The sequence below is a fragment of the Cyprinus carpio genome, chromosome B3 (genome assembly GCF_018340385.1).
Source record: "Cyprinus carpio isolate SPL01 chromosome B3, ASM1834038v1, whole genome shotgun sequence".
In the NCBI taxonomy this organism is placed as follows: Eukaryota; Metazoa; Chordata; class Actinopteri; order Cypriniformes; family Cyprinidae; genus Cyprinus; species Cyprinus carpio.
Genome location: NC_056599.1, coordinates 34,014,007 through 34,086,095, shown reverse-complemented (window position 1 = coordinate 34,086,095; position 72,089 = coordinate 34,014,007). Strand labels below are relative to the sequence as shown.

The window sequence follows — 72,089 nt, the reverse complement described above, 5'->3', positions numbered from 1 at the left end:
TGAGAGAGAGAGAGAGTCTGTGTGTTTAATGTGACACAGAGACACTGAAGAGATTGTATAAAGGTAAAATCCAGCGTGTCACTGCTGTGTGCGGTTTTTTTGAGTGAAATGTGTGTAAATTGTGTCGCTGAGTGTGTCTGTGTGAGTGCAGCAACAGAGAGAGAGAGAGAGGTGTGTGTGTGGAATTGTGTGAGAGATAGGAGAGAGTGTGTGTGTGGGTGAGAGAGATAGAGAGAGTGTGCTGTGGGCATGTGGTGTGTCAGCGTGTGTGTGTTTTAATGTCACACAGTATTTATCAGTGTGTTTGTGTGTGTCTCTCTCTCTCTTCTGTGGTGCTGTGGTTTGTGGTGTTTTTGTGTTTTTAATGTTTAATGTGACACAGAGACACTGAAGATGTTATGGATAAAGTCTAAATCCAGCGTGTAGCGGTGTGATTGAATTGTGTGTGTGTGAATGTGTGTAAGTGTGTGAGTGTGTGTGTGTGTCAGAGTACGCTGTAGAGACGGACAGAGAGCCCGAAGGACCAGTCGATCTCGTCCAGAAACACTCCTACTCTCTTACAGGAGCCTGGAGCAGCAGAGATCTCAGTGGAGTTATGTGACGAGCAAAAACATGAAGGAGTTTAATTTATTTTCATGAAATAGCTCATAAGTTGTATAATAATTTCATACTATAGTAAAATCTCAAAATTAAAAAAAAAAAAAACTATATATATATATTTATTTATTATTATTGAACAAAAATATATTACATTTATTTTGCTTAAATTTCAAGCATCAAGTGTGACCCAAAAACAAACATAAAGAGCGACAAAAAAATCAAAAAAATCTGATCTTTAAATCACATCAAATAAACACACTTAATCCACAAGCAGCACTAAAACAAACTACACAATATCAATACTTTGAATGTTGGTTTCAAACACATAATAATTATAATTATAATAATAATTATATTAATAATAATAATGATGATGATGATGAAGTAACTTTATTACACTAAAATGACATGAACTCCTGAAAATACAGCCTGAGAAATATTAAACAGCAGTGTAAATATGAGATTATTTCACACAAACACTCGTATATTTGTCTGTGTGTTGATGTTGTGTGTGTGTGTGTGTGTGGAAACTGATATTAAACTTACATAAAACTACCTGAAGCTGAGATTCTCTGGATTCAGATTAAAACACACACACACACTTTCACATCTTTACACACTCAACCTATGTGTACTGATGTGTGTGTGTGTGTGTGTTGATGTGGTGCCATAGTGTGTGTCTTTTGTGTCTGTGTGAGTGATGAGAGAGAGTCAGAGAGTGTGGCTGTGTGTGTGTGGTCAGCTTGGTGTGTGTTTAAGTGTCACACATATTTATCGAGTAGTGTGTTTGTGCGCTTAGTTTGTTGTGTGTGTGTGTGTGTGTAGTGTTTAGTGTGTTGTGTTTTTGTTTTTTTGTTATTTGAATGTGACACAGAGACACTGAAGAGTTTGAAATAAAGGTAAAAATCCAGCGTGTAAGCGGCCGTCGAGTCTAACCGTGTGTGTGAGAATGTGTGTAAGTGTCAGTGAGTGTGTGTGTGTCAGAGACGCTGTAGAAGCGACAGAGAGCCGCTCGACTCGTCCAGAAACACTGCCTACTCTCTCTACAGCAGAGCCCTGGAGCTCAGCAAAAGTCAGAGATCTCAGTGGAGTTATTATATGTGGACGAGCATGTCGATCTGTGACCAGAGCAGATCAGACTCCAGGAGTTCACATTACCTCCAAACCAACAGTCAGCACTCCCTCCTTTCCTCTTGATTTCTTTATAAGACACTGATATTACAGCTTCTCCACTCCATTCAGTCTGCCAGTAACCAGCGTCCAGTCAGACTCTCTGAACACAGAACCTGAGGCTCATCATCAAATCTGTCCGGATGCTCAGATCATGACTGTCGCTCAGAGACATGCGTCACCCTTTCTGTTCTCCTCAGACAGAACGAGTCGAGTGTGTGCTGTCGTTTTGGATCCAGTTTTTTTTTTTTTTTTTTTTTTTTTTTGAGATCACAGGCGAGCTGAACACAACACACCACATTACAACACACCACATTTACAACTAAACTACAAAACAAACAGAAAACTGTGTGTCTGTGTGTGAACTTACATTTGTGGAGCCCTGATGTGATCCTGAACCTCTCCTCCATGATCCACACTAGAAACACACACACACACACACACACACAAACACACACACAAACACAAAAACACACACACACACACACACACCATCAGAAAAATGGTATCTTCATTTAATAGAGAGAAGAAAACTATGTTTTCACTTTAGGTTATATTTCAGGAAGACGCATCATATTATCAGGATACACTATCTGTTGTCACGGTTACTTCTGAGTCTCTAAACAATATCTGCTTAGTTTCATTTTTTGACACATTTTTGCTAAAGATGACACAATAATATAATATAATTATATATAATAATAATATAATTCATTCAACAAAAAACATGTGGACATCACAACCCTTACAAAGTTTAAGTAATAAATCCATGGTTTATTGTCAGTAAACACTGTTTAATTTTATTTTTGTGTGATTTCTGAAAAGTTTGAGACTAAAATCAGATCAAAGTATTAATAAAATCGATAACCATAAACTGTCTGGAGCTACAGCTGTAATTTGTAAATAATACAATTTAACTACAGTTTTGTTTTATTATTTACTTTTATATTTGATTAAAGCTCTATTTTGACCTCTATAGCAGGGGTTCCCAAACTTTTAAGCCCGCGATCCCCCCCCCCCCCCCCCACATCAATAACCCCTTTTTTTGGAGCCTCCAAACACCTTTAACTTTAGCAAACAGCGGGATATAGATGTGTCACTTTATGGTTTCCATGGGTGACGCGTCATTGCTTTTCACGTGACACACCTCATGCAAAGAACAACCGAGCTGAATGAATGATGATCTGCTTTTATGTCATTTTTTCCTTTTTTATTCAAAATATTCACAAATTTGTTAGATATGGCATGAAAATAGCTGATAATTCCCGATTTTCAAATATCTGCAAGTGGAAGTGTTTTGTTGTTTGGTTAAAACACCTTTATAACGATCGCGTTTAGTTGAGCTTTATGCGCGATGGGCGCCGCCATCTTAGTTTGTGCCGCAGACGCAGTTCAGAGAATCGGATCTGTTGGATTTACAACCTTTTACTGTCTATGTTTACAACACGTGAATTCATCCACTTCTCCCGAAATACATAAAAGTAAGTGGCTGGTGAACTGGAGAGAATAATAGAGTAAACTTTAAAGTTACTTACACACAATGTGTATCTGATATTCAATAAACGTGTCCTAATTATAATGCGAAAGGATTATTATTGCCTCGTCCTTTGACATCAGTGGTGTATTTTACAAACTCTAAATGTATTGTTTTTTTTAAGTACTTATATGTCTGCAAACCTAAAATAAACATTATGTGTTTGAAAACACTGAAAAGTTGTGATGACAGCTCTGACATGAGCGCGCGCCTGTCTCTCTGGGCTCAGCGCCAGCCAACGCGCGAGATGCACATTTGATTTCACGTCATGCACTGACCGGTGTGATCGTACACTCCAGGGACCAGCCTAGACTGATCACACCGGTGTGATCGTACGTGCGAAAGGGTTAAATTAATTACAACGAAGATATATAGGGACTTTTTTTATATAGAAATCATCTCGCGACCCCTGCGCCGGGGAACCACTGCTCTATAGTATGTGTTTGTTTTACTTCATAATATTTGGTGGAGGGGGACACAACAACACACTTCTGCTCTGATTTGACTGCGCTTGTCATATTATCACAACTATGCAGTGTTTTAATCACATAATGCTTATTTTAGGATTCAGACATTTAAATACACATAAATACTAGTAAAACAATACATTTAGAGTTCGTAAAATACACACTGATGTCTACTGAAGCAACAATAACAATCCATTCAAATGTAATTTTCCGGTGTGTTTTATTCTTATCAGATACTACGCAGTGTAAGTAAATATAAAGTTCACTCTATTCCTCTCCCCATTCAGGCGGCCGCTTACTTACATGTGTTTCAGGAGAAACCGAGACATTTAACGATCTGTAAATCTGACTGACAGAACTCTGAGCAAACATGGCGGCGCCCATCTCACGCTACACGATCACGATCAATGATCATTTAGAAAGGCGTTTTAAACGACAAAACACACTCATGTACACACATCTGTGAACCGGAATATCAGATCGTTCATGACATGGTAACAAGTTTGTGAATATTTTGAATAAAGAAGGAAAAACTCATGCTGCGTCCCAATTCTCCTACTTATACTACGCCCTAAAAGTATGTACTCTTTCTGCGAGTTTTTGAGTACTTCTGAGTGTAGAAGAATAGTAGGCTCGACACACTACTTCGTCATAGCTGCTTCATCTTTAAACGGGGTACGCTCTGTTGCTTAGTTCCGTGCATTCTGTCACTGTTTTAAACCGCCGTGTCAATCATCTCGTCACAGGTAACATGATCCACATTTCTTCGTTTAATTTGATTTCCTACCGTATGGGCTAGTTGCCTATCTCCGCCATCTTGGATTTCCGGTCTAGCGCGTGTGTGCTTAGATACTTCCGGTTGTGTTAAACGCCAGCGCAGCCTTACAAAAATGTCCTGTGCTAATCCGGTGTTTTTTTTATTTATTATTATTATGCTTTAAACGACATATACAAAACAATTCAACATACAATATAAAGCCAGGGTAACAAAGGATAAAAATAAATAAATAACAAAGTAATATAAAATAATAATAATAAATAAAAAACAAAAACCCCAATCATAGACAAGCATGACCTTTACAATACTCAAAATACTTTTAAATATAACGAACACAAACGGACTGTTTTACATTGTCTTTCTATTAGTACTATGTTGAAGAGTACACAAGTAATTTTCCAACTCTTTATAAAACATTGTAAAACAGGGTTTTTGTTAGAAAATTTACACTTATGAATGTGAAACTTAACCAACAAAATAAATAGAATAACAAAAACTTCGTTATTTCCATAATTAAAATATCCAAAAACTACATTTTCTAAATGCAAATTAAAATTAAAGAGTACCTTATCTTTGATAAACATAGAGACCCGGGGGGGTACAACCATCATTTTTAACCTGACTACAGTGCCAAAAGGAGTGTGGGGTACAGTTTCCCAAGTGCAAGGAGCAAAAACATCACATATCCTTCCTTAAACTTACTAAGAAACAGGATAGAATTTATGAATTATTTTGAAAACAATTTATTTTCTTTGTTTTTAACAAAAAACTTGTGTGGTAGTAACCAAATACTTTCCCACTTGGATTTCGAACAAATTTAGGTCCAATAAGAAACAGAGCAAGACTTGGTTACAACCCTCCTTTTTAAAAACAGAGACCCGAATAGATTTGTCATTTTTAGTCTGTGAAACCTTATTTTTTTACCACATACTGTAATCATTATAGCTTGACAATGGGCATATCAGCCAATATCACATTTCTAAATAAAGAAACTATAGCAGGATTAATCCGCAGATAAAACGAGAGAGAATTCTGGGGCGAGTCACAGGAAAATTAAAGTGTGCAAGAAACTCTCATGTGTCCTAAGATATCCTTTGAGTGTTTAAACAAATGACACACTCAAGATAATACCCTTATCCAACCAGCTTTTCAAAAAATACTTTTTAATGTTTTAACACAAATCCAACGATTGGTCCAAATAAGACAACGCTGCAGAGTGCCGAAAAAAGCTGTGCTTGTGTTTTCAGTTTCTCCACGGGCCTCTGGACATGGTGGTGGAGTTGCAACAATTTTTAAAAACTGTGTTTTAAAAAGTCTGTGCCTACGGACACCTTTTCCAGTTTTGAAGTACAGTTACTGAAGGTTGATTTAAATGGTCCTATGCTTTGTGCTCTGATTTTCACTAAATGCAATAAGGATTTTATTCAACAATTTCTGATTTCTCTCTGATCTGGGTGACTCGGGCTGTGAAATGACTATTGATTTCTTGGGAGATTTTAACATTCATCTCTGCTGCCCTTCTAGAACGTTGGTCAAAGAATTTGTAAATATTTTAGAGTCTTTGAACTTTGTACAATCTGTATGTGGTCCAACTCACAATTTGGGTCACACACTAGATTTGGTAATGTCTCGTGGGGTTTTTATTTCAAATCTGGAGGTTATTGACGCATGTGTGTCTGACCATTATCTTATTAAGTTTGAATCGGAGTGCTTTCTCCCGTCTTCTATTTGCCCTCAGCCTTCATGTCTCTCTCGAGCTATTCACTCAAATACTGCAAATTTGTTTTCTGAACATTTTTCTTCACATTTTAATAATGATTTTCTGAACGAATCAGATACTGAATGCTTGACTGAGATATTTTATAAAGCATCCTCTTTATCTATGGACACTGTTGCTCCGCTTAAGCGTAAAAAGATGAAGGTTGCTGGCCAGCCATGGTTAAATGATGTCACCCGAGCTTTCAGACAAGAGTGTCGAAAAGCAGAGCGAAAGTGGAAAAAAGATAGGCTACAGGTTTCATTTGACATTTTAAAATCAAGTCTTTTCAACTATCAAAAACCGGCCAGTAAAAAAGGCAAACCAAAATCAACTTCTTTTCTCAATTAATTTCTGACAACGCTAAGCGTCCAAAAGTCCCTGTTTGATACAATTGACTCTCATTCTAATCCGACCACAAATATTTTATCTGAGGCCTTCTATGTGAGCTTTGTGAAGATTTTTTATAAAAACATTTCACTCAAAAAATTTATGATATTAGAAGCTCTATTGTTCCATCGAACATGCCACTTGCAATTTAGCAGTGTCCTATGATTTTGTCTGTCTAATCTGTTTAAACTCATGTCCGCTCCTACTCAGCTAGCTTGATATATTCCCTCACTATGAGTGGTTCTGGTTCTAAGCTAGATATTATCCAACTCGGACTCTTTTTAAGCGATGTTTTTTCTACCATTGACTAGTCATAGTGTAACTGCTATCATAAACAGTTCTTTAGAGCCAAAGGTGTTCTTTCCAGCTACTAGTTGTAAACATGGCAATTATACAACCTATGTTGAAAAAACCTCAACTTGATCCAGAAATGTGCAGTAACTATCGAGGTTGACCGATCCTCTAAACTGCCTTTCATCTCTAAGCTTTGAGAGAGAGTAGTTTTTTTTCACAGCATCCAGTTTTATTTGAGATTCTTTTAATATTTTGGACATGGTTCCAATCTGAGCTTTAGATCATTACATTAGCACGAGTCAGCTCTGTTGAGGCCCGTTACAAATGATATCTGCGGCTCGGCTCTAGATTCACATGGCTCTTGTGTTGTGCTGGTTTTGTTGAACGACCTCTGAGTGTCTGCATTTGATACTAGTGGACCACACACATTCTTCTTGAACGACTAGAATATATGTTAGGTGTCAAGGGCACTGTACTAAAGTGGTTTGCTTCCTACCTATTGAAAGAGGACTTTTATTTACTGTAATTTTTTGGAAATTGTTCCTCGTCATCTTGCGCCTGTTTTGTTTGGTGTGGGCCCCAGCGGATCTATTTTGGGACCTTTATTGTTTTTCCCTTTATATGTAACTGCCCTTGGCCCGCTCATTTTTCAGAAGTACAACATTTCATATCACTGTTATGCAGATGATTCTCAAGCTTTACCTTCCAGTATTTTAGCTTGACACCACTGCGTTCATTGATTTGTTATTGGCAAGGTGTATGATGATATCAAGAGGTGGATGGCGAATAATTTTTTGCAGCTAAATGAGGATAAAACAGAGGTTGTCCGGCAGATTCCTCTCCTGCTCTGAAAGCACAGTTAGGGTCCGTTTACTCCCTCAAAAAATGTATGCAAACAAATTCAAATCCAAACCTTGGAGTGATCTTTGTGCCTCTTCACTATTCTTTGATAAACAAATTAGTGCGCCGTTATTAGAGCGAAGCTTTTTTCCATTTAAGATCTATCGGCAAAGTTGAAGAATATTCTTTCAAGCAAAGACTTAGAAGTTGCAATTTATGCTTTTGTAAGCATCACGATTAGATTATTGCTGCAACTCTCTTTATTGTGGTCTTCCTCAATCTTCACTATCTCGATTACAAATTGTTCAAAATGCAGCTGCAAGACTTTTGACTGGGTCTAGAAAGAGGGATCATATTTCTGTTTTGGCATCCCTTCACTGGCTTCCCATTAAGTTTAGAGTTGATTTTAAGATCCTCATGTTTGTTTATAAGGCGTTGTTCTGCTGTGCACCAAGGTATATTTGCGATCTCTTATTGTGCCCATACTGTCCTGGCTAGGTCACTTAGATCTTCAAATCACTTGCTTTTAAAGGTGTTCACGAAGTCGCTACAAATTAAAGGGTGATCGGGGGCCTTTTCTGTGGCTTGGCCCCAAGCTTTGGAATGCTCTCCCTTATCATGTGAGGTCTGCTCCTTCTTTGGACATTTTTAAATCTACTCTGAAAACCCCTTTTTTTTCTTTAGCTTTAGGAAATTTGTAATTGTATTTTTTTTTTTTTTTTAAATGGTGTAGTCCTGCTATGAACTATGTACAGCACTTTGGATCAATTTTTATTGTGTTAAATGTGCTTTATAAATAAAGGTTGTTGTTGTTGTTGTTGTTGTTGTTGTTATCAGTTTCCAAGCCAGCAAAGCTTGAGCATGAAAGGCTTCACTGGCAATTTCTCAATCTTATAATCACACATTAGTAAAAAAGAAAGACCCCCAGTTGGTCAAAGAAAATTAGGAATAAAATTCCACATTGAAGGCTTATTCAAACAAAATTTTAACCAATTAATTTTGAGAGTGTTAAAGTAAAGAAATCCAGAAAGTCAAGTCCACCGTTTTTAAGGGAATTTATGACAACAGATTTATGGATGTAGTGCACATGGTTCTTCCATAAAAAATTTAATAAAATCTGATCGATAGACTTCACAGTTTTATTGTCTAGATATATGGTTGAAGCAATATAGATTAATCTAGAAATTCCTTCTGCTTTTGACAGAAGAACTCTACCTCTGAGAGACAAATCCCTTAATAACCAAAGATTAAATTTACTTTTAATCTTTTCAAATGCAGGGTAAAAATTCAAGGAAGCTCTATCTAATGACAACGCCTAAGTAATTAAAAGCGCTCTAAACAGAAAAAAATGAAAGGATGCTCAATAGTGTCAAAAGCTTTGAAGAAGTCCAAAAACAAAATTAAACTATCAACCTCAATAAAGTCAGCATAATCAATGAGGTCAAAGACAAGTCTAATATTATTAAAAATATGAATATGACGTTATTCATGAAACCTGACTGATTTTCATCAATAATGGAATTCAAAATCAACTTAAAACGCTTAGAGAAAATAAGGGCAAACAATTTATAATCATTATTAAGAAGGCTGATAGGTCTCCAGTTATCTAAAAGAAGAGGGTGTCCTTTTTAGGTTTAGGTTATTAAACAAATGACACCTTGCTTCATACTAACAGAAAGCTCAGAGCAATTTAAACTCTCTATATACACTTGCAGGAGAAATGGAGATAACAGCTCAGAATATAACCAGGGAGGCGACTTGTTATTTTTTAAATGTAAAATTGCTTCTTTAACCTCATCGATAGTAATTTGTCGAGTCACATAAATCTTTGTCATCACAACTAATAGAATTAACATTACCAAGATGTTTACTGAAAATATCCAGATCAGTTAGATTACATTTAGATTTATACAAATTTGAGTAAAACTTTTAGCAAAATTGGGAAATATCTTTAGAATTTTCTGAGACAACCCCTCCAATATTTAAATGACAAATAGAATTAGCTGCTTAGCCCTCATGATTGTTTCGCAAGCTTAAAAAAAGTAGGACAGACATCTGGGTATCACCATATTCAAGCCACCTTTGTCTTGACCTTATAAAAGCTCTTTCTGCTCTCAATTTATACAAGTCAATCCCAACTTACTTCAAATCAAGCTAAATAAGCTCTCTGACTATCGGACAGATTTTCAGGTAAAAATCTTGGTAATAGACGAGATTTCACTAACAATATTAACTTCTTTAAGACATTTTGTTTTAGCGAAATTAGCACTATATTTTCTGAGGTATTTTCCCAATTTTGCAATATTTTAACAATTCGCAATTTATTTCTGAATGAATTTTCTTGTTTAGCTTTGCTCCCATAAAAAACCAATAAGTCTTTCCAGCTCTGATCTAACCTCATTATGATTTGAGTAAAGAAGCACCCTTGTTAAATCGTCTAGCTTCAGGAGAAAGCATAATTTTAATAGAAAACAACCTTATGATCTGTTAATGGCGTTACAGAAATATCAATAAAGATATTATCTTTATCAAAATTTCTAGAGACTAACCAAAAATCAATTCGCGAAAGCCTAGATGAATTTTTATTGCTCCACGTGTATACTCTATCATTCTTAGTTTTAACCCTCCATATATCTATAAGCTCTAACCTAAGCATAAAAGCTCTCAGAGCTGCGTTTGAGTTTGATGGGCGACCAGGTGGCCACCTATCAAGGGATTCGTTCAGGACTGTATTAAAATCACCACCAATCAATAAATAAGCATTTGGAAATTTTGACTGCCAATAAGTAAGCTTATCCTCCAAAACAAATAATAACTGATCATGTTTCTCAGATCTAGAGTTTTATACCCATAATAATTAACAACAATAAGATTCAGATTATAACATTTCAGAATTAACAAAATAAAGTGCCCATATTCGTCACAGTATGTGTGCAACACATCCCCTGTAAAGTTATTTTTAAAAAAGGAAACCCCTGCAGAGTGCTCCGAACCATGAGAGAACCAAATCTCACTACCCCACTGCTATTTCCAAAAATTTACTTCATTACCTTTAGAATGAGACTCTTGAAACAAATACAAAGTCAAAACCAAACTGTCTAGAAAACAAAACACAAGGCCTTGGCGTTTAACAACATCTTAAACTCCTGCCGTTTAAGGACACAATAGAGAAAGACATTTAAAGAACACACAAACACTGAAACAGCTAACCTGCTTTAAGTTCTATGAACTCAATTATTACTTTTACCTTTTAGAAAGTAGGTCACAAGTCAAAAAAAAGGCTGAAAAATGAAGCACCATATTGAATATCAAAAATTGCAAAATGAACTGTAAGAGAAAAAAAAAATAGAGGCAGTCTGTATATAGTATAAATGTATATAGCAAACCCGTATCAATGTCTGGAAAGTGAACCTGACAGATCAGTCAAAATCAGAACTTGCAACGATAGTTAAGTCTTAACGATATTAAGATGAAAGCACTTTAATTGGGCAGGATTATTTCTCCCTGCCCTTGAATGAAAGCTCTGCCTCCGACCAAGAATGCCGTCTTCCCCTCCGCGTGTGCCTTTTGGACCTCTGGCCACAGCTTCCTTCTCCTCTCACGATCTCCCGCTGAGAAATCTTCCATAAACGGGACAGAGCATTCAGTCTTTCAGATATGAAGAATTCTTCGCGGAACCTTTCCAAACAGCGTCTCTGTAAGAGCGAATGGAGAACTGCATAATGGTCACCCTGGGACGCTTCGTGCCTGGACCACGTCAATAACATCCGAGAGTTTGTCTTTGGCACTAGGAGGAACATTTTGGCAGATTTTGACCACCTCAAGCCGAATATCTTCATGCGCAGATTCAGGAATCCCGGCTATCCTCAAATTACAAACTCCATCCACACAGCCTACAGTTTCAGCTGGTCTGAGCAGCTGTTGATCAGCTGTGTTATGCCAGCTGGACAACCACCTCTATAAATCATAAACATCTTATTAAATAAATAAAATTAAACTCGAGTGGTCGTCCTACTTGCTCTTTTTCCCTTTATCACTGTGATTTACCCCGCGGGTAATAGTCAATGCAGGGAAACGCCCTCTTCAGGCTAAACTGAACATATCTTCCTCAGCTCACAGACATAAACGGTGTAATCATGGCATCCTTTGCTGGCCTGGTGAGTCACAGCGGTTAATACTAACGCTAACCTCTATATCATCAGAAGAACGAGTTGTTGTTAGAATGACACATGTTTACGCCCCCTGTCAACGCAATATAAGGAGGAAATGTTCAGTCAAATACGTTAGCAAAAAAAAAAAAAAAAAAAAAAAACACGAACAGCATACAATTAATAAACAATTATTTTTGCACTGTCTAAACAAAGATGGTGCAGGAGCTCGTAAAACCGTCGGATCAGGTAAGCCATCTTGGACTCCCCCCCCCCCCCCTGTAATCCGGTGGTACTGCAGCAGTACAACATAAATTTACCACACAACAAATGAGCAGAGCTAAATATACAGGAATTACCACAGGCACTTTCGTTTACGTATCACTTCCTAAGACTTAATCATTAGATGCCACAATGTGGTTTTCTGTTTGTTTTTCTTGGCTTACCAAAGTGTTTGAACACGATAAAATATGACAGGCTTACCATAGCACCGTTTTCAAGAACTTACTACAAAAAATAAATTAATTAATTAATTAAATAATAATAATAATAATAATATTAATAATAATGAATAATAATAATAATAATCGATAAAAATAAGCTTTGGAATTTGTAAGGATAGCATATTTGTATTGTTTTTGTCTGATGTTGAATTATTGGATGCCAGAACAATTGTACTTCACAACACATCATTGCTGGCAGAAATTTAGTACAGTTTATTATAGTGCCGTGTAAATGTGATCGTTTTAAAGTCATTGAAAGATACTAGAAGATCTTGTATTCTCTGATAATATAGCCAGTAGGGGCGGTCGAATGCCCTGTTCAACTGCTACGTAGTTTTACAATTTAAACAACATTGCCATGAGATTCGTCTCACTATCAAATTGTGTGAAATTATACAAATAGATTAATGCTCACAGATAGTATATGTCCCACAAGATGTCAGTTTTTTAATTAAAAAAAATTATATATAATTTATAAAAAACAACACATATCCACTATAATAAGATAACATCAATATCCATACATATATACCACACACACTACACACACACACACACAGTAGTACACGTATAAATATAACGAAAACCTATTCCAAAAAGTTGGGACACTGTACAAATTGTTGAGTAGAAAAATGATGGGAAATGTAATTTCCAAAATCTCATAAACTTCTTACTAGTTTATTCACAATAGAATAAGATAACTATGTAGCGTATGACAGTTTCATATCATTCATTCATTGTTCTGAATTAATGAATCATGGCTCGTTGAATACTAAAACAATGCGACATTGCTTGGGCTACAAACCCAAATCTTTGTTTCGGATTATTAGATTTTAGGAAAAAAAAAAATAAAAAAAACACGGTCAAAATAGGTCTGTCGTGTTACATTGAAGACACACACATTCACTTCCAAACATTAAATAACGAAGAATGGGATTTAACGTTACCCGAGGAAGTAAGTTAATCAGCTGCCCCACTGCGAGAAGACGTCGTGTACTTTGAATCTTGTACTTTTGTGGTGAGTAGATTATTAAGTGCTTCTGCAGTACTTTTATGTTCATATGCTGCTAACTGTGTTGTATATCAGTTTAATTTACCACGAGACCACGTCACTGTATATACACGTGAGAGCAATATAAGTTCATTTACATGAAACTTGTTTTATTTAGAGACCGACACCACTAAAGATAACATACAGCTCTTCATTAAAACAGCGGGTTCATAAAGAGTTATTCGTTTATAAATTGGACACTGAAATTGTCCAGATGGGCCCAGCTCAAATGTGTCAGGTCCATGAACTAAACTAAGTTAACGTTACATTGGTGGATCAGTATATAGAAGCCTATAGCCAGTGTTCATGACAGATTAATGAGATTTATACTGAGTTCGGTGTTGTACAGTAATAACTATTTATATTGTTTTCTGTGCAAGTAAAACGAATAAAGAGTGCTGATGCAGAAATCTACTTTTGTTCCAAATTCTAGGCTACTGAACGTGTATTAAGGTAAGAACTGTCATTCACATTGATTGTCTATCTTAGCTGTTAACTGTTGTTTTGGTTTTACTTTTAAAAGGATATTAATGTGTTAAAAAAAAAAAGTCACAGCTACTAAGTTCAATCATCCCAATACTCTACTTTTTACTTTACAACACAAAATAACACCTCAAACACCTGGGATGAAAACCTGCTTAAAGAGAGACAGATTAATTGGGAAGATGAAGCGTGGTGCTGATGTTCCCTGCAAATGAAGAATTTTAAAACCAAAAAAGCTCAGATGATGTGGTTGCAAAGACTGTCACCTCAGCCTTTTTTTTTTAAAAAGAAACAAAGGCTGGGCAGCATGTAATGCAGCAACTAATTAAGAAACAAAGACTGGGCAGCATGTAATGCAGCAACTAATTAAACATAAGCCTAAAAGAAAACAAGCGGAGAATTGTAAATACTACAAAACAGTAATGCCACTATCAATTCCAGAAACAGAGTTTTTCATATTTTGCTTTTTCAAAACACAATACCACAAAAGACAATGAATGTTTATGCTGCTTATGTATCTTTTCAAGGTCTCTGTAAATGAATAAATTCAAGACATGCAAAGAAGAATAGAAGGGCTTCAGGAAGAAAACATACAGCTCAGAGAGGAACTTGAAAACTGTGAGGGAGAAATTAGAGGACTGGGATCTCTTGAGTCACATCTTTTGGGTATTTATATTTTATCTAAACAAAAACATCTCACAAAAAGATAAATATTATAAAGCAATTACAGTAAAAGTAAATAATATACTCTCTAAAGAAGTTGATGCAGTTGTTATAGAGCCAATATTTAAAAATTACTTTGATCTGTCAGTATAGTATATCTGTCAGGTTGATCATGTTAAATAACCAGTTCATTTACATGTTACCACATAAAGCACATTTTGTGGCTTATGTGACTTATGTTGACCAATAGCAGCACAGAAGCTCTTTCATACACAGTTTTCAAACATAGTGAAATGAAAGAGAGATGATGGTGCTGCTAGGTGGAATTATGAGATGGAGGAAAAGTTTGTGGAGTTGTGGCAACAGTAATCCTGCCTGTATGATGTGTCATCGAGGGACTGTCACGACAAAAAAATAAAATGTTAGCGAACGATAGCGAAAGCGCTTCAGCAATGTTTCTGTGCATCTTCAAAAATAACACTCTATTAACGCACACTAAACAACATCATGCGTGTCGTTAAATGGTCGGGAAGCAACGTGTAGTCTGACATGTTTCTTGTCCACGACAAAACAAGATTTTAGGAGTCAAAATCGTGTAATCTGACACAGTGACTATCGTGACCCACAAAAATATAATTGAAGATATGTCAGTGCAAGTTTCTTACAGTTAAAACGGCCCAGACATGCTTTTATTCTGGGATTAAGCCTTGCCTGTGAAACCGGGGATTGAAGTGCTCATTAGAGCAACACAATTAATAAGAAAAATATAATAATGTTGCCATAATTTAACAATCTTTAACAATCTTGAAAAGTCTCAATTATAGCATTCTATTTAGATCTAATCCCATTACATCAAATGTTTTCACTGACAGTGTGTTGTGGCATTGAGCAAATCTGTTTTTTGATTAGCACACTGTCACTGAGTTCTCCAGTAAAGTGCAGACATGATGTTAGTGTTGTAAATGACATTGATTATATTCTGTATAATTTTAAGTCTCAGTATAAACAAAGATTATTATAGAAAAATTCTAAAGCACCTTTTATATTTCTCTAAATTTTTTATCTATTATGTTTAAGATAAAATAAATTGGTTATTAAAAAAATAACTAGTTAAAATCTTGTTTCAGAGATTCCTGGATTCTTAAAGAGCTGAAAAGCCTAAAGACAGAGGCACAACCTCGAACTGAAACTAAGGTAAATAGAAAATTGTATTTAGAAAAAATGCAGGTTGGGGAATGGATTGATCTGAATTGAGGAGCATGTTTATTGAAAGCTTTTATTGGTGAGTTTCTCACATACTAAACAATCTTTGTCACACACACAGTTTTAATGAACTAAAAACATTTGTAAACTTCTCATAATAACATAACATTTCTCCAACATTGTGTTTTGCACAGCTGCTTTGGCAAAGCATCTGTCAAACAACCTAAAACTGAAGTGTGTAATTGCTCAGTGCCATTGTCAAATCACAAAATGAAAGAAGCAGCGTGTGATCAGGTATTTCTCTGAGGCCAGAGAATATACCAGAATTAATTATCTGTGGTACTATTGGTGGAAATTAAGTTATTGGTGCAATAACAATATTTGAATTTTCCCTTTTATGGCCAATAATATATCGTCTGCAGAAATATCATGCATCTCTACTCACTATTAATTATATGTTTAATGTACTGTTGTAAAAGAGCAATATCAAAATCTCAGTCATGTTGTTCTGAATATCAACATGGCTATGATTACTTTTATCATTGTTCCTATAGACACATATTCATAATAACAGCAAAACAGTGCAACATGGATCTGACTTTGGTCTAATTTATAGACTAACTTTCCTGGAATTTTTTACAGCACTCCCACAAAGGACTGCAGTCTTGTGCATGCTACAGGACCTGATGAGCCAGGTATTCACCCTCGAGGAGATGGCTGTGCATTCTTTGACAGGGAAGAAATCAAATGCCAGAGGAAGTCTTCTCCCAAGACTAATAATAGATCCAGAAAAAAATGATCTAATATTCTGAGTATTTATGTGATTCAGTGAGTTTCTTTATATATATATTAGGGCTGTCAAAATAACGCATTAATTTCGATTAATTAATCTGAGAAAAAATAACGTGTTAAAAAAAATAATGCAGATTAATCCATTCCGTATTGACCTTAGAACCTGGAGCCGTTCTAGCCAACATTCGACTGTAAAATGAAAGAGGGTGACGAGAACGTCTCCTTCCTTCCTGGATCATTGATTGGATCATTGATTGGAACATTTACTTATAAAAAACGGCCTGATGGAAGTGTTGATAAAAATAAAGTCATCTGCAATGTCTGCAGCAAGGAATTTGCATATCACCGGAGTTCATCCACTCTAAAGTACCACATCAATGCAAAGCATCCAGGAGTTCATCCGGAGGTACGACCCAGCACGTCCCGTGATACCAACTCTAGCAGTCAACGTCATCTTCAAACCACACTGGAGCAAACACTGAAACGCAAACTTAGCAAATCTGTATGTGACCAACTGACCAGTTCCCTTGCTAAATGGATCGCAATGTCCTGCAGACCAGTTTCGGTGATAGAAGACAGAGGGTTAGCGGAGGTTTTGCAAATAGCCTCTTCAGACATAACATATAAACCGCCATCGCGAAACACCATTATGTTAAAAATCCAGCAGCTGTACAACACTGCATAAAAAAAAAAGGAGATGTGTTTTAGCGGGAGCACTGACAGGGGATCACTGGACGTCAGTTAGCAATCACAATTACCTTGGTGTTACGGCACACATCATTGACTGTGAGTGGAAACTCCAGTCATTTGTGTTAGCAATGCTAAAAACGGACACCAGGCATTATGCCAATACCTGCGCCCAGCAGTTTTTGTCTGTGGCGGAGGCGTGGGGAGTTCAACAAAAGATCACCACAGTCGGCACAGACAGCCTCACAGTTTAATCTGACTATCTCTTGACTATTCAGTGCTTCCCACAGGTTTGAAATATACTTGCGGTGGTAGCCAGGTGGAAAATCCTCCTATTACCCACGGCACAAAAAATGGTTTACTACATATGACAAATAACAAATAATGTGTAATTTTTAATGATATTTAAATTTATTGAAATTCATTTTAATTACATAGGCTACTATTATATTCAATTACATACTAATATTATGCTTTATTATATGCATTGTAAATTATGCAAAATTACAGCATTTAAATGGTAGAGTTCTCCGTACTTTGTCATAAGTGTCTCTCTCAGTGAATGGGACACAGATTTTACTGATACTAGTAAAATATATATATAGAATAATATATATCAAATAATGTTCTTAGTCTTTTCTTCCTGTGGGGAAGCATCCCAGCCAGAAACTACAATAGTTTACTATGAACGAAATGGAAATTAAATTAAATACATAAAAAAAATATAAACAAAACACAAAAAAAAAAAAAAAAAAAAAAAAAAAAAAAAAAAACAACCAAACAACCAAACAAACTTAACGTGTGACTTTTAATCATAAACCAGCCTGAAACACACCAGGACTCTTATTTTGAAATGTCTATACTATTGCGGGCTGATCCTTCAGATGAGAGAGAAAATATGCATTCTTACAACCGTCTAAACATATTATATAAAGGTCATAAAGTAGACATTGTCATAATTCATGAACTCGAGTTCATAAGCAATCGCTTGGCATAAATGTGCACTATTCATTTATTGAGAATCACTTTGAAGCAGTCTGAAGTGCATGAAATCATTAATGAAATAATTTTGAAGTTTAATAATCAATAGGCTGTATCGCGATTTATGTGTTTCCATCCCCAAAATATAAGAGGACTTAAAACAATCATTAAGACTTTTGTTTTAACATTTCATGTATTTAAGACTTTTTATGGCAGTAAATTTAAGAAAACTCACCCGGAGGGATTTTGCTTTATTCGCACACGTGCTCCTTAAATACATTTTACAGTTCGCACACATCTATTATTATTTGCGACTGAAGAACCCGCGCTGTCGAGCCCTATCTTTGTCTGTGAAATATCAGCCACGAATCTGCAGAGCATGTGAGAACGTTAGCGGGAGTAAACAGTTCTCGTGCACACAGAATGAGCAGATCCGAATCGTGGAGGGCGAAGGGAGATTTCCCACTAGTTAATCGATCGCGGATGGTTTCATTATTTTGGGTGGATAAAAATAATAAAAGCAAAAATGTTTCTCCATATATACTTGGGCAGCCGTTAATATACCTGGGCGGCCCACCCAAGTAAAGTCTATGTGTGGGAAGCACTGCTATTATTTCTGCAGTTTGGTTTGGTGACATCAGGGATGCAGCGATTAACCAATTTCATGATTAACCACAATTTAAAATGTCATGGTTAATTAACTGTAAAGGTTTCGCTACACTACTGAATGCTTGTATGTATACACAGCGTGATCTCCGATCTGACAAACCAAAATAATAGACCACATGTAAATTCATTTGAATTATTATAAAGATTATTAAAATGAATACATATGGATGACAGTTGATGACAATTACAGTTCATTTAATTCCCATCATTACTAACAGTTTCCACTGGGGGATAAATAAAGTTAATATTAGTCTTATATTAATAATAACACTTAATTAACACTGTGATTTATTATTCCTGTTATAGTATCATTTATAAGTCAAAAACCAACAATATTTATTTCACCATGTTTCCAAGTTTTCTAACTAAGGTCCAAAAAAAAAAAAATGTAGTAAGATTGCACAAACTGAAACCATTAAATACTTTTGTGATCTATTTCCATTTGTTATTTTCAAAAGGGAAATACTGACATGAATGTTTACAGAGCAAAGGTCACTTTTTTATCCAAAGGGAGCAATGGACTATTGTTTGCCTTTATTATTATTTTTGTGTTGCATTATTTGGTTACTGTGTTATTTCTGTTTCAAAAGACAGCAATAAATAACACTTTAAAATCTAAAGAGTGTTAATGCGATTTTATACATTAGTAGTGTTGTGAAATTAATGAATGCATAATAATTGTGAAACTGTAATTATTCTTTAGACTATAATCGTACCAACAAAATCTATAATCGTTGCATCCCTACATCAGAGAAGCAGAAATGACTAAGATCTTCATTGGTATCATGGAGGATGTTCATTTCAAGCCCTAAATTAAACAATTATCACTGTTTGTTGTAAATTACTTTCCATTTGAAAGCTCATCCAATCATCATAGAGAAGCTGAGCTTCTGTCTGGGACAAAAATAAAGTTATTTGAGTACTAAAGTTTCTCTTGACATCCACAAAACAAGACAAATTCTCTCTCACACATAGCAGATAGGATGATTGTTTCTGCTCAACTTACTTGAGTTTTTCCAGGTGGCAGCTCCTGAGCAGCTTCACTCCTGAATCTCCGGGGTGATTGTAGCTCAGATCCAGCTCTCTCAGGTGTGAGGGGTTTGAACTCAGAGCTGATGCCAGAGCAGCACAACCTTCTGCTGTCACCAAACACTGGGATAATCTACACCAGAATGTGTTCATGTTAGTGTGCTTCATTTTTCAGAGAAATACAGTACAATATACAATATAATAAGCAAAAATCCCCCGATTTAATCTTAAAACAACTGACACAAAATAACAAATAACCAGAGTTGTTCAAACAAAATTGTGCTGCTGCCTGACACGAGATAATCTGCAAACCTCATCGGTGTGTTCAAAAGCACCTAATGTATATCCAAACCAAAGAGTATCTTTCTTTTCAGGTCACAGTTCAGCTAAACTGGTTTCCCAAATATTAACCAGCACCATTTAGACACAGATAATCACATTTATTTCATCTCCTATTGCTCACCTTATCAGCTGCTCCAAGTCTTTTAGGTCCGTCCCTCTGTTATTAAAAAAAATGCTGCTTTCTTTCCTATTTTAAAGAAATCTGGGCTCGATTTTCCAGTTATTAACAATTTCAGACCTAACTCCAATACGCTTTCATTTACAAACTCCTTGAAAAAGTTGTTGTCTCTCATCTACGGGGCTCCACTAAATCCATCTCAGAATATTAAAAATCAGGGTGTTACATTTGATTCTTCACTTACCTTTCAAAATCATATAATATAATTTCTAAGACTGCATTTTACCACCTTTGCAATATTTCCTGACTGCAGCCTGTCCTCAGCCCCAAAGACACTGAAACTATAGTTCACACTCACGTCTTGACTATTGTAATTCTCTCTTCTTATTGGACTGGATGTTTTTATTGGACTGGATGTTAAAAAACCATCGTCCAAAATTCTGCTGCCAGAGTCATTTCTCAGGTTAAGAAATCTGGACATATTACTCCAATTCTTCATAATCAGCTTGATTGCCTGTTTCTGTCTATATTCAGTATAAAATTCTTCTGTTACACTGTAAAACTTTGCTATAAAATGGTCAAATTCTAACAGTAATACTATTTTCCATTAAAACGGTTGAAAACAATGCATTCTGGGTAATATTTGTTGTTTTCGGTGAAGTAGCCTACTGCAATAAAACTGTGAATTATCAGAGTTCAGAGTCGACACTCAGAGGCTGTGTTCCAAGTCACACCCTACACCCTCATTCACTTTTCCCTACATTAGTTTAGTAATATAGTCCACCTGACAGAGAGAATCCAGACACTGATGAACACCTGCTGTTAACAAGCAGAATCACTGAAGAAAAGAGAATCAAAAGAACTATGACTGAAAATAAAAGACATTAAATCTCTCAAGATCTCAGCAGCATTACTAGTTACACTTATTACTAGTGGTGGACAGTAACAGTAGTTTTACTTTATTACTGTACTTAAGTACATTTTTCAAGTATCTGTATTTTACTGGAGTAGTTTTATTTTGAGTAAACTTTTACTTTACTTCACTACATTCCAAAGCATAAGATCATACTTTTTACTTCACTACGATTTCATAAAACGTATCATTACTCCTTATAATATATCACAGTGCTCTGAGACGCAGAAGAGCGGTATTTGATTCATGAACGAACTGATTCTTTTCAATGAACCCGTTTAATCGGGGAATGATCCGATAATTGGAATGATCCGACGAAATTAGATTGATATCCGATCGCAGCTGTTTCTCGAGTCGACAACTCACTGATTCAAATGAACCATTAGTGCGAGTCTCCGGTGAACTGAATTCACAAGTAAGAACGTCTCGGTTACGTATGGTAACCCTCGTTCCCTGAAGGAGGGGAACGGAGATGTCACGTGGTGACTGACTAATGGGATATCGCTTCGATAGAACCAATCTACTTCGAGTGTAAACTAAATGAGCCAATGCATATTGGCATGCAATTATTGCATCCAGCTGCCGCTGATCACAGCGTGAGTATAATAAGTATAAGGTTTCGCTGAGGAGCCAAGCCGGACCTGGCAGCTCAGTGGTGATAAAGCAACCGTGGACCCGGCTGCTCAGCAGTGGAACAGCAACCATACGTAACCGAGACGTCCCCTTTCAGACAGGCACTCTAGACATAACGTTGGTGACCGACTAATTGGGATCCCTACCAAAGCGCCAAGGGTGCTGCCCCTTCCAGTGCCCTGTGCGAGCCGCCTGCGCCCCTATCAGGTGTAGGCCGGCGCTGGGAACAAGTAGTTCCACTCACCATTGTCAAAACAATACCTCACTGGGTGAGATTGGATAACACTGGGAAAACTTACCCGTTCCGCTTGGAACAGGGACGCTGCGGAAGCCCCATCCTTACCGAAGGAGTTTTCGGAAGCAAATACACATACAGCATCCATTTAGGTGTATATGGAGAGAAACTTGAGGTGATTTAAAAACCCTCTTGGGAAGGCAGAAGGTCTGGCCGGGGGAACACGGGCTCTAAGGCTATAACCGTGGACTACATGCATACGAGTACTGCTTAGGTCTCAATATGAAAACCCAGCGTGTGTGTGTTTGGCTGACACCTTTTTACATCTTTTGTGAAACAACAGTTTTGAAATCTCTTCACAATTGACAGCGGCGGAATTACTATTGTGTTAATGTAAAGTTAAAGTGCATCAACAACATAACTCTCTCAATATGAGATTAGACACTGGATGAGATCAGACAATCAGGCTGTTTCATGATGATTAAATCATCACCAGTAAGTAACCCAAATCACAATTTGTTATAGCAAACGTGATTTATAAACACATTACAGCGACCAAAAAAAACCTTAATACTAAGAAATCAAAGGTCAGTAGCCCAACCAAGGTAAACACCCTTTTAAAAAAAACATCAACATCTAAAACTGTTAATGCTCACTAAGCCTGCATTTACACTGCAAGTCTTAATGCACAGATCCAATCTTTTGACCATAGCAGATTTTCTGGCCTGTCTGTTTACATTAACTTTAGACACGACTGGTATCCAATATCTGCATTTACATTCATTCCCGGCCAAAATGACTGTCTGATCACTACGATGCACATGGAAGACCATCAGGTTTTGATTGGCCATGCTATTAAACTTATTTATATAATTCACATTGAGTGGTCATTATTATTTGCCAGCATAGACAATGACTGTCATGGATGTTTTACAGCACAAAATCTGACTGAACATATAAAGACAGGAAAATAACGGTAACTTTCATTTGTTAGGCTATTTTACCTACAGCTCGTTAGATGTAGAATTTTAGTGAAATAAAGTAGTGCCAAGATGATATTCATTGAAATGAATTTGAATGAATTAACGAGAGAGAGAGTGGGAGGGAGGGAGAGAGAGGACGAACAAATGAACGTGCGAGCAACTCACCAATCGAGAAATATAAAATATTTCTAACAAACTTTATTTATAAATTACAAAAACTGCCAAGTTATCACCTCACTGCTGAGAAATATAACATAGTTTTTAGCTGTTGCATTTATAAAATTCAGGGGGCAGGATAATCTCCTAAATGTGCAATTTCTTACCTACATAAAGTTTCCATTTCAATAAAATCCAAGCACATACTGCACAGCACGCCGGCATTAAAATGCTATCTTTATGGGCAAACATGTCGCCCTCGCATTGGGTGTTCTGCAAGGAATCAGATATTTGTGTTTACACATAGGTCAGATCTCCAGATATCGGATATGTATCCGATTAAAATCCACATTTGGAAGTGGCTCAGATCGGATGTGAAAAAATGTTTGTGTTTTTTTGTGCAGATTTTTGTGTTTACACATGTGCAACAAATTCCGATCTGTGTCAGATGTGAGCTTGAAGCTGGTAATGCTGTTCGTGGAGTTGTTTAATCCTCTGCAGAGATCTTGAGAGATTTAATGTCTTCTTTTATAGTCATTTGTAGTTTTTGTTTTTTCTCTTTCCTTCAGTGTTTCTGTTAATTAAGCTGCAGGTGTTCCCTAATGCTTAAAAATTACTTAAACACTTAATTATCTCATTAATGGCAGCACTGCTTCAGTGTTACTTCTATTTCCTGTAGTGTGGTTTTCCTGTGGGGTTAAAAGGGTTAATTGTGTAAGATAAAAGACACATCTGCGAAATGTATTTTAACAGTAATAAACTGTAAATTAAAGGCACAATATGTAATTTTCGCCGCTGGAAGGCACATATTCAGAATAAACAAAGAGACAAAGGCGTAGTTTGATGATGCCATGACTGAGTGTGGAATCATGGGAGTTGTGGCCTTCATCCCCACAGCTGATGTAAATCGACGGGACTCGGGCAGAAATAATATTCATGGACGAGCTAATGAATTATTAACATAGAAGAATGATGCAGGGTGAGGCTGAAAGCCGTCAAAGCAAAACGAGGCTGCTGAATGAGTGTGACACACGGTTTGAAAGAAGCTTTTATTATGCCACAGTCGACCTCTGCTCCTTCCAGTCGTGCGTATGTGGGGAAAAAAGCAGCTCTGTTTTATCATACTAAATACATTTGAAAGTTCTGTTATAATGCTACTCTGGGCGGCCATCACTGGTCTATTAAAACGCACAACATATTAAAGCCTCTTAGGTGTTTCCATGTTTTCTACAAAATCGAGAAATCGAGGGGTTATGATGTCATTGGCAGGCGACACAATGACACTATGGACACGGTCCGTGTCACTAGTTAAAACTGATTATTTCTCTTGATTTAAACATTCTTCAAAACATTTGGGATAATGCAAGTACACAAGTCAACAAAATATATAAAACTGATCTAGTGGTTTTTGGATATTTTTTTAAATACATCTTACATATTGTGCCATTAAGTTTCAGAGGTGTCAAGTAACGAAGTACAAATACTTCGTTACATTACTTAAGTAGAAATTTTGGGTATCTGTACTTTACTTGAGTAATTATTTTTCAGCCGACTTTTTACTTCTACTCCTTACATTTTCACGCAATTATCTGTACTTTCTACTCCTTACATTTTAAAAATAGGTTCGTTACTCATTTCGGCTTGTCATCATTCCAAAAAAAAAAAAAAACACCTATCCAGATAAATCGCGCCATCCGGATGAAGTGAAGTTGATTGTGGTTGGATGAGAAGTATAAACATATACCATTCCGACACCCTATTGGTTTGTACGCGATCCATCGCACCTGCACAATCAGATCACATCACACTCCTGTAAGGGCATAGCCAGTGTTGGGTTCGTATATCAAAAAATATATTTCTTAAAAGTAGGGCTGGGGTATGGAACCGGTATGCACCGAACCGAATAAGGATTCAGATTTCGGTGCCTCTTGAATGCCTGAAGCGATCGATTGAAATGTTTGTCCTGGTTCTCCGATATGTAGGCCTACACAAGAAGCATGGGCATCGCTAGGCTTTTTTATAGAGGCTATAGCATTTAGCTCCATAAACTGTACTCAAATTCGCGATCGCCTCAGAGTCAGTCCCCTTAAATTTCATATGAAAAAGGCGGCAGACCGGTCTACTCTCCGTCTTTCAGCGGCGCTCTTCAATCCACAGAGGGCGGTGGAGCAGCGCGAGCACACTTAAACAGAAACAGAGGACACAAGGTGTGTGTTTATCGATAGATTGTTAGAATATCTATATCTGTGCAGTTCTTTGTCATAAATACAGTTTACAAAAGGTCACGAGGGAGCAGTCGGTTTCTGTAAAGTTTTCGCTTGTCACCGCTCAGCACACCACAGCTGTTTCCTCCAGCGACAATCTAGCCCTTAACACATATAAATGAACGCATACTTCAATTGTACTTATTTAAATATACTGAATTAAATCATACGTACTTTATACATACACTACTGTGTAAAAGTCTTAGGCATGTTAGTGTTTTCACCCCAAAGAATGGTGTTTCGGACAGTTATTTATATATTTTGCTGTAGTGTGTCAGTAGAAAATCAGTTTACATTTCCAAACATTCATTTTGCCGTTGTCAGACTGCTTGTGCATTCAAAATCACACTAGAGTATTATTAAAATTAATGGCAAACTGATATTTCCTACTGACACACTACAGCAAAAGATATAAATAAATGGCTTAAACCCCTTTTTGGGGTGAAAATACTAATGTGCCTAAGACTTTTGCACAGTACTGTACTTTACAAACACATTGTTGCTACTTTATAAAGAATGACCATACAGTCATTCGCAGAACTGCTTAAAGACAGTGACAGACACCACTCATTTTAACTAAATATCAGAGTGATTGACAGAGATACAGTAGAAACATTATGTGTGCTTTTGTATTAAATAATGACCCAGAATGTGAAATACATTGATTAGCCTTAGAGTAAGGGAAGCACAACTTGGCAAATGAGAGCATCCAAGGTGAAAGCTATGGATTTATTTTAAATATTTGTAATGTTCTTTATTGTTAATCCAGTTTTTTTTTTGTGGCTCTTTTTTTAAGTATCGTTTCAGGCACCGTTTAGGCACCGGTACCATTTTAAAAGTATCGAAATGGCACCGGACCCTACTTAAAAGTTATTATTTCTCAACTACTGGCTCATTTATCAAATGGGTGCTTTCTCTTCATCCTCCGCAAATTAAGCTACTGTAAGTAGTCCGGTAACTAGACGTTTGAATAAATTAGCGTTTGCGATTGACAACGCGATTGACAATGTAAAAGTCGTGACATTTGCCAAGTATGGTAACCCATACTCGGAATTGGTGCTCTGCATTTAACCCATCCAAGTGCACACACACAGCAGTGAGAAGTGAACACACCGTGAACACACACCTGAAGCAGTGGGCAGCTATATATCCAGCGCCCGGGGAGCAACTGGGGGTTCAGTGCCTTGCTCAAGGGCACTTCAGCTATGAGTATTGAGGGTGGAAGAGAGCGCTGTTCATTCACTCCCTCCCACCTACAACTCCTGCCAGCACCGAGACTCGAACCTGCGACCTTCTGGTTACAAGTCCAAATCTCTAACCATGTAGCGAATACAGGAAGCTATCGATCAAGAAGGTATTAGGATTATGAATTATTTTTCATTTTTATTTTTTGATTAATCACTTGGATTAATCATTCATTTTGACAGCACTAATGTTTATTGTAAATAGACAACCATACAAGGGTAATTGTTACCAAGCCTGCCCTGGGTACACCAATTTTCTTGTTCATTGCCCTCGCAGATTCCTGCAGCTAAGCTTGGATGTACAGATACAGATAGTCATCATATCTGTAGTTCTTTAATGTATTTGCATTGTACTAAAGTGCGTTCATTTTCAATGGGCATATATGCGGCTGAAACAGGTAATCTAGTGCATCCCAAATTTTTCAACATGAATATTTAATATAACATTATAGTCATAATGGCCTATAGCCTTTAGAAAAATGTTTTTTTGAGGAGGTGGGGTAGTGCACGATAGGCCCCTGTGGTGTGGCCTAAACTTTTGTTCTTAATGGCATTTTTTTCCCTTACATTACTTTTACTTTTATACTTTAAGTAGTTTTGAAACCAGTACTTTTACACTTTTACTTGAGTAAAAAGCTTGAGTTGATACTTCAACTTCTACAAAAGTCTTTTTAAACCGTAGTATCTATACTTCTACTTGAGTAATGAATGTGCAGTTCAGTCTAGTCTACAGTAAGTTTACAGCAAGCAAACTACAAATACAGTGTTATATTGGCAAAGCTGCCTCCAGTAGTTTACTGTAAAATTACTCTGAAATCACACTGCACTTAATAGAATTTTTTTTTTAACTCAATTAAAGGAGAGTAAATACTGAAATCAAATGTTATTTCATTTGTTTTTGCACATAATGATGTAGGGGAGATCTTTTAGTCGTTAATGTTCTGTTCTGATGGGATTTAAAAGGTTTCTGTTTGTCTGAGTTTTGTGGGTTACCACTGTGCTGAAGAGTCTGTGTTTAAGTCAAGGACGAGCAGAGAAGTGTTGATTTTATGCTGTTCGTTGCTTTATTTAAAGGCAGTAACTGTGGATTTGCTGTTGCTGTGATAATTTATTTGCTAGTGCTACTTGCACACGCATGTGTGCTGTTGTCAGCTAGCAGTTTTTTGCAAGAGATCTGAGTTAAATTTACATTTCTACTTGTAATGATTTTGCCTAATTCATTTTTATTTTACTTTAAGAAACATTATTTTTAGTAGTTTCAGATTAAAAGAGTTCAGAGTGTTAATGTGCTCAAATTGTTAACACATTATAAATATTAGTTTATAAACATGCATGGCAGTTATTGTAATTTAGCGCATTACAGTAACATACTATAAAGTGAATAAAATTACAGTAACCTACAGGCAAATGTGCTGCCAGTATTTTACTTTTCATTTACAGGTCTATTTTTAATACACTCCAATTGTATATACAGCAAAAACAAAAAAAAAACAAAAAAAAAACTAAACAAAACAAAACAAAACAAAAAAAAAATACAGTACTTTGTAGGTGAAGCTGCTGCCAGTTAATTACTGCAAATTTACAATGAAAAGTTTTACAGTGTACTCAACTATTTTTGAATTACACTGTAGTTACACTTTCATTGCACATTTATTAAATTTACAGGACAAGGCATGTGAGTTCTTCTCCACAGATGATGCTACAATCCAGCTTTATCTAAGGACTATCACAAAAGGTTAAAAAAAAACAGACATTGATGCTCAAGGAGCCAACACATTATATTATTAAAGTGCAATTAAATTGCTTAAAATCCAATTATTACACTAAAAAATGTTAAGCCACTCTCAGCTGTCCCTCGAAACAAAGTAGTTTAGCACGGTGGTTCTCAACTCTGCTCCTGGGGACCCACTGCTCTACACATTTTGTATGTCTCTGTTTTCTGACACACCCCGTCAAGTTCACTGAGCTCTCTGCTAATAAACTGATAACCTGGATCAAGGGCGTTAAATAAAGAAAACATACAAAATTTGCTGAGCTGGGATTCCAAGACTGAAGTTGAGAACCTCTGGTTTAGAAACATATACAACTTATCTCTATGAAATAGACAATAGTAACATTTACACTCACTAGCATCTTTATTAGGTACACCTTGCTAGTATCATACTGGACCTGCTATTGCCTTCAGTACTGCTCTAATTCAAGACTTCCAGTTGAGCATGTGAGTGAGAAGACAAACGTGGATTAATTTCCAGAGGATTTTATCTTTTAATTGTACTTTTCAGGAAACCCAAATGATTTTAAGACACTTGGTGCCTGCTTTTTCAATTACTCAGTTTACAATTGTAGCCAGAAAGGATTTATGGTTCCTAAAAGGCATCAGAAAACTAAATTGAGGGAGTCATAGAGACAAGCTACCATTGGATCAGGAAAACCTTCACACCACTTTGATCTCCAAACTGACATCTTTCATAGCAATACAGAGGAAATCAGCTATTGACTGGCCCCAGTTGTTGGGTCTTTTCAGAGTTATAAGTCGAGCATTGAATGACACATTGATGAGCCTGATCAGCACTTAAACGATTACGACTGCATTGTAGCACTGTATTGTCTCAGAGGAGCAAACCAGACTGCAGCAACTCATCTGAGGTGGTAATTTCCTTGTACACCAAACAGACGTTTTATAAGATAAAGTAGTAATATCTTTTTTTATGGTGCCTAAGGAGTTCGGCTTTGGGGATGGATTAATATCATGGATACATTTATTATATCTTGAGCCTCAAGCATCCATATATACTAACTAGGGGTGTGATGAGATCTGGTGGATCTGAGATCTGATGTGTCTCGCGAGATCTGACTGGTCTTGCGAGAAGGTGATGATATCCTCGTGCAGACCTTTCAGATATATTTGCATTACACTGGTCCTTTCACCAGTGGTATGTAATGTAAGATAAGTAAGATATTATGTTCACATCAGGCAAGTGGTTGCATAATAAGTGGGAAAATTACGCAGTGAAGTCTTTATCCAGTCATAAAAACAGAATTCATGGTTTAACGCGGAATGTCACAGAATTTCTCAAATTTTGAATTAATTAACCAAAAGTAGGTCACTACACTTAAATCAAATCACGATATGGACGAGTATCTGTAAATATTAAGCCGCAAAAAGTCGATTTAAATATGAATCCTGCATGTCTCTGTTAATGAATTGTGCAGATGCGTGGTTTACACACACACACACACTGAAGCGCGCGTGACACTCGCGGTGATTTCAGCGTCTGCCGTCTCACTAAATGAGGACGTAAACACATGAACAACATCTCCACAACTGCTCTTAGAGTCATTTTATGAGCATTTTACCGTTTGATTTTAGTAAAACTAGCATTTGATTTGAGTGAAACTAGCGTCATATCACAGAACTGTAAAGGTTTGAAATAACGACAATAGAATGTACACAGCCTACTACTACTACCTTATACAGTCTATGACTACTACTAGTACTACTACTAAAAAAGAAACACACATTATTTTTAAAGGAATAATCACACAACATTTCTTCCACGTTTTAATTTTAATAGTAAATCCCCTTTGTTTGCCAAAAAAATAAGGTTGCTTAATTTTCAATAATTAAATGATAAATGATGAAATTAATGTTTTATGCCTTCATTTGATAACCAGAAAAATATAAATACAAAACACAGAATTTAATAACAAAAAAAATTAATTGAGGCTACTTTAAGAAAAAATTAAATGAATAAATTAAGTTGTGTTATGCATTCAAATAGTTAGACATGCTAAATAAGAATTTGATAACAATAAAAATATAAATAATATGGTGAGAAAAAATGAAACATTTCATAGGGCCCTAAACATGTATTTTTTGTTCAACTTTTAATAAACTGATGTGAAAATGTATATACTATATATAAAGGAGTTGAGAAAAATGAAATGGAAAAAAATATATTTTTTAATCAGTTTACTAAAAAAAAAAAAAAAAATAATAAACTTTAGTGACTGCTACTTTAAAGAGATATTATTTGTGTTGTTTATTATTTATTTTGTGCAATTACTTGCATGTCAGTGGAGTTTGTGGCAAAACCCTTTTCAGTGTTTACATGTTGTTTATACCTGCATAAAATTTATTAAAGTAGATAAAGAACATAAAAAAGAACATAAAGTACAATTTAATTTCAAAATGCACCTATATTTTTTGCATTTTGTTTTTCAGTTGAATAAAAGACCATTTTTCCCTATACATTTCATCATTGAGGATTTCTTTAAAAAAGTTAAAAATCTCGTCTCGTTCTCATGAACCCAGTTTCGTGTCTCGTCTCGTCTCGTGGGATAAGTGTCTCGTCACACCCCTAATACTAACCATGTTAATTTTGATTATTTTACTTTTGTTACTCCTCTATCTCCCTTAATTTTTGTCATAGCTATTGGGACTCTCTCAATAATGCTAAGAACACTTCCTGTATTTCAGGGAATAATGCAAAAGATAACTTAATTTAAACTAGCTTTATGCGGACCAGCTTGTTACTTTGTTACCGATCCAATCTCCATCTATTCCCAAGATAATATGCCTACTAGATGAATTTATTAAATCCTCTGAGTATAAACTGAACCTAAAAAAAGAGTGAGTGTCTAAGCATAAATCAATCTAACCATAAAATAAAACAGACCGACATTCCTTTTCATCTGAATTATTGAAATATTGACATCATAGCATCAGGCAGTTGCTACAGATTCGTGGGTAGTGCATCAATGAAGTCAATATCCCATTCCACCACATCACAAAGATGCTCTATTGTTGGATCCAAGTCATGTTCCTGGAGATCTACCTACCTGCAGAGTTCATTTCCAACCCTGATCAAACACACCTGTCTGTAATTACCAAGTGTTCCTGAAGATCTTAATTAGTTGTTTCCGTTGTGTTTGATCAGGGTTGGAGCTGAATTTTGCAGGAAGATCTACAAGAACAAGATTGGGCACAGATTATGATCTGATGACTGTTGAGGCCATGCGAACTCACTGTTATGTCCAAAAAAAAAAAAAAAAAAAAAAAAAAAGCTTTTTGACATGTTGCATTATCCTCCTTGAGGTGGCCACAAGATGGAGCCATTAAGTGCTCATTAAGGAATGGACTTGGTCAGTGTGATGAGTGGGGCGGGGCCGAGAGCCGTGGGAACGAAGCGAGGCCGGTGGAGTGATTGGGAAATGAGCGACACCTGCTCCACTCACCGGTCTCGATTCCCACGGAGGAGATTGGGAGGATACAAAATAGGAGCGACGACAGTGAAGGACGAGAGAGGACCAGGCCTGGGCTTTATTTTGTGGTTTGGATTTTGTTTGTGCGCGGCAGTCACCCGTGAGGGGCTGTCGCGCTATTTTATGTTTATTTGGTTATTAAAGTTTTATTTGAGTGTTTGCTGGTTCCCGCCTCCTTCTTCCCGTGATTATGGAGTTTTTATATTGTTACACTGGTGCCGAAACCCGGGAGGAAGGAGGGACGCGCTGCCGAGGATCCCCCGCCGCTGGGGTGAATCCGCGGTGCCATCAAGCAGGGCGAAGGAGTCTGGCACCGTGGACGCTCGAGGCGGTGGGCTGGAGCGAGTTGCCGGGGACGGACGAACTCGCTGCCGGCCGCCCACGATGTGGAGGGACGGCTGCCATCCGTGAGGGAGCGGAGGAGTCGCCGCCGTTGGCCTGGGGCCGGAGCCTGCTGCCACCCACCAGAATGGGGAGGAGCAGGGAACAGGGGACTCCTGCCGGCTGCCCGAAAGCGGAGGAGCCGTCGCCGTCCACCGGGTGGCGGAGGAGTGTTGTGCCGTCCACCGAGGGCCATCCAGTGCCGCCGCCAGGCACTGCGGAAAAGTTCACCCAGCTGGTGGAGGGCCGAGCGGCAGCGTGTCTGCGAACCGTTTTTTTTTTATTTTATTTTATCATCCATCCCCTCTCTCCCCTCTCTCGCTCCTCATCCTTCCATCTGCTTTTCTCTCGCCTCGTCTGTCTGTCCTACCCCCAGGTCCCCGCAGCCACCGTGAGCGGTCCCCCCGGAGGGAGGGGGGGGGGTGGGGGGAGTAGAGCGCAGTCTCGTGGGTAGAGCGCAGTCTCGAGTGGGGCGGGGCCGAGAGCCGTGGGAACGAAGCGAGGCCGGTGGAGTGATTGGGAAATGAGCGACACCTGCTCCACTCACCGGTCTCGAGTCCCACGGAGGAGATTGGGAGGATACAAAAGAGGAGCGACGACAGTGAAGGACGAGAGAGGACCAGGCCTGGGTTTTATTTGAGTGTCCGCCGGTTCCCGCCTCCTTCTTCCCGTTATTATGGAGTTTATATTGTTACAGTCAGCAACAATAGTGGCATGATATTTAGCCAAGTATGGTAACCCATATGCTGAATTTTTGCTCTGCATTTATCCCAATCAAGTGCACACACACACACACACACACACACTTGTGCCCCCTCAAAAATAATGAGTGCATGACGCCCCTGCTAAGGGGTATAAAGTGTGCCAAGAAAACATCCCCCACACCAATACACCACCATCAGGTTGAACTATTGACCCCCATGCCCATTGTATTCTAACATTCCTGTTATTAACTGACTGAAGTGGCACTCAGTGTGCTCTTCTGCTGCTGCAGCCAATCTGTAGTAAGTTTTAACATGTTACACGTTCAGAGATGCTTTGCTTTTCTACATTCCAGCTGGCCGATCTAAACAGTGTCAAATAATTCATTACATAAACAATAGAACATAATGTCTGAGAGCAATGTATGCATTGTCTCATGTTTCTTATAAGAATGTGTCTGCATATAATACGAATGTAAAAGGTTAACATCTCACTGTGATACTCAGTTATCTTGTTTAACAGTTATGATAACAACCTCATATGTGGGATAAATTAATGGCCACATTATCATCTTGTTTTTTCATCATTTATGTCTTTTAAAGAGCTCTTGGCCATAAAGCACTCATGAATTAGAGTAAGTAATTACATGCGGAAGAAAACTTGAACTATACAAATACAAAAACACATGAAAGAATCTGCTAGCTGTATTTATGAAACTAGAATATATATAAATCACACATTATTATTAAAATTGGATTCAGTGTGAAAGCCAAACCTCAGTATGTTGAGTTGACAGTTTGAACTCTTCAGTCCAGCAGAGAGCAGCTCCACTCCTGAATCCTGTAGCTCATTGTTATTCAGGTCCAGCTCTCTCAGAAAGTTTGATGATTGTAAAACAGAACCAACAGTTTCACAGCACTGATCAGTGAGTTTGCAGTCAGCCAATCTAAACAGGGCAATGAGACATAGTTAAATACACAGTGCATAGCTAGAAATGTATGTTTGAGAGCATTTGATGCATTGTCTCATGTTTCTGATAAGAAGGTGTCTGCATAGAACATGAATGTGAAGGTTACAATAAGCTTTCAATAGATATTGACCATAAAACACTCATGAATTAGAGAACAGGTAGAACAAGGCTTAAAGTATATGATTCAGTGTGAAAGCCAAACCTCAGTATGTTAAGAAAAAAATCTGAATCAATGTGAAACACAAACCTCAGTATGTTGAGTTGACAGTTTGAACTCTTCAGTCCAGCACAGAGCAGCTCCACTCCTGAATCCTGCAGATGATTGTTACTCAGGTCCAGCTCTCTCAGAGAGTTTGATGATTGTAAAACTGAAGCTACAGTTTTACAGCACTTATCAGTGAGTTTGCATTTAGCTAATCTGAAGAGGATAATGAGAAATAATTCATTACATATACAATGCATAGCTAGAAATTGATGTTTGAGAGCATTTGATGCATTGTCTCATGTTTCTGATAAGAAGGTGTCTGCATAGAACATGAATGTGAAGGTTACAATAAGCTTTCAATAGATATTGACCATAAAACACTCATAAATTAGAGTACAGGTAGAACAAGGCTTAAAGTATATACATACAAAAACACATGAAAGACTATATATTAAAATCTGAATCAATGTGAAACACAAACCTCAGTATGTTGAGTTGACAGTTTGAACTCTTCAGTCCAGCACAGAGCAGCTCCACTCCTGAATCCTGCAGCTCATTGTTACTCAGGTCCAGCTCTCTCAGGGAGTTTGATGATTGTAAAACTGAAGCCACAATTTCACAGTGTTGGTAAGTGAGATCACAGCCTGTCAATCTGAAAACAGGGAGGACATGTTGCTGAACAGGTGTATCCATGAGATTGCAAGACTGTTAAATTTCCTAGTGTAGCAGACCTACAGTAACAGTATGTATCAATACATATTACATGATTATACAATTTCAGATAATATCATCAGACAGTGCAAATGTGCCCTTGTTTCGGCTCTCTATGGAGTTGCGTAGTCTGGGTGTTTACTTATATATTTTAAATGAAGACTTTGGATAGATTATTTTTAAAACATATGTAAATATTAATTGACTAGTTCAGTTACATTAATAAATTTAGCTGAAATAAATATTTAGAGAAGCATAAGCCAAAGCTGGAAAAACTTAAAGGGTAAGTTCAGCCAAAAATGAAAATTATGTCATTAATGACTCACCCTCATGTCGTTCCAAACCCGTAAGACCTCCATTCATCTTCGGAACACAGTTTAAGATATCTTTAGATTTAGTCCGAAAGCTGTCTGTTCCTCCATTGAAAACGTATGTACGGTATACTGTCCATGTCCAGAAAAGTAATAAAAACATCATCAAAGTAGTCCATGTGACATCAGAGGGTCCGTTGGAATTTATTGAAGCATCGAAAATACATTTTGGTCCAAAAATAACAAAAAGTACGACTGCTGTGACTGTTGACGTACGACGCTGCTGACGTGTTTTCTTTATTTTTGGGCTCACCAGAGAACACGTCAGCAGCGTCGTACGTCAACAGTCACAGCAGTCGCGTTCACAACAGACCCGGAAGAGAAGAAAAAGCGGAATAAAGTCGTAATTTTTGTTATTTTTGGACCAAAATGTATTTTCAATGCTTTAATAAATTCTAACGGACCCTCTGATGTCACATGGACTACTTTGAAGATGTTTTTATTACCTTTCTGGACATGGACAGTATACCGTACATACATTTTCAATGGAGGGACAGAAAGCTCTCGGACTAATTCTAAAATTCCTTAAACTGTGTTCCGAAGATGAACGGAGGTCTTACGGGTTTGGAACGACATGAGGGTGAGTCATTAATGACATAATTTTCATTTTTGGCTGAACTAACCCTTTAAAGAATGAATGAGCTGACTTGGTCAAGATACAAAAAATGCCCCAAAGCACTGCAATTTTAACTTCAAAATCTGCATGAACCAGAAATTGTGATGGTCTTCCCTGTTGTGACACACCTGAGTGAAACCTAAACTTCTTAAATGAGAAAAATGTGGGACTTGGATTTGTCCTTTGGGAACTGATTTGATTTTTGGGTCATTGTCATTTTCTGATTAATGTGAATGTTTCATGAGTGACAGGTTGATGGAGAGGAAGGACTGAAACTTGTTTGGCTATTGGACAACATTATTGTGCAATTTAAGAATATTAACTAAATCAAATAAAAAACAAGATCATACTGTAGCTACTTTAAACTGTAAAAAAGAAACCACTGAGTATTGCTAAAAACCTGACAGCAGTCTAGTCCTTATAAAGCAGGTAGATAAAACAAAAATAATTATCTCTGCATTTTTGACAGCAAATTGATTGATTGTTTTATCTTCCTGACAAATCACAGCAGCAAAATGTTTATATTGGGCCTTTATCTGCATAAATGATATGCCAAAAATATTGTGCATCCCCAGTCTGTAATAAATATTTGTTTATTCACATTAACATAACAGCTGCTTCACAATAGTATTAGTTTTACTTGTAGCTTGATTATGTTTACAAAGTGTAAACGTTTTATATAAACTTTTTTCTTTTATCATTTATTTATAAAATATATTTATTGTTTTAATTTGGTAAAGAATAAAAAAAAAAAAAAAACTTAACTGCAATAATTTACATTGTATGCTTGTGAACAAACCCAGAAGATCCTATTCACCACCATCAATTTTTGTCAAATGTAACTACTGCATGTTTGTATTTTCACACTTACAGAGCTTTTCTGCAGTTCCTCACAGCAGGTAACAGTCTCCGTCTCCCATCTTTTGAATTAGAGGTGATTTTTTTAAGATCAAACTCATCCAGCACCTCTCTCATCAGGATTATGTTTGCTAAAGTTGAACATTGTGCAAGTGTAATAAGACTGTTTTTTTTTGTTTCAGGCTTTAAAAATGCCTGCATTTCTTCAACAACTGAGTTATCCTTCATCTCAATCAAGCAGTGTGACAGATTTATCCATCTGTCAGGACTGACGTTGTTTTTTTGACCTCGTTTGAGGTTTTGGGTTATTTTCTTGATGCTCTCTGGGTTGTTCTCTGTGTGTATCAGTACATCCTGTAAGAGTCTCTGATTGGACTCCAGTGAGACGCCATGAAGAAATCGAAGGAAGAGATCCAGGTGACCATTTTTACTCTTTAAGGATTTATTCATTGCTCCTTTCAGAAACACATCCAGAGGAACATTCTCACACTGAGTTCTGGATTTTCCTGTCAGGAACATTTTCAGAACCTCACTGTTTTTGTGTAAATAGCAGTAAAACACATACAGTGCTGCAAAATACTCCTGAAAGCTCAGATGTACAAAGCTGTAAACCTTTCTCTGATAAATCACAGATTCCTCCCTAAAGATCTCAGTGCAGATCCCAGAATACACTGAGGCATCAGTGACGTCTATACCGCTCTCTCTCAGGTCCTCCTCATAAAACATCACATTGCCCTTCATCAGCTGATTGAAAGCCAGTTCAGCAAGTTTCACAATCACTTCTCTGTTGGACTGCAGGAGTTTCTCTGGATCTCTCTCTTCATACTTCTGGTTCCTCATATTTGTTTGAATGAGCAGGAAGTAGATGTACATTTCAGTCAGAGTTTGAGGGATTTCTGCACTGAGATCTTGTTTCAGGATGTTTTGAAGCACAGTGGCTGAGATCCAGCAGAAGACGGGTATGTGACACATGATGTGGAGGCTTCTTGCTCTTCTGATGTGTGAGATGATTCTGCTGGCTTGATGCTCGTCACTGATTCTCTTCCTGAAGTATTCCTCCTTCTGAGGGTCATTGAATCCCTGAATCTCTGTCACCACGGTTGATGTAGTTAGAGGGATCTGATTGGCTGCTGCTGGTCTGGTGGTGATCCAGATGAGAGCAAAGGGAAGCAGATCTCCTTTCAGGAGGTTTGACATCAACACACCCACTGATGAAATCTCAGTCACATCAGAAACTTTCTGACTGTCTGAAAACATCAGTGAAATTCTGCTTTCATCCAGACCATCAAAGATGAACACAACTTTACATTCATCATAAATCTTTGAGTCCAGATCTTGAAGCACAGGATAAAAATCAAGCAGAAATCTGTGAAGACTGTACTGATGATCTTAATCAAGTTCAGCTCTCTAAATGTAAGCACAAACATGAAATCTACATCCTGATTGGCTTTTCCCTCGGCCCAGTCCAGAATGAACTTCTGCACAGAGATGGTTTTTCCAATTCCAGCGATGCCTTTAGTAAGAACAGTCTTTATTTCGTCTTTACTCTCTCTCCTCATCTCCTCATATCCTGGTTCAGGTAAAGGGTTAAAGATGTCATTGCAGTTAATTGGAGTGTCTTGGAGTGTCCTGTAACTTTTCTCCATCTGTAGCACCATTTCTTCATTCACTCCTTCACTCTCTCCCTCTATGATGTACAGCTGTGTGTAAATCCTGTTCAGGAGGGTTTGATTCTCTTGTAGTTTGACTCCCTCAAATAAGCTCTCATACTTGTTCTTCATGCTGGTCTTGTGCTGGTCTTTGACTCTCTGTAGATCATCATGCACTGGTTGATGAGAATCCATCTACAGAACTACTACTGATTCATAACTAACTATATGATTACGACCATATCAGAAAGTACACATATCAGATCACACAAGCTCTCCCACCACCAAAAATCACAACAATAAAAATAAATTTACAAGAACATAAACCCAAAACAACCAGAAAACACCTTTATCAAAATAGATAAAATATTTAAAAGCCTCTAATATTTAATTATTTATTAAAAAATGTATACTACATTTAGCCTACAATTGATCATTTAAAAGACTCCTTGTAATTATAACACAATTTCTGTCTATTGTGGCCAATTTACTTCCTGACATCACAAATTGAGTTTCTCAATGTTTTGTTCCAAGGAACAAGATTGTTTCATATGCATTGTAGTTTATTAATGCACAGCACACATCTGAAGGCAGATAATGACCTGCATTTTATTTAAATGATTATTGAACGTTTATATACTGTACACATGGTAAAGGACATTCAGAGAGCACAGATATGGTAAAACATAGAACAAGACTCCTCATCTACATTGCATGCCAACAACAGACCTTTTGCTACACACACTGACCCATTTGGCGTTTCTGATTCTGTTATGATGACCCAGTCTTTGATGAATATCAATACCTTGCGAAGGATATAAAATGAATTTTTTTTTTTACAAGTTATTTTTGTATTTTTTTTGCTGTTACTTGGCGGTAATTTAATAAATATTTATTTAAATACATTGTAATAATTTATCTTTTGTTGTTTATAAGTGTTATAAGCTAAAGTGATTGCAATTATATTCACTCAATAATCACTTTAGTAGTGAATTACAAATAAACACATTTAGACCCTTGTCTGTTCATCTCTAAACCTCTGATTTATCCTCTGCTTGGCAAAACAAGAGGCTCTGGATCATTATTTATACGCAATGTTATTTGAGCGCTCAGGATAAATCCCACGCCACCCTATCAGAATTCAATGAATATAGTTATAATGTAATTATTTGTATCAACCACAACAACATTTTTAATAGAGAGAGATTAATTATACTGTAGTCAGATAAAAATGTCATCCTGCAACTGTTTGTGTTCTGATTATTGGTTCAAAATAAATTCCAGATTTACTGTCACAGAAATCCAATAGAGAAAAATAAAGCACAAAAAGAAAGCACAATTCTTTCTTTAAAGTTTACTTTCATGATTTTTATTTATCTGATGCACTAATTATTTCTGACTAAAGGACTTGCAGAAATAAGATTTTTTACATTTATTTATTGATTGATTGCACATTCTTGGCTCTTGTGTCAAATGTCCCACCCCACATGATTATACTCAGAAAGGGTCAAAGGTCACTGCATCATTACTGAATTCAGGGGACTAAAACATGTTACACATGATACTCACACAAAGTCAGAGGTCACAGGTCCATCACTGAGATCAGGGGGATGATGAATGTAGTTGTTACTCTTCATAGACACACAGCTAGATATTGGAGATGCTGCTCTCTTTCTCTCCCTTCTGACACTGAGAAAAATAAATATTCCAGATTGATTCTCTGTAGTTTATCTGTCTTCTTGAATTAAATTAACATTTGTCAAAACAAGAATGTGTATATAACACATAGCAGATGTTTTATTCATAATATTGCTTTAATGAAACACAAACTTCAAAAAGATATAAATGAAAAATAACCAGTGTGCACGTGAAATACTACTTGAATGAAAGAAGAGAGGTACAGCTGGGAGCCCAGCAGCCAGAACATCAATTTTTTTTTTTTTTTTTTTTTTTTTTTTTTTTCTATGTTTTTTTTTTTTTTTTTTTTTTTTTTTTTTTTTTTTTTTTTAATAAAATGTAGACAGATAGAACTGTATAATTTTAAGATTAGTGTCTTCCTTTATCTTTTTCTTAACCATCTTTTTCTACTTTAGAGGTCGACCTCTAGAACAAACCCTGATGTTATTCTCTAGGTTTACAAACTGTCAAAGTGTGCTATAGCAAAGAAAAAGATGGTTAATATAATCAGATACGTGAGAAGCTAACTGTGTTGTTTGTGGGAAGCTGTCATGATTTCCCCTTAAAGTTGCATGCTTGGGAAACAGCAGGGGTACAAGTCCCATTGAGGACAAAATAAAGATCATTTTCAGTTTTTTCAGAGTCCACAAAATGGTTAAAGGTTAGTGTTTCTCAAACTGTAGCACAAAGCACTATTCTGGAACATTTAGCACTAATTAAAAATTATATATAAACAGTTCTAGAAATCCCTGAATCAGCTCTGTCTTGGTATATATATATTCATATATTTACCGTATGTAATTTGAAGATTAAGTCTTGGGCTTGGAACGACAGGAAAAACTAAACCCTTAATCACTGTTAAAAAAGGATAACGCTTAAGATGTTTGGGGTCAGATTGACCCCAAACATTTAAAGAGCGATTGCATAAGGAAATATAAATTTTTTATATGGAAAACCATATATCATGTTTTTATTTACTTCTCAACTATACATTTATGCTGTGTTTTTTTTTGGAAATTTTGAAGTTTTTTACCTATTTACTGCACAATTACATAACTAGGCCATAAATTGTCACATGAAATATGATTTTTTTAAAGAAAAAATCACTTAAATGATGATCTTAATTAAATCTAAATAGTTTTTGGACATTGCTCTATGTGTAAGGGATAGAATACTGCCATCTGGAGGTTAGTCGAAAAACTTTTTTTCTTCTAGTTAAGGAATTAAGTGCAATGACCACATGTATCCAACAGAGGTCCATAGAGACTCATTCATTTTCACTTCATTTTTCTTGATGCTTCAACTTCTCCTGACAACTTTAAGATATATATATTTTGTGAATATATATTTAAACATTTTGAAATACATAAAAATCTGTATTTTTGTCAAAGTTAGAGTTCGTTGTGGTTGTCTGATATATTTTGAATGATCTGCTTTCGCTAATTATTATACATACATTTGCAGAAACATTACAAGTCACCACTATGACATGACTGTAATCACATACTATTTTTTCAGAAAATGATTTATCAACAATTATGGAACATGCTTGTTCCATGTTGCATATGTGACATTTTTCAGATTTATGCCAGTTTAGTTGATTTTATTTGCCAATTTCTATAAAAATGCTCTCTGTTGCAGTCACGTGTGTGTGTTTGTGTGTGTGTATGTGATAGAAAGCTTGTTCCACTTTGAGTTTATGCTCTAGGACCAGACCTTGGTTTAAATGGGTTTTTTTTATTTATTATTATTTATGCCAGTTTTGTTTATTTTATTTGCCAATTTCTGTAAAAATGCTCTCTGTTGCAGTCACATACATTTGTGTGTTTGTGTGCGTGTGCATGCGTGCGTGCGAGCGTGCGTGTGTGTGTGCGTGTGTGTGTGTGTGTGTGAGATAGAAAGTTTGTTCTACTTTTTATTTATGCTCTAGGACCAGACCTTGGTTTATATGTAGAAAATGTCAGATTTATAAATGGATTTACTTTATTTTTTACAAAAACAAAAAAAAAAAAAATTTTTTTTTTTTTTTATTTTTTATTTAGGAATTTTTAATGTGGGGTCATTTTTTTACACACCTTTAGAACAACCAAATCAAGCCCAGTTTTTTTGTGCATGTTTAGATAGATTATTTAGGAAAAGTCACAGAGTTTCAAGCCCCTGAGATGAAGGTAACACTTTTAAAAAATGAAGGAAATGTCCAGTGGGGTCAGAATGACCCCAAACAGTGATTAAGGGTAGGAAAAACAACAACACACTGTTATTTCTCCTTAAGCCAAACTGATCTTGGGTTAAATTTCAGTAGTTATGTGGTTGTTTGTCAGCAGGCATTTGAGAGTTTAACTAGTAATCTTTTGTTGTTATTATTATTATTATTACTAACATTAACATTAACATTAAAAAATCACAAAAAAATCCCATCATTCAATAATATCACAATTAAACTAATAATATCATTTGAACATAAAATCACACCACTAGAACACAGTACAGACAGTTTTAGAGCTTTAGTGGATTCTTCTCTTTATACAGTGATTTACTAATGTCTGTTTTTTAGAATAATATTTTCTTTTTCTAATTTTTAGACCTCAGTAAATGACTAACCATTTATTACAAAACCAAAAACTACAACATAATAAAACACAGTCAGAGGTCAGAAGTGTCAGAGACCACAGCAGGTCCATCACTGAGATTAGGGGGCAGCATCATGGAGTTGTTACTCTTCATAGACACACAGCTGAGTCCTGGAGACGCTGCTCTCTGAGCGTCAACATCACTGAGATAAGGGGGAAGACGCATGGAGTTGTTACTCTTCATAGACACACAGCTGAATCCTGGAGACCCTGCTCTCTGAGCGTCAATAACACTGAGATAAGGGGGAAGACGCATGGAGTTGTTACTCTTCATAGACACACAGCTGAATCCTGGAGACGCTGCTCTCTGAGCGTCAACATCACTGAGATAAGGGGGAAGACGCATGGAGTTGTTACTCTTCATAGTCAACAGGAGCCTCCTGCTCTTTCTCCTCATAGACACATCAACATCAACTGAGATAAGGGGAAGACGCATGGAGTTTGTTACTCTTCATAGACACACAGCTGAATCCTGGAGACGCTGCTCTCTGAGCATCAACATCACTGAGATAAGGGGGAAGACGCATGGAGTTGACTCTTCATAGACACACAGCTGAATCCTATCGCTGCTCTCTGAGCATCAACAATCACTGAGATAAGGGGGAAGACGCATGGAGTTGTTACTCTTCATAGACACACAGCTGAATCCTGGAGACGCTGCTCTCTGAGCGTCAACATCACTGAGATAAGGGGGAAGACGCATGGAGTTGTTACTCTTCATAGACACACAGCTGAATCCTGGAGATGCTGCTCTCAATCAACATCAGAGAAGGGGGAACATGGTGTTACTCTTCATAGACACACAGCTGAATCCTGGAGATGCTGCTCTCTGAGCATCAACATCACTGAGATTAGGGGGAATAATCATGGAGTTGTTACTCTTCATAGACACACAGCTGAATCCTGGAGATGCTGCTCTCTGAGCATCAACATCACTGAGATAAGGGGGAAGACGCATGGAGTTGTTACTCTTCATAGACACACAGCTGAATCCTGGAGACGCTGCTCTCTGAGCATCAACATCACTGAGATAAATGGACAGATACATGGAGTTGTTACTCTTCATAGACACACAGCTGAATCCTGGAGACGCTGCTCTCTGAGCATCAACATATGGATGGATTATGGAGGGGCGGGGAAAAAAGACGCATGGAGTTGTTACTCTTCATAGACACACAGCTGAATCCTGGAGATGATGCTCTCTGAGCATCAACAACACTGAGATAAGGGGGGAAGACCATGGAGTTGTTACTCTTCATAGACACACAGCTGAATCCTGGAGACGCTGCTCTCTGAGCATCAACATCACTGAGATAAGGGGGCAGATACATGAAGTTGTTACTCTTCATAGACACACAGCTGAATCCTGGAGATGCTGCTCTCTGAGCGTCAACGTAACTGAGACCAGGAGGCAGATACATGGAGTTGTTACTCTTCATAGACACACAGCTGAATCCTGGAGATGCTGCTCTCTGAGAGTCAACGTAACTGAGACCAGGGGGCAGATGCATGGAGTTGTTACTCTTCATAGACACACAGCTGAATCCTGGAGACCCTGCTCTCTGAGCATCAACATCACTGAGATAAGGGGGAAGACGCACGGAGTCGTTACTCTTCACAGACACACAGCTGAATCCTGGAGATTCAGGAGCAGGATCCTCCTGCTCTTTCTCCTCCTAGACACTCATTTTACAGGCTTTTCTGCTTTTCCTGCTAGATGAGACTTGATTTCAGGCCTGTATGTGGAGTCAGAGAACATGCATTATAAACTGAATTTAGACAATGAAAGTTCAAAGTCGGTAAAATGATCCGAACTTCCCATTACTATTGCGTGAACGTTTGGGCAGTGTTAGCAAATCTTCCCATGCAGTGATGTATTGTGGGGGCGTTTAAACAAGGCGTTTTAGGAGGGCATGGACCAGTCTTAACTTATAAACAAATATCCCTTTGGGTTTGAACCTTTAGGGATCTTATCTATTTACGAACCGCTTGTAACACTCCAAAGAGAAAGTAAAACTTGAAATCGCATCATATGACTCCTTCTTTAAAGTGTAATTATCACATCTAAGTAATTTACAATTCCTTTTTCCATCCCCAGTTTTTTGTTTTAAAAACTTTTTGCAACTTTCTGAGCAGTGTTTCCGGGCAACTTTGGGGAATCAACTGGCAACCAGGTTAGACACAGCCTAATTCTTCATATATATATATGAATTCGTACTGTGTGACGTTACAGAAAACTTACTCACGGGGCCATGACCGAATCTAAAGTATCCAGATAGACATTTGTTTTCCATTCGCAATATGAAAGTGCCCAAGCGTAATTGCTCAAAAAAAGTTGCCAAAACTGCACAAAAAATTGCCACGTGTATCATCAGCCTAAATCTTCATATATATATATATATATATATATAGATATATATGGTAACATCGAAAATGCTGTTGTCCTTTGAGTGTATGTTTGTTTATAGAATAATGTTTCCTTTCACGCAGAAGGGTATCATCGAAAATGCTGTTGTCATAATATTGTAACTTCTTCAAAATACAACAAATTTACAAATAATTATTCGAAAAAATATAATTTACGTGCAGCTAGGGCCCAAAAAAAAAAAAAAAAACAAAAAAAAAAAAAACAAAAAATATAATTTACGTGCAGCTAGGGCCCTCCCCAGTGTAGGCCCCGGGGCTTCAGGCCGTTAAAGCCCGTGTGTTAATGCACCCCTTGATATTGATATAACATGATATTGATAAAATGATATTGATATAACAGCTATGAAATTTTATAGCGAACTTACCGTGACATGTGAAGGTATTTTCTGGTTTTAAATCCTGCGAGATGGCGTCTAGTCATCCGATATATGAAAGCTTTCACTTTCACTTTGACATTCTTCTTCTGGTACTGTTTACAAGCCAACTGATGAATGACTGCCACCGACTGGACTGGAGTGTGAAGCATCAACAGAATAGAAGGAAGCATTTCCCAAGGGGAAAAGGAGCAAGTTTCACATTTTTATTTGTCAGTTTTCTGTTATTTGAAGGATCTCTAAGTATTATCTCTTTGGCATTTTGGGACTGGCCTTACATCATGGGTAGTAGTTTAACCTTTTATTTAAATAACTTGTATATATATATATATATATATATGTATATATATATATATATATGTGTGTCTGTGAAAAAAAAAAAAAAAATATATGTGTGTGTGTGTGTGTGTGTGTGTGTATATATATATATATATATATATATATATATATATATATTAGTGCTAAATGTTTAATCACATTAATCACTTCCAAAACAAAAGTCTTTGATTACATAATATATGCAGTATGCTGTGTATATTTATTATGTATATATAATTACAAACACATGCATGTATGGCTATTTAAGAAAAAATATGTTATGTTTATATATTAAATATATTTATATATATAATATAAAATATAAGAATATAAATATATAAATGTATATACATGTAAATATTTTCATAATATATACTGTATGTGTATGTATTTATATATACATAATAAGATACACAGTACACATACATATACGCATGGATTGTTTACTACTTCATAGACAACACAGCTGACTCCTGTAGACACTGCTCTCTGAGCATCACATCACTGATATAAGGGTGAAGAAGCACGAGTCCGTTACTCTTCACAGACACACAGCTGAATCCTGGAGATTCAGGAGCAGGATCCTCCTGCTCTTTCTCCTCCTAGACACTCATTTTACATGCTTTTCTGCTTTTCCTGCTAGATGAGACTTGATTTCAGGCCTGTATGTGGAGTCAGAGAACATGCATTATAAACTGAATTTAGACAATGAAAGGTCAAAGTTGGTAAAATGATCCGAACTTCCCATTACTATTGCGTGAACGTTTGGGCAGTGTTAGCAAATCTTCCCATGCAGTGATGTATTGTGGGGGCGTTTAAACAATTATTTTTTAGGAGGGTGTGGACCAGTCTTAACTTATAAACAAATATCCCTTTGGGTCTGAACCTTTAGGGATCTTATCTATTCACGAACCGCTTGTAACACTCCAAAGAGAAAGTAAAACTTGAAATCGCATCATATGACTCCTTTAAAGTGTAATTATCACATCTAAGTAATATTACAATTCCTTTTTCCATCCCCAGTTTTTTTTTAAAACTCTGAGACTTTGAAGCATTAACATTACCTCTGGAATGCAGTGACTGAGTAATACACAGCTGATTTTTTGCAACTTTCTGAGCAGTGTTTCCGGGCAACTTTGGGGAATCAACTGGCAACCAGGTTAGACACAGGGCCATGACCGATCTAAAGTATCCAGATAGACATTTGTTTTCCATTCGCAATATGAAAGTGCCCAAGCGTAATGTTCTTTCAAAAAAAAGTTGCCAACACTGCACAAAAAATTGCCACGTGTAGCATCAGCCTTAACCATATATATATATATATATGATATATATATATAGATATATATATATATAGATGATGGCCACGCATAGGAATTCCGCACGGTGCGGTTACAGGTCCGGTTCCTTTCACACGCAAGAAGGGTAGCAAGCGAAAATGCTGTTGCCTTTGAGTGTATGTTTGTTGTATAGAATTGTTGTCACTGCTGCACACTCCCACAATAGAAATATTAGTCGAAAAATCTAATTTCCGTGCGCTAGGGCCCTCCCAGTGTAGGCCCCGGGGCTTCAGGCCGTTAAAGCCGTGTGTTAATGCACCCCTTGATATTGATATAACATGATATTGATAAAATGATATTGATATAACAGCTATACATTTTTATAGCGCGAACTTACCGTGAAATGTGAAGGTATTTTCTGGTTTGTAAATCCTGCGAGTATGGGCGTCCTAGTCCATCCGATTATATGAAACCTTTCACTTTCACGTTTGACATTCTTCTTCTGGTACTGTTTACAAGCCAACTGATGACGACTTTGCCACCGGAAGGAGAAGTTTCACATTTTATTTTTCAGTTCTGTTATTTGAAGATCTCTAAGTATACATCACAGATAAACCCCTAAAAAATTCTTAAAAAACAACAACCTTAAGTATTTCTCTTTGCATTTTGGACTGGCCTACATCATAGTTAAACCTCTCTCAATTTCTTAATAAACTCCTATCTTTCCTTAAATAAATGGAAAGATTTATTTAAATACTGCAAAATTTAGTAATATGCTCAGCTGTTTATACACTGAAAAAAAATGATAATAATTTTCTTAAGGTAAGTGGGTGCAAACAATTTATTTTGGCTACATTTAATATATATATTATATATCATATATATATATTAGGCGATGATAATTATAGGAATATAATATATATCTATATATATATATATCATATCATATAGATATATATAATTACATATATATATATATAATATTATATATCATATTATATCGTATCTATAATATATAGATCCTATATATACATATATATAATATATATATATACACCTATAATATTATATATATATATGTATATATTATGTCTATCTATATATATATATCTATATATATATATATTGTGTGGTGTGTATATCCTATATATATCTATATATCTTCCTGCCAGATCACGAGTGTGATCTACTGATGTGTCTTGTATGTAGTCTTAACCCATATAATATTATATTTATGCTGTCAAATGTTTTTAATCAACATCGATTAATCACTTCCAAAATAAAAGTCTTTGATTACATAATATATGCGTGTTATGCTGTGTATATTTATTATGTATATATAATTACCAACACATGCCATGTATACATTTAAGAAAAATATGTTAATGGTTTATATATTAAATATATAATTGTATAGAATATAAAATATAAAATATATAATATATAAATGTATATACATGTACATATTTTCATAATATATACTGTATGTGTATGTATTTATATATACATACATAATAATATACACAGTACACATAACATATAGTCTGGTAAACAAAAAACGTTTATTTGGATGCGATTAATCCGTGATTAATAATTTGACATATATATTATATATATAATATATATATATATATATATGATATATATATTACTATATATATATATATATATATGCTGTGCAAAGGCAAAAGACCGTAACTTCGATTTTTGCCGAAAATTGGCAGCAATATGTAATCGTGAATAAACTTTAAAAATTGTTTTTCTTTATGTAATGCAGATTATTCACCAGGCTGTCACTATGCAGTAGACAACATTATAAACCAAAAAATCAGCAAGCATGACTACCAACAATAAAATCAATATACTACCAACAATTAAATCCATACACAAAAAATCAATCGTGACCCAATAAAATCAATCCATGGCGATGAAAGTCATCGGAGATGTTATTCCACAAGCATTCTGAGCATTATTCCCACTTGTTGGCGTTCACATCAATCCACAAGTCGCTCTTTTATGTTATTTCATACAAATCAATATAAAAGCAATTATGCTGTCTAGCATTCTTTTACGTTACTGAGCACTGCAAATAAATTGGTAACCACGGTGTCCACTCATGTTTAATTTTTAGTCTGCTTGTAACGGTCAAAAAATAAATAAAAAATAGAAAGAAAGAAAGAAAGAAAAGAACACCCAGACAGCAGCTGACTGCGTGCCAGATCTGTTTTCAATGTATAAGTATAAATGTGTAAGTGCTAACCCTTAAGGCTACACGCATTCATCAAAAATATATTTAAAAAAGTAATATTGTGAAATATTATTACAAGGTAAAATAAATATTTTCTATTTGAATATATTTTAAAATGTCGTTTATTCCTGTAAATTTTCAGCATCATGCTGGATTTTTATTGGTACTCAGTTATAAACAGAGGCGGACAGAGTACACTGCTTCATTACTTGAGTAAAAGTACAGATACCCCCTAATGGTTCTTATTGTTATCAGTTGTAAAAAAAAAAAAATGGAAACAGAAGGGTCTTATCTAGTGAAACAACCAGACATTTTCTTAAAAAATGACAATTGATATACTTTTTAACCTCAAACGCTCATCTTTTCTAGCTCTGCGTGAACTCTGTGCATTCCAGTTAATGAAAGTTAGGGTATATCGAAAAGCTCCCATCTCATTTTCTCCTCCAACTTCAAAATCATTCTAAATCGTTCTGCATCGCTGTTTTGCCATTTTTGTAAAGGGCATTTGAACTTCTTTGAATGTTCACTTTTAAACACTGGGTCAGTACATCTGCAGCGATGTAGGACGATTTTGAAGTTGGAGGAGAAAATGAGATGGTAGTTTTCCGACCTACCCTAACTGTTTTCGAACGGAACCGCTCAGAGTAAGCATGCACATTGCACAGCTACACAAGACAAGCATTTGAGGTTAAAAAGTATATAATTTTTATAATTGTTTTTAGAAAATGATGAGTCATTTCGCTAGATAAGACCCTTCTTCCTCGTCTGGGATTATGTAGAACACTTTGAAGCTGCACTGAAGCTGCAATCTGGACCTTCCACCCAGTGAACCCCACTGAAGTCCACTATATAGAGAAAAACCCAGGAATGTTTTCCTCAAACTAATTTTTTTTTTTCATCTGAAGAAAGAAATACATGAACATCTTGGATGACAAGGGGGTGAGGAAATTATAAGGAAACTTTAATTCAGAAGAGAACTAATCCTTTAAGCTTAGTGAATATTATGTACAGTAAGCACTAGAAGTAGAGACATAAATAAACTTTTTTGTGCAATTAATTTGTTTTGTGTAGTAATTCAATTTTTTTTGGTGCAAAAATTATCAAAATGAGAATCAATTATCAAAATGCACAGTGGCACATATTTTGCATTGTTTTGTGTAGTTATTCAATTGTTTTAATATGAATATTATTTTAATAGAGTGTTCAGTACAGTAATTTTCTATACATCTAAATCAGTACTTTAAACTTTTTGTTGTCTAAGAGCTTTGTATAACAACTTTAAAAAAATATCAGTTGCAAAAGACAGTAAGATATTTAATTATGCATTATGTAAGATGCTTGTAATCATTGCTTTAGTGTGTATATATATATATATTATAATATATATATTATATATTTATATAGTATATAAATATACAAAATGACACATTTGGGCCAAATCCCGTTGTTCTCACCATCCAATAGACAGAGCCCAATTCACAAACATAAACCACAATTTGACAATTTTATCTTCTTCTCTCTCAGTTTCTCATTTTCCTCTTGACAGTGCCCCATAGCTTCTCTATGGGGTTCAGGTCTGGTGAGTTTGCTGGCCAGTCAAGAACACCAACACCATGGTTGTTTAACCAACTTTTGGTGCTTTTGGCACTGTGGGCAGGTGCCAAATCCTGCTGGAAAATGAAATCAGCAGAAGGAAGCATGAAGTGCTCCAGAATTTCTTGGTAAACGGGTGCAGTGACTTTGGTTTTCAAAAAACACAATGGACCAACACCAGCAGATGACATTTCACCCAAATCATCACAGATTGTGGAAACTTAACACTGGACTTCAAGCAACGTGGGCTATGAGCTTCTCCACCCTTCCTCCAGACTCTAGGACCTTAGTTTCCAAATGAAATACAAAACTTGCTCTCATCTGAAAAGAGGACTTTGGAACACTGGGCAACAGTCTAGTTCTTCTTCTCCTTAGCTCAGGTAAGACGCCTCTGACGTTGTCTGTGGTTCAGGAGTGGCTTAACAAGAGAAATACGACAACTGTAGCCAAATTCCTTGATACGTCTGTGTGTGGTGGCTCTTGATGCCTTGACCCCAGCCTCAGTCTATTCCTTGTGAAGTTCACTCAAATTCTTGAATCTATTTTGCTTGACAATCCTCATAAGGCTGCAGTTCTCTCGGTTAGTTATAGTAGACAAGATGGCAGCGCGAACACATTGCGAGGCTTGGCATCTTACCAGATTTTGGAAAATAGTGTTAATTTACCTGGTTATTTCCTTCGTGTTCGCTCGATTCAGTTACGCGAACTACAGCTACAGTAAACAGTCGCTCCTGGAAATCAACAATCGGTGTTCCAACATAGTTTTAGATTATCCTTTTGACTTCAGCGAACTCCCGCCGGAGCTACAGAGATCACAGAGGAAAAACGGATCACTCGCACTGACCGGAAGTGCTCGACGTCGGCGTCGAGACCGTAAACAAAGACGGGGAAAGCGTGGAGGGCTGCGTGCTAAGCTAAGGCTAAACCCACATCGACCAGCTCTGCCCAGCATCTTCCTTGCCAATGTATGGTCTCTGATGAACAAGATGGACGAACTAAAGATCTGGACCCTCACACAGAAATGGCTTATGGACTGCAATGTTATGTTCTTCAATGAAACATGGCTCTGCAACGATGTCCCAAACAGCGTTGTGCATATGGATGGACGCTCTTTTTTCAGGGCTGACAGAGTAGCAGAAACCTTTGGTGAAAAAAAGGGTGGTGGACTATTCTATGTAAACAAATCATGGTGTAAAGACTCTGTCATTGTTGATACCTACTGCTCTGCTGATCTGGAGTTCCTGATTATCAAGTGCAGGCCATTCTACCTACCACGTGAGTTCACTTGTATGCAGTTAATGTACCACCGGATGCTAATAATAATGTGGCTAAGAAAGAACTTTGGGCTGCTAATAGCAAATTACAAACCTTGCACCCGGATGGGGCCTTTATTGTTGCTGGGGACTTTAATCACTGCACTTGATCTTTTCTCCCTAAATTTCACCAAAATGTCTCCTGCTCTACAAGGGGACATAAAACATTGGACCATGTATATACCAATGTGACTGATGCCTACAAAGTCACACCCCTCCTCCACCTGGGTCAGTCTGACCACCTCTCTTTGTTCCTGCTCCCCTAGTATACCCCGGTCATCAGATGTGTGAAACCTACAATAAGAACTGTTAAAATCTGTCTGGAAGGTGTTGACTCTACTCTTCAACATCAATTCCAGCACATAGACTGGAATGAGTTTGCTGCCCAGGCCACCACAAACTCTCAGATCAACATTGACAATTACACCAACTCTGTCCTGGAGCACGTTAACAGATGTGTGGGCAGAGTGACCACACACACAAAAAGCCTCCTGCTCAAAGCAAGAGATGCAGCCTTCAGGTCTGGAGATCGGAAGGCTTACAGCTCAGCCAGAGCCAACCTGAGGAAGGGTATCTGCCAGGCCAAACTCACACAAAAACAGAGGATTGAAGAACACTTCAATTCTTCAGACCCCCAGCGTATGTGGCAAGGCATACAAACTATCACAGACTACAAACTACCTAACACTGTGCCCCTCCTCCAGCTCTGCCTCCCTCCCTGACGAGCTCAATCACATTTATGCTCATTTTGATCAAAATAATAAGGAGATCTCCCTCAAAGCTGAGCATCAACCCAAATGAACTGCCTCTCACACTCTCCACCTCAGATGTTTACTCCACTCTGTGTAAGGTGAATGCACGGAAGGCAGCTGGCCCTGACGGAATACCTGGTCGTGTTCTTAAAGCCTGTGCGGAGCAGCTGGCTGAGGTGTTCACGGACATTTTCAATCTGTCCCTGGCCCAGGCAACTGTCCCCACTAGTTTCAAAACCTCCACCATCGTGCCAGTTCCGAAGCACTCCACTGCCACGGTCCCTAACGACTTCTGTCCTGTTGCACTCACCCCCATCATTGCCAAGTGCTTTGAGAGACTGGTTGCATCCCATTTAAAATCCTGTCTCCCTGCTACACTAGACCCATTCCAATTTGCCTATCGCCGCAATAGATCAACAGAGGACGCCATCTCTACGGCACTTCAATCTGCCCTCACCCACCTGGACAGTCAAAATACACATGTGAGAATGCTGTTCATTGATTACAGTTCTGCATTCAATACGGTAATCCCCTCCAAACTGATCTCCAAGCTCAGCCAGCTTGGAATCAGCACATCCATCTGCAACTGGATTCTAGATTTTCTGACTAACAGACCTCAGTCTTTTAAGTTAGATAACCTCTCCTCCTCCATCATCACCCTGAACACCGGCATGCCACAGGGCTGCGTACTGAGCCCTCTTCTGTACTCCCTATTCACCCATGACTGCGTTCCTGTTTATGGCTCCAACAATCCAATAATCAAATAATCAATAATCAAATTCGCAGATGACACCACGGTGGTAGGTCTGATCAAGGATGACGATGAGTCAGCATACAGGGCTGAGGTGCAGCACCTGGCACCTTGATCTAAAAACAAAAAACACAAACTAAACAACCATAAAATAAAAGCACACCATAATTCACTCAAACAACACCATAACACACACACACACCACAACCTACATCAACGGAGCTGTAGTGGAGCGTGTGTCGAGTTTCAAGTTTCTTGGCATCCACATCTCTGATGACCTCACCTGGTCCTTAAACACCTCCACCCTGGTCAAAAAGGCGCGGCAGCACCTTTACTTCTTATGAAGCCTCAAGAAAGTTAGTCTCCTTGTGGATGGTACAACAGAGCATGCTCACAACGCATCTCATCTTAAGAGCTACTTCCTCGAGGCTGTGACACTCAAAGCACTCCAGCGGGTAGTGAAAACTGCTCAACGGATCACCGGTACCCAGTTAACAACCATTGAGAACATAGTAGGCTCAGGAAGAGCTTCTTCCTCGAGGCTGTGACACTTCTGAACTCCACACCAGCAATCTAACCTGCACCTGCTCTCTTACTGCACTGGTCACAGTACTTTACATACATGTATTTGCACTACTAATATTATGCACGGACTACACATTGTTCAAGCTATCACACTGTAAGCTATCTAACGTTGTTACTGTACATAGCACAGTAAACTATTTTTGTAAAAATATCATTGCACTACTACATATAATACATTGATTACTATGCACTAAACAGATTTATACACTGTTCTGTTTGCTATTCATATGTACATACCCTGTACATATAATCCCTCTTGCAATTTATCACATAGCTTGTTTATAGCAACTCACTGTACATTCTGTACTCATAGCTTCACTTACTCTGCACTTATATGTACAGTATATAAAACACTATATTCTTGCACTTCTGGTTAGATGCTAACTGCATTTCATTAGCTCTGTACTTGTACTGTGCATAATGACAATAAAGTTGAATCTAATCTATTCTAATCTAATCTAGTTGTACATCTTTTTCTTCCACACTTTTTCCTTCCACTCAACTTTCTGTTAACATGCTTGCATACAGCACTCTGTGAACAGCCAGCTTTTTTGGCAATGAATGTTTGTGGCTTACTCTCCTTGTGAAGGGTGTCAGTGATTGTCTTCTGAACAACTGTCTGAAGAGACAGCAGTCTTCCCCATTTGTGTAAGGAACTCCATTTGTGTAAACCTTTGCAGGTGTTTTGAGTTGATTAGCTGATTGGCATGTCACCATATTCTAATTTGTTGAGATAGTGAATTGGTGTTTTTTGTTAAATGTGAGCCAAAATCATCACAATTAAAAGAACCACAAACTACTTCAGTCTGTGTACATTGAATTTATTAAATACACAAGTTTCACAATTTGAGTTGAATTACTGAAATAAATGAACTTTTCCACGACATTCTAATTTATTGAGATGCACCTGTATGTGTATATATATATATTGGTGAGCCTGTGCGAATTGTAGCCTCCATTTCCTGTTCTTAGCTGACAGGAGCGGCACTCGGTGTGGTCTTCTACTGCTGTAGCCCATCTGCTTCAGGGTTCGATGTGTTGTGCATTCAGAGATGGTATTCTGCATGAAATTCCTGGTAGATGTGTGTGTCTTTTTCGACCATTCTCTGTAACCCTAGTGTGTTGATAAATTGATTGCAACCACGTGTATGTGTGTGTGTGTGTGTGTGTGTTGAAAGTTAGTCAGCTAAATTTGTTTATTTAAATGTAGCTAAAATAAATTGATTGCAACCACTTACCTTTTTTTTTTTAGTAAATTCAATGAATCAATTTTTTTTTTCTCAGAATACTTATACTCATGTGTACTTGTACTTACATATTTTGAATAATGAATGATTCAAACCAGAATGTCCTATTCATGATCTTGGAATAATTGCATTTTTTTTTCTACTGTTGAAACATTCTTCCTTTGTCAGATTGTTTTTGTTTTCCCTTCCCCACACCACATTCCACTCCACATTCATACTCACGCGCTCCACTATTCCTTCATCTATCCCTTACCCACCCAGAATAATAACAACAACAATATTTATATTGCCTGTTTAACCAGTTTGTTGATTACTTTATACGCTTAATTTTTTCACTTCAAGTCAAAAAACAAAAAAAACACAAAAAAACAACTAAAAATAAAAAACGCCACAAAAAAATTACACAGAATGTGATGATGTTGAACTCTACATGCTCCGTCAGTGTAGTAAAGCATTTTAAGTCACACTTAAAATAAAAGTAATTAAATAATAAAATAAAATAATATTAATGTAATAAAATATATAAAATATTGATTATTTTCAAATAAATAGTAACAAAAAAATATCTGGTAAATTTGGGCAATGTGGGACACATAATCACTGTGTCACAGTTATGTTCCGTTTGTCTCTGTCTTTTTTTTATGATCAACTTTTTTCATTTTTTATATTAACAAAACAATTTTTTCATTTTTTTTATTACATACAACGGTACAAACAGTCCTCCAAACAAACCGAACAAACAAACAAATCAGGGCAGGGCTGAGCCAACAGACATATTAATAATAATTTACAATTTGAAAGAGAGAAGAAAAAAACAATGACAAACTCAATCTTTTTACATATGTCCAAATGTTTTTCAGAAGAAAAACATTGCCATGCATCAATGCCAATGGTACCAGGTTAAGCTACAACCCAAAACATTTTTGCACAAATGTCCTCCTTAAAACAGAGCCACTATAATCCAAAATGTTTTTGCACACATGTGCGGCGTAAACCAGTTTTGTATTATTGTCTTCTTTGCAGCCGCAAAACCAGCAAACAACATTCTCTTCTTTAATGAACTTATACAGGAGTTATTGTCATTAAGAAGAGATAAACATGGATTAGACGTGTAATCAATTTGTAGTAAAAAGGACAAAAGAGAATTCACGTGTCCATAGGCTGACAACAATTGGACATTCCCAAAATGTGGAGAAAAAAGTACCTGATGATACAGTGTTGCAGATATGACAGTTATAGGTCGATTGCAGTTTCATTTTAAACCTCTTGTAAGGAGGTATGTATGCTCTATGGTTGAATTTGAAATGGATAAAACGATGAGCCAAGTTTTTAGAAGTTAAGATTAGATTAGACCACACCCTCTCCCAGTTGACCAATAAATCAAACTCTGTTAATTCACGATATATGTCTATTAGAAAGAGGCTTTGCAGTGTGATCATCAAGTTTACTATATATTAGAGAAACAGATGGCCGACCAGAGGATGGTGTGAGCCAATCCCACATAGGATGAGAGGAAATGGGGGATGCCCAGGGAACTCCACAGGCCTTGAGAGCCGAACGTAACTGAAAAAAGACAAAATATGATGATGCTGGTAAACAAAACTCAGTTCTTAATTCTTGAAGCGAGCAGAGTCCTTGGTTATCATAGTCACCGCAAGTGTTTATGCCCAATGTAGACCAAGAGGGCTGGACAAATGGCCGATTTCAAAATAAAAAAAATTAAGTTGTGCCATAAGATGTGTCATCAGATGTCACCAAAGTCACCAGAATTTTAGGTTTTGGCTGTCTGAACTTACTGGAATTAATATTATTATTATTATTATTTTTACTGAAGTAAAAGAAATATTAAATAATATGTTACTTTTAGAGGTTAATAAATAAAATAAAAAACACAAAAAATTGATTATTTTTATTTTATTTTATTAAAGGTAGTGATGTTACATATGACATAGGATCACACCTGAGGCCTTTGTGCCCAAATTTCTCCACGAAGGACAAATTAAGGGCTGATATATGATGGATGCTTGAGGGTTAAAAATGAGGGTAAAATAAGTGAAGAGAAACACATTTAAATTCACAACTGAAAAAAACATATATGCTCAATTGCTTGATAATTTCATATCGCAATCCTTCAGCTCAATACAAAAGATGCATTTATTTGGTTTGCAGCAAAGATCTATCTATCTATCTATCTATCTATCTATCTATCTATCTATCTAGTCATTTAGCAGACGTTAGTAATTTAGCAGACGTTTAATATATATATATACGAATTATATATATATATATATATATATATATATATATTATATATATATATATATATATATATATATATGCTTATGTGCTTGGTGATAATATATTATCATTGGAAAACTGGTGCCCATTATTATTTTTAATTTATGTTGAGTGAATTTAATGAAACTGAGGTGGGTTCAGTGCCAAACTATTTTCCACTGATTTTTTCAATTACAAAAAATTAATGTTCTTTTTTTTCTACAAAAAACAAAAAATGAATGTTCTTGTACTGAAATATACACTTGATTGAGTGAAATATGTCTCAAAGTGAAGCAAAATTTTGTACCATATACTGCTCCTGCTGTAAAATAAATACATACATGCATACATAAATGTAGACACTGTGCTCAGTAAGATAGACTAAGGCTATATGACCTTTATGAACCCTACATCTCTAAATGATTTAATTGTCTTACGAAAAGAGCACAAATTATTTAACGTCTCTCTATGCTATGTTAAGATTCTCAACAATTTCTTCTATTGTGTTCCACTAGAAAGGATATATATATATATATATGTGTGTGTGTGTGTGTGTGTTTTGGAACAACACTATGGTGTAAATAATGGCAGAATGAACTGGTTCTTGTGTTGCCAAAGCCACCATATTCCTCCACACCACTATAATTCACCACAAAACCATAAAAACACAACAAAAACATAAAAACACATCAAAAAGTTCACCAGTTAACAAAACACATGAGCTTTGGACTTTGCCAAATTCAATCAAATTGCTTCCTTAATATACAATGTGGATGCAGATATAAACATCTCTCAGGTAATCTTCTTATGGTGACTGCATAAATATCCACTTTTCAAATCTGGTTTACACTCTCTGTGAATTATGTGCAAAGAAAAACTAATAGGTTATGATAATGAAGTCACCTCTTATGGCATCTGTGAGTTCACTTGTGCTCAAATTTGTTGTTCCGCATGTCTCTCATCTCCATATATCAATGAGAGTCATTTCCATAAACTCTTCAGCTAAATGATGCTTGTATTGTTGTGTATCTGAACATGGAGTTTGACAGAAAGAATATAACTATGGCTAGTATCTGCCCAAGAACAGGTTTTGGATCAGAGCTGTGATGTTGTTCATGGCTCTGTGTTTAAGGCTGTAAAAGCTTTATTATTTCAGCCTCGGTTTAATCCAGAGACTTAGGGTCCCTTGTGTTGGTCTTTGGCTTTTCTAAGCCCACTCTTGTTTCCTGAGTTTGTAGGATCGATGTTGCTGTTGTTCCACTGAGGATTTCCGAGCTGACTGCTTTCATTTGGTGACATTTCCCTCAGTGCCACCTTTTTAACGGAGGGTGAGCCCCTTCTAAAATGTTAAAAGTGCCGCCATCAATCTTCCCTCCTCAGACAAGTGTCAGGCCTGTAGTTAGCCTTCAAGTCTTCTCCCGTTTGTTGGCCACAATCCACAGAGTTTAATTGAAAATTGTTCCCATGCCTTGACACTTGAATAACAAAGAGAGCATAAGTTTTACCCTAACTGCTATTCAGACACATTTCAATTATCCATGTTTCAACTGTAATCATGGACTGTGCCATTCACAAAGCTTGCAGCAGTTACCTGCAGACCTCCAGTACTGCCAGCTGAAGATTATAGAGCTTTGAAATAGTATGCGTGGGTACAGATCCTATTACAAAAAAAAAAAAAAATCTATAAATAAATAAATACTAAATAAAAAAAAAATAAAATCTTAATTTTAACAGTAAACGACTGTAAATGCTACAATTAAAAAATAAAATAAAATAATAATTATTGGTTAAAAGTAAGTTACTTTACTATGTATGGTTAAAAAATGGAATACATCTAACTTGACATTTAACATAATTTTACATTAAAATACTGTTAAACAAATGTTGTAAAACACCCACTTTAACCTGACTGCTGGCCCCAGACAGTAGAACTTTTTTTAAAATTAATTAATTAATTAATTTTTTTTGGTAACACTTTATAATAACGTTCAGTTGTAAGTCATTTATAAGTGATTAGCTAATGATGAACTAATCATTTACAAAATATAACTATGTGTTCATAAATGATTCATATGTGGTATGCTAATATTTTTATCTGTATTTTGTATAGATTCAGTTATAAATCTATTGATTAGATAATGATGAACTATTCATTTACAAAACATGACTTTACATTCTCAAATGATTATGAACTAATATGCTAACGATTTACAAATCTGTTGTAAATTATCTTAAAAAATAGCATATTATGAAATAATCAAACAAATCCTTAGTAAATAGTTAATAAGTTACTAGTTAATATATTATTAATCACTTATAAATCGTCGAAATGTCAACATTGTACTATTATCTCCCAGCGTTAAAAATACTTCATGTGTGTCAGAGAAGACATCTGTCTAACCCTCACCACTCACCCCTTACATTGCAGTACACACTACAAAGTATTCAAAACCTGTTGTGTAAACGCATGAATAAATCATTTACAACACGTTCTGCATCCCCTAATCTAAAGTGTAAACTACTCATCATAAATAAATTACTCACCAACAAACACCCCCCCCCTTGATCTACATTCGAGGGTAAAACGCTTTACACTTTCACTAGATCCCTAACACTTCACACAGAACACAAGTCTGAGATAAAACAAAACCCAATCCAATCCCCTTAAATCAAATAAACTATAATTCAATTCACATCAAATCAAATAATATACTATTAAAAAATATATAAAAAATATATATAGATTTATAGTTTTAGCATAATTGCATTTGTGGGCTTTTTAACAGACCAGCTTACAACTTTAACAAAACATACATAAATTATATACTGATCATTTACTAATGGTTTAATCATCATTTGTTCATGATTAATAAATGTTTATTGAGATACTAGTACAATGCTGACATGTCAATGATTTCTAAGTGATTAATAATATATTAACTAGGAACTATTAACCAATTACTAAGAATCTGTTTGATTATTTCATGATGCTATTTTTTGATAACTTAAGACAGAATTGTAAATCTTTAGCATATTATTTAATCATTTGTGAACCTATTGTTTTGTAAATGATAAGTTCATCATCATCTAATCACTTTTATTTTTATTTTTTTAACTTAATCTACAAAACATAGATAAAAATATTAACATATCACTTCTTAATCATTTACGAACACATAGTCATGTTTTGTAAATGATTAGTTCATCATTCACTAATTACTTGTAAATGAATTAACAAAACATACACAAATTGTACACAAATCACTTCTTAATCGCTTATGAATGTTTTGTAAATGATAAGTTCATCATTAAAGGTTTATTCTACCCCAAAATGAAAATTTTGTCATTAATCACTTACCCCCATGTCGTTCCAAACCCGTAAAAGCTTTGTTCATCTTCAGAACACAATTTAAGATATTTTGGATGAAAACAGGGAGGCTTGTGACTGTCCCATAGACTTCCAAGTAAATAACAGTGTCAAGGTCCAGAAAAGTATGAAAGACATCGTTAAAACAGTCCAAAACAGCTACCAGTGGTTCAATCTGAATTTTAGGAAGAAACAAGAATACTTTTTGTTCACAAAGAAAACAAAAAAAAGAACAATTTGTCTCCTCTGCATCAGTGTGGAGCTGGACGTGGATACTCTCCAAAATGGCGCTACGCTGATGCAGAGGAAAAGTAAAAAAGGAAGAGTTTATGGTTTGAGTTGAGGTTGCTGCTGCGAGAATTATGTCATGGGATGACTGTCCCTCATGGTTCATGAACCCTTTAAGTTTCTGAGTCATCTTCGAAACTTATAAGAGTATTTTGTGAGACTCTAGTCGCTGAGAGCCTCAGGTGATGACTGTGCCATTGAATCCCAATGTACGGTATCACCGTCCGCAGTGTCCTCCCAGGTAATAAAAAGTGATCAAAGTTTCCATTATTCTCTCAGAGGGTCCAGGAAAGTATTGAAGCATCGAAAATACATTTTTAGTCCAAAATTCATGAAAAAATTAATACTTTAAACAGATTTTTTCTTTCCCCGCCGGGTCTTACATGAACGCGACTGCTGTGACTGTTTAATGTACGACGCTGGATACTTTGTGTTCTCCTGAAAAAAAATAAAGAAAAGATTTCATTCAGCGTCACGGAGACTGTGGTGAACGCGCTCACAACTATGAGTAAGAGAAGAAATATATATATATCATAATTTAACAGTTAAGGCTGGACCAAAATGACTTTTCGATGCTTCAACAAATACTCCACGGACCCTCTGATGTCACAATACAAACTTTGAAGATATTTTTATTAAAGTGGACATAAACATGCTATACCGTACATACAAGTGACACAAGCAGTTGAATGGAGGGACAGAAAGCTCTCGGACTAAATCTAAAATATCTTAAACTGTGTTCTAATGATGAACGGGGTCTTACGGGTTTGGAACGACATGAGGGTGAGTTATTAATGACATAATTTTCATTTTTGGCTGAATTAATCCTTTAAGGTTTGAGTTATGGGTGTGCTGGCTGTGAGCGGTCTCCTCTGGGATGTTTGTGCCTCATTCCACATGAACCCTTGGTTTGAATTCTGAGTGTGATGTAAATGGAAAGCCAGTCTCTAGTAAGTACTCTCAAACTCACGCACTGTCGTAGCCTCAGGTGATGACTGTCACATGGAGGCAATCCTGAAATGACTACGAATCACCGACCGCAGTGCTGAGGGGGTTTTTGTGAGCAGTGACTTGGGTTTTTCTTAAGGTACATCATCGTGTGCTGGCAAGTAGGATCGACATCTGAAAGTAATTTATTAAAATACATACCAAATTAAAACAGGTATTTTTTCCCGCAAAAGCACATCTGAACAATGGTTTGGGAAATGTATAGTGCTGGATTTGTTTCTTACAAAAAAAATAAATCTTTAAACTTCAAAAAGATTTTGATTATGGACGGGGACTAGGGGAGAGATATAACATTAAAGTTAAAACAAAAAAATAATATTAAATAAAATACAAAATACAAAAAAAAAAAACAAACAAACAAAAGAAACACAACAATAAAAAGTTCAAAAAAAACCAACCACTCAAAACACATCAAATTGTCATTTATGGATTAAAGTGAATGTAGTATTTTAAATTTGCTAAATTTTCTCTATTTTAAGTTACACAAGCAGTTCAGAAGTTCAAGTGGAAGCCAACCACTGAATCAGATTGACTTTTAACAGCCCCACTAAGTCTGCAATATTTTTTTGCATTGAGGTAACTGAAAATGAACTCAGAAAAATTAAGTGAGACATTGTAATATGCCTTCTCTTGTACTATGACCAGACTAGTTATGGTGTTCAATGTGATAAATCTAGCTCTTATGTTTGTGCACCTTCCACATCAACAATGCAGGGGTATATGATTTCCTAATGGTGTAAATTCAAATACTAATTAAAAGGAATCAAAAATAATTTTTGTGAGCAGTCAGCTTGGTCAAAAAAAAAAAAGGTACATCTCCTTGACGCCTGCAGTGTTTATCGAGTTTTGATGACTAATGATCAAAAAATAAGTTGGTCATTCAAAAAAAGGATTCTCCTGGACACTCCTCAGTGTTTATCGAGTTGTGATGACTAATGATCAAATTTAAGAGTGACGTTTGTTGAAACTTTTGTAAAAAAAGTCAAATACAAACAAAAAAGAAATACATCAGTGATTTATTTCTTACAAAAAAAAAACGCATCTCCACTCACACCACAAGATAATTAATTGATGGACTGGAGTGGTGTGGATTATTGTGATGTTTTGTCAGCTGTTTGGACTTACATTCTGACGGCACCCATTCACTGCAGAGGATGGCTTTGCTGAGCAAGTGATTTAAGGTGAAAAAAGACACTAGCCACAAAATTAGCACTGGACGTGAAACCGATAAATCACTGTCAATGTGTTTCAAAGGTGAAAAAAGACACTAGCCACAAAATTAGCACTGGATGTGAAACCGTTTCATTCAAGGATTGTGGACACTCTCATGGTCGGAATGTCATGGATGGGCCAATTTAAGAGCATTTGTCTAAATGGGCCCAAGCATTAGCCCCTAAGAGAAGGATAAGACCATGGATCTGCGATCGCTAAGCTGTGCAGATCTTCTAATCCCGTTATGCACTTGTTATGTGTTAGACAATCTTGTCTGATAGTTACATGGGTAAGTATACTTGCACCACAGGAAATGGCTTTGCTGTCCTTAAATGAACTTTTACATTGGTGCACACTACTTGTGAGGTGAATACACACTTACATAAACACATGATCTACACCATTTATTTGTGGAATGGATTAAAGGGGTCTTGGGACATGTACTGGATGAAGAAAATGAAAGAAAAAAAAACTGACCTGAAACAACCTTAGCAAGCAGAAAAAATTGGTACCTGAAAGTATGCTTTCAAACTTTTTTTCTCTCTAGTACCTGGAGACTTGCATATAGCTAGTTGGCATTCGAAATATGTAATATTGATAATAATATATATAATATATATATGTATTATATATATATATATACTGTTTATGTATATTCTCACCTCAATAAATTCACCCTCTGGGGCCTTTATTGAATTCCTCTTGTCGTGTGATTCTTCACCCCATTACACTGGTGGAGAATGCCGGCATTTTTGTGAGGAATCACTGACAAGCAACCCCTCCCGAATTGAGTTTGCCCCGTATCTACGACCGTCTGTCACCCCCCCCCCCCCTTTCTGTTTTCTCTGCAGGCAACTGCTCCTCCCCAGTCATGGAAGAGTTGCTGAAATATCTCACCGAGGTGAGCATCCGACATCAGCAAATTATGGAACATATTGCCACCCGCCAAGGAGAGAGATCGGCGCGCTCCGCCTTCCGCTGCCTAACAAGTACCGCTACCGGATCCCCGTGCTCAGGCCACGCAGCTCTTACCCAAGATGACTGCAGATGACAACGCAGAGAACTATTTGCAGATGTTCGAGGCCATCGCGACTCGGGAAGGCTGGCCTCGGGAGGAGTGGGCTCGCATGCTGGCACTGCTGTCACCGGCTCTGAGTGGTTCCTACGACGAGCTACGGAAGGAGATCCTGGCCAGGGTGGCGACCATTTGAGCGGCGCAGTTGTTCCATGACTGGGAATATAAGACCCATTTGCCAGCCCGTGCCCAAGTGGCCAAACTCACCCATCTGGCACATCATTGGCTACTCACCGGGGAACCCACCCCTGCTCAGGAAGCAGAGGGGGTGGTGGTTGATCATCTGCTTGGGGCCCTTCCACGTCCTCTTCGGCAGGCAGCAGGTATGCGGAACCCTCACACCGTCAGTGAACTCATGGAGGCCATTGAATTGGCAGAGGCAGCTCAACATCGCGAGACTGGGGAGCGAGCGCCGCCTTTTCCCCGGAGGGTGAACCAGGAGTGACGCACTCCGGAGGACATCTCATGACCAGTGAGCAGGCCGGCGGTTCCCGGCCCACAGGATGAGCCAATGCCCACAGAACCCCCCCGCTCGCCAAATCGGGCCTGGCTGGCAGGATGAGTCTTCCACCATGAACCACTGGCGGGGGCAACGTGGGTGGAGGTAAAAATTAATGGATGGCCCTACCAAGCCATGCTGGATTCGGGCAGCGTGGTCAGCCTCATGCAGCCCACAGTGTTACCCCCGCGTGTGGAGTCCAAGGCTGGGTAGAGCCCGGTTCATCTCCACTCTAGATCTTACTAAAGGATACTGGCAAGTGCCATTGACAGAGGACGGCAAGCCCAAAATCGCGTTCTCAACCCCCAGTGGCCTCTGGCAGTACCGAGTTCTCCCCTTCGGCCTGCATGGGGTCCCAGCAACTTTTTATCAGATGATGGACATCCTGTTGAGGCCCCACCAATCCTACGTGGCCACCCACTTGGATGACATCATCGTTCACTCGGAGAGCTGGGAGGATCACTTAGAGCAGTTGCGGCGGGTGCTAGACTGACGACCAACCCCCGGATATGTCATCTGGCCCTCTTTGAGGCTAAGTACTTGGGCTTCCAGGTGGGTCATGGCCTCATTAATCCTCAGGAGAAAAAAGTGGCAGCAATCCTCTCTGCGCTGCGGCCCACCTCCAAAACCCAGGTACGAGCCTTTTTGGGGTTGGCGGGTTACTATCGCTGCTTCATCCCTAACTTCTCCTCCTTAGCAGCTCCCCTGACAGACCTGACCAGGAAGGGGCAGCTGGAGAAGACTCCCTGGGGACCCACCGAAGAAGAAGCATTCCAGTGAGTGAAGGTGGCACTCACCTCCGAGCCAGTCCTACAAGCCCCAGACTTTAACAGCCCCTTCCTGGTGCAGACAGACACCTCCAACACTGGGTTGGGAGCCTTCCTCTCCCAGGTTCAGGATGGTGAGAAACACCCAGTGATCTACATCAGCCGAAAGCTATCCCCAGCAGAACAACAATACGCCGCCGTAGAGAGGGAAGCGTTGGTCATCAAGTGGGCAGTCCTGGAGCTCAGGTATTATCTTCTTGGCAGAAAATTCACTCTTGTCACTGACCATGCTCCCTTGCAGTGGATGGCCCGGACCAAGGACACAAATGCAAGGGTGATCTGCTGGTTCCTGGCACATCAGAACTTCCACTTAATCGTGCGACACCGAGCAGGGATGGCCAACGCCAATGCGGATTTAGGCAGCTTTCGCGGGTCTGTCAGGGTTCACTCCCCACCCAGCCCAAGTCTCCCCGTTGTCCCGAAGGGCCAGGATGACGCTTGGGGGGGGGGAGTGTGATGTGTGTCCCGAGCACTCATCAGCGTCACCCTGGAAACGGAGGAGAAACACCTGCGCACACTCAGCACGGGCTGGCCGGCCTCAGCTGAACCTCATTAGAGGACAGCTACAAAAGCCACCGCATGACACACACTGGTGAGACATGTCTCCAGAAGACTCCACGCTAACATTAACAGAAAGCAGTGTGTGACTGGCCAGCCCCAGCATGTGAGCTCAGCACGGACACCCCACACTTTGAAGCACGGAGGAAAGACAGAAGCGGATCACAGAGCACCAGTTCACTTCACCGAGACACGTTGGCACTTCTCACCTCAATAAATTCACCCTCCGGGGCCTTTATTGAATTCCTCTTGTCGTGTGATTCTTCACCCCGTTACAATATATATATATTTTTTTCGGTCACTGTGAAGTGCAGTTATGAACAGCTGTTCTCAATTGAATAATTTAATTTAAGCCATTCCATGTTAGTGATACCTATACCCCATGCCATTTTCCTATGCAAAACTCTCTCAATTTCCTGTCATTCTTTATTTTGGCTGTCTATGGAATGATGCAAAAGCCCCAAAATAAAGTAAAGTAAGATTTGAGGGCGATCAAATGTTACAGCTCCGCTTAACTGTCACTAGAGACACTCCAATCATTCGACCGCTTCACGGCCATATTAGCAGCAACACGCACTCGGAGAGCAAGGGATGAGTAATTTACATTAACTACTCTTCTTCTTTTTATCGCCGTTCAATTAAAATCTAATTTCATTCCACACCCTTGAAACGTGGGAAGTTTCAGAGGAAAGAGGCAGATTTCTTTCTCTCTATCATCGTCAGTATGACACAGAAGCTCATTCTGAAAGGAGTTCATTAACCAAATGACTGTAACTCTCTGTGCCTTGTTGTCATTCAGAATATAAACCTTTTATTTGACCCTATTTACAGCCAGCCAACCATTTTCAGGATTTGGGGGATGATGGCAGAGCAAATGCATAGTCTGACATCAGATGCCAGTGATTTATACATGCAGAGGAGGGATACTGATTCAATATTTCCATTTAAAGCCATATTAAACTCAGATGTGGGAAGCAATAAACTGACCCTGAGAATAGAATCACTTTAGAATCATGTAGCCATTGCTGTGAATCCTGTCAATAAACAGAAAATGGTCAGCTATATGTGATTAAACGGTCTCCATTAGAATTGGTGGGTCACGACCCAAAATTGGTGGAGAAAACACTCCAGTTTTTCACTGACATACTGTACAATGGTTGTTTGCCAAAACAAACTTAATAGTATTCTGGCAGAAATTAATTTGGGACTATAGCTGATCAAACATGGCATATGCTAACATGTATGTGCTGACTGACATATCTTCATACTCAAACCACGAACAAAATTATGCAAATTATGCATTAATGAAAATAACTGAATCAGTTTGAGAATGAACAAATTTTTATAGTTTTTTGCATTTTTGGGGTGGTGAATAACTGGCTTTTGGGAGAATTAAACCCCCCAAATCCCATATAAAGTGTGATTTGAGAAAAAAAAAAAAAAAAAAACTGTTGGATCAGTCCAAAGCTTTGTTTCAATCTTTGATTTCAAAGACATTTTGTTAACTTTTGTACAACAAATAGGGTTCTGGATTGGGTCACTACTTGGTGTCCAATGTAAAAACAGTGTCCCGTAGCAAAACCAGTTGCATTAGTCATATCATTTGCATACAGAGCACATCAATCAGAATTGGTATTCACCTAATAGCAGTGGTCTTTATTCAACTTCTGAGCGGAATGTAAAACAAATCTGCACTCACAGAGTCTTATTCACTCAAAAGCAATGATGGTAATACTAAATATGCAAAGGTGAAATTGGGCTGAAACAGTGTTTTGACACATTTGATTTAAAGAAGGAAATATCAGCAGCACTTTGTTTATCCGTCACTTCATTCTGTATGTAAATGATCCAGTCAGCTCACTGCAGAACCACGATCACCTCCAAACATATGAACATCCCTGTCATCAAAATCTTAAAGGAATAAATCACTTCCACATTAAAATGCTCTTCTAGTTCAGTCACTGGTCACCATGGAACTGATGCTAGAGGTTTCATTTTTAAAAATAATTTAAAATAATCAAAAAATGTATCATAAATAATCCATATGACTCTGTATTTCAAGTCTTTTAAAGACATATAATAAAAATATCAGGAATGAATTGAAATGTAAATACTTTGTAACTGGAAATCGTGACTTCTGGCTTGGCTCACCTTGTCATTAGAAAAGTAGCAACGCCTGATTCATGAACTACACTTTTAATTTAACCCTTAGATAAATATTGACACTTTTTAACCAGTACTTGTAATTAGCTTAATGCATGTTGGATAAGCTCCTGCCACCTGGCTGCACTGTTTCACTGTACAGTATACACTGTGTACATATGGGAGGCTGCTCAGTGCACTCCATTGCATACAACTGACTTCTGGAATTGAACTGATGGATAAAATGAAGTACTTTTTTCACTCCGAAATATGCATTATGAACATAAGTTTTCAAGTTATGTCCTATATCATTTTAGATGATATTAGATGATTTGAACCAAAAAAAAAAAAAAATTTAATTACTGTTGTTTATAATTCGGTGTTGCACTAGTCGGTTTTCAGAGGCACAACTGTCTGTTTATTTTGTTCTTGTTTACAAAAGCTGTGAATTTTTTTGACGGTAAAGTTACTTCATGAATCCCACGTTTTTCAGTCTATTACAACGTTTTATGTTTGCACAGGGCTCCTGTTTTACTTTGTTTCATATTAATTTGCTGGCAAATGAGCCATTGTAATCCATGACAGGGAATGTGAGAGAAAAGACAGAGGCAGCCATTCAGTCTGTCATCTCTCTTTCTTTTGTCATTGATGAGTGAAACACCACCAACAGAAGAGAGCAATATTTCAGCAAACATGGTTCTAAACCAAGGATCAAAAGTTGGACAGTGGGACGTCCTTTATTGGAACCCTTTAGTGGGGTAAAACTAACTCCTAAACTATTTCTCATTTTCTCTAATAGTATCTACACCGCTGCTCCCTTCTTAACCTATGAAGGCCAATCTAAGGACCTCTTGTGCTGATATCACATTTATCATAGTGTCAGTCACATCAGTTGCTGCTGGAATCAGATCAAAAGCCAGAGGAATCTAAATTTCAGATTGCATTTGCAGTTTACGCTGCAGATCAAAGGCCAGCGACTGTGGCTCAGCGGTTCAAGAATGTTTTCAAGAAGGATCAGAGGCTGTAGGTGTTGCCAAGGCGGGGATTTTCCTTTCTTAACCTGATTAGTCTGGGGAACGTTTTCCAAAGCCGAGCAGAGAGGAAAACCAAATTATCTGATGTAAAAACCCCTTTGTAACCCTGAAAATGTCCACTTGCTGTGCAGAAATGCACAGTCTTGAAATAATAATTCATTATTACAGCGCGGTGCTATCACTTGCTCGCTTCCCAAGGGTTGTAACATGATCACAAAGCTGTGAGGAACTTTTCTAAATAGGTTACTGCTATAGGAAATGAAGCCGGAAATTAAAAAGCTTCCAGCCTCCACTAGATTCAGAACAGATTGTCTGTGCAGAACAATAAAAATTCATTATTTGTGCTGCCTAAGGCATAGGTGGAAAATGTCCCAAATTTCAGTGTAATATTTCCGAAAGGGATGCAGCACACCTCAAATGTAATTTTTGCGTAACTACTTTCGGAGAGCTGCGATGCCTCAGTCCTGCGTTTGTAATCGTATGAGCTCTTTCTCCAATATTCAAGCAAGTCATGTGTCTCTTCTTCACACAGAGATAAGCAAACATTTAGGTTTATTTTAGTTCCGACTGAGTTTCATGCAGAGTCAGGGGTTATTTTACATATATGGTATATTAAAGTTCACAGTATTGCCTTTTGGGTTGAGCTGTGAACACAAGAGCAAGTTTTAGCATATCTTCCAGAAAAATGAAACAACTGAACCCTTGTTATTGCCGTGCTCTTATTCTACATGACAGCTTGCAACATGATGTACAAGAAATTTTAGACCAAAGAATGAGCATCCACAATGCAACAGTCTCATTCCTGTCATCTGTTTATTATTAACCATGATGGATTGGCTCCTATAGATATCACATCAACAAAGAGAGGAAGAAGAGGATAAACAGGGATGAAAGCAGATTGCTCATAGCCTGATTAGTCCAGTGTTCCATGAGAGATTCATCATCTATCAGTGTAAACAAGTTATCTTCCACAACACCCTGAATAATCTGTCATGTTTGTGTTTGTGTGTGTATTTTTTTGTAAGCAATTAGCATCCAATTAGTTGCCCAATATGTTTTTTTTTTTAATGGCCAGCACTGAGACTGAAACCCTGACAGATATCCAATCAGTTAACCAGTGGCCAGAGGTGTTATGAATAGATGAGAACACAGCACTCACAGCATGTTGGCTCTGATTAAAAGGCACTGGAACAGAGCCAAAGGCTACTAAAGACTGATCACTGGCAACTGGACATCATCTGAAACCTGATTAGTCAAATTGGTCCACTACTCACACAAAGTCGATTTGTGAACTGTCAACTGTCAATTAGGTTAAAAATGAGAACACAGAACAATGTTGTTCGTCTTAAAATGTTTAATTATGTCAGCACCATTAGCCTTGTGGGCAGCGCAATGGCATGTTTCATACGCTGTGTCATTTACATTTCACCAGGTTAAAATAATATCTCAAGCTTTATGCTTGATTTATTTGTAAAACAACGTCAAAACCTTTTCAGCTTTCTCTTTCTGCAAATTGTATAGTTGTATGGTGTAGTATAGCGATATGACAGCACCCAAAATACTATCAAAACACTCCAACACAGCTCCATTCTTCGCAAAGATGGATAAAAAGGCGCACAGGAAAGAAAAACTTCAAAAAACGAAATACGACCCACCAAATGCTAGCCAAATCACAGAGATGGCAATAATACAGGACAAACATTATCACAGGCCCTCGGTTTTTGGCGAAATATGGTAGGTCATTTGCGGGGGAATTTTTACTTTACAAGTTACAGACATGGCCGATTTACACGGGATTAAGATCACAGACAACCTCCGCAATTATTACAAATGAGGTCACCAGGTAATACTAATCCCATGCGAATAGGGCTTAAGTTTGAGTCCCGGGTACAGACTTCTCCAGATCCCTTCCCCCTCTCTCTCTCTCTCACTTCGATTCATGTCCACTTACTG

The 72,089-nt window shown here is 37.2% G+C and overlaps 1 protein-coding gene across 1 annotated transcript; it reads right to left on the bottom strand.

Moving 5' to 3' along the window:
- Window positions 1-19,118: 19,118 nt before the first annotated feature.
- LOC109108962 (NACHT, LRR and PYD domains-containing protein 3-like) lies at window positions 19,119-38,849 on the bottom strand. The gene is given in 7 exon segments (XM_042721414.1): window positions 19,119-19,903; window positions 20,016-20,171; window positions 34,050-34,220; window positions 34,492-34,662; window positions 34,931-35,101; window positions 37,019-38,396; window positions 38,399-38,849. Coding segments are annotated over 7 exon segments (2,532 nt in total). The 3' UTR covers window positions 19,119-19,869.
- Between the last annotated feature and the right edge of the window lie 33,240 nt (window positions 38,850-72,089).